This window comes from Nicotiana tabacum, chromosome 5, assembly GCF_000715075.1.
Source record: "Nicotiana tabacum cultivar K326 chromosome 5, ASM71507v2, whole genome shotgun sequence".
In the NCBI taxonomy this organism is placed as follows: domain Eukaryota; kingdom Viridiplantae; phylum Streptophyta; class Magnoliopsida; order Solanales; family Solanaceae; genus Nicotiana; species Nicotiana tabacum.
In genome coordinates this window covers 109,094,409-109,166,497 of record NC_134084.1, presented here as the reverse complement: position 1 = coordinate 109,166,497, position 72,089 = coordinate 109,094,409, and the positions used below count along the sequence as shown (strand labels likewise).

Below are 72,089 nucleotides of genomic sequence, written 5' to 3'. Positions count from 1 at the left end.
ATATCTTTTTTCAAACTCTTCTCGGACAACCTCTTGTATGATGGCCATAACGTTTGTTGTAGATGTCCAAATGACTATTATAATATATTTTTAGAAACTAGATTCAAAGAGCTACAAGTTTCCTTTTGAATCATCTTAAAATTCATTGTAGATTGAGAGATATGAGCCTCCAAGGTAAGACCTGCGCAATAGAATTTCTTCTTCTTCGCGAACGCGAAGAAATAAATCCCAGAAGCCAAATCCTTCTTCGCGAACGCGAGAGGACGGCCGCGAACGCAAAGAACAAAATCCCAGAAGCCAAATATTTCTTCACAAACGCGAGAGGACCCTCGCAGACGCGAAGAACAATACCAGATACCAGCTTCAGCTATTGCAAAACAGCCCAAAATGATCCGAAACACTCCCGAGGCCCCCGAGACCTCAACCAAACATGAAAACCAATCCTAAAATATCATTCAAACTTGTTCCAATCTTCAGAACGCTCAAAACAATATCAAAACATAAATTTTACATCGGATTCAAGCCTAAGAAGTCCAAAAACTCTCAAATTACGCTTTCGATCAAAAAGTCTATCAAACCTCGTTCGAATGACCTGAAATTTTGCACACAAGTCACATTTAACACTACGAAGCTACTCCAACTTCCGGAATTTCATTCCATCCCTCGGATCAAAATCTCACTATCGAACCGAAAACTTCAAAAATTCAACTTTCGGCATTTCAAGCCTAAATTAGCTACGGACCTCCAAACCACAATCTGAACATGCTCCTAAACCCAAAATTATCCAACAGAGCTAACAGAACCATCAAACTTCCGTTCCGAGGCCGCCTTCATACTGTTCCGACTACGGTCAAATTTCGAGAACTTAAGCTGTCATTTAGGGACCAAGTGTCCCAAAACTCTCCGAAACTCCAAATAATTCCTCTCGGCAACTCGCAATAGCAGAAACAAACACGGGAATGCAGTTTATAGGGGATCGGGGTGTAAATTCTTAAAACAACAGGTCGTGTCATTACATTCTCCACCTCTTAAACAAACGTTTGTCCTCGAACGTACTAAGAATTATTCTGAGGTTGCCAAATTGATGATTTTACTTTTACACCTATACTCTCGGTTGATCTCACGTTACCGCATTCGGCATACACCCGACAACACCATCTTAGTTGAGATTGTTTCATTTATCCATATTTGTAAACTTTAAGAACAAATTTCTTACTCTCCAAACATTTTCAAAATGGTCCAAATTTTTCACATCAACACACGGTATTATTCTCATGTCAACACACAACAACTTTTAATAGCGAATACATTCTCCCCCACTTAGGGTTATTCGTCCTCAAATACACAACATAACTTATCTCTTTCTTCGCATATCTCAGTGTCTGAAATTTTTCTAACTCCCAAATTTTTCAGAAATTTCGGCACAGTTTCCCCTGTAATTGGGACTATCCACCTGTCAGAGTAACACCAAAATAACTCATAACAACACATCCACAGCTCAACAAAACACCACAATGTATATATTGAAAACACTAATCTCCGCATTACAAGTATTGCTTTATCATAATGACATCTGGACCTGAAACAGATCATATATATGCCCATAACCATGTCTCTGGTCTTAATCGTTGTTCATCATCGATTACAAAATCACCAATTAGCTTCATGTTAACAAATTCTTGTTTCAAGATTTCACTTTACTAACAACGTAGCATGAAGACCTCATAATTACTTATCCAATTTAACGATTCACAATTTAACGCCACCTCGGCACTCACCTTGTAGGATAAACTCAATAGTTGAAATACAAATTTGGCAAATTATGCCCAGAGATATTCATATGAGAATTTTCAAATAAGCCTCATAGGCATGACTCCCTATAAGTACTATAGTACAATTTTTTTTATTTCACAAAGGGAGAATTTAAACACATAACCTTTTCACCACAAGGACCTCATCCTTATATAACATCCACTGTAGCTTGTAGCCCGGTTTAAATATTTTACGTCATAAAAAAAATACGAGGATCTCGTCCTCAACTCCGTACCATAAGTAATACGCACATTGTGCCAACTGAAATTTTCCATTTTCTTTCTTTATTCTTCTAAATAGTTTCCATTAAACAAAATCACAACATATAAAGAACCCTCACACCTATAGGGAATAAAATTCGCAATTTAAATCAATTTTTTTTCCTAAAATCACATCAAAACCCACATCACAACTATTTTTAGTGACTAACACACAATGATAGACATAGCTATCTCCATATAATCTCCCAACAGGAGTATTCACATAAGTAAATTTAAGATTACGAAGCTCACTCATGAGTAGAGCATATTATGAGGTCTTGCCTCGATACTCATAACCGAATCAAGTTAAGGAAATTGTTCCCTTATGATAACTCGAGTTCGTACTTCCATCTAGTGTAGCGACCTCAGCTATACCATAACAAATATATCAATAGGTCGGGCCTCCACCTCTTAGGCACCATCTACCCGACTCCACCCCTAATTGGTAGTGCAAGTAGAGTAGTAACTGTAATGGAGTATGTGGCATGTGTGCTCTGATGGAACAGATTTCTCCCAAGTCTATGACAATTTCTCAGGATGTTCCTAGTATCACCATTTTTATAACAACGTATCCGTAGTTCGACTGCTCATACTGAGTCTGTACCGGATAACTTAAATAACCATTGCAGGAAATTCCGTGCCACCGGTACATTCAAATATGACTTCCCCACGCGAGTGTTGTGATTAACTTAAGCACTACGAGTATACTGAATATGTTTCCATGACCCCGCTAATACTGAAATGTAGAATTATTAAGGACACGGGAATATCTCAAGTCTCATCATCATCCCATTCAAATCTCAGCTCTTGATCATATACAAGTTTTGGAAAAACTTTCAATACCACATAAATACATCTCAGGCCAAAATTGGTATAACACATGACCCTGCAATTTGATTGTTGATAGTGGACTCCCCTTACTTGGCATGAAGCCATAGCTTACAACATCTGATAATCCACAATGTTAACCTTCACAACTCATATAAGTCAACCAGACGCTAGGGCCCATTGACCCATTCATGATTCACCGGGTGATCTCTCAATACTTCCGTATCTTCAATCTTGGCAACACGTGGTAACAATGATTGAATAATCCTTGCTTCCTTATAACCCCTTTGTGGTACCACTGACAGTTGGTGCATAGTTATTACTGAGTGCGCAATTTCATACACGAGTGGATGTAAAACTACATAAGTTATATGCTTCAAGTTGAATAATGTCGCACGATAAGGAATGGAAGAAGTGAGGTTATCCTACTAGTTCTGTAGCCTCTCGAAGATAAGTACAGACGTCTCTGTACCGATCCACAAGACTCTACCAAATTTGTCTGGAAATTGTGAGACCTATGTAACCTAGGGCTCTGATACCAACTTGTCACGACCCGTATTTCCCGCCCTCGAGAGTCGTGATGGCGCCTACTAGTAAAAGCTAGCCAAGCCAACCAACTGAACTATTTACCTTATTTTCATTTTTAATCCGATAACAGTTAAGAGCCAACAATTAGATAACAACAGAATTGAATAAGTGGAAGGCTGCATTGTAAAGTTTTAAATAATACTGCTAATACCAATCCATAACAAATCTATCCAAGACTGGTGTCACAACTTCACAGACTGTCTAGGAGTACTACAAATAAAGGTCTGAAGAAATAAATACAACACTATCACTGGAAAATACATGAAGGAAACAGGAATAGTAGATAGAAGGAGACACCAAGGGCTACGGACACCTGCAGGACTACCTCGGGTCGCCTGATGAACAAGAAACAACAAATCTCACTATGGTCCGAAGTCTACAGCACTGTGATCTATACAAAAGAGTACAGAGTGTAGTATCAGCACAACCAACCCCATGTGCTGGTAAGTGCCTAGCCTAACCTTGGCGAAGTAGTGACGAGGCTAGGACCAGACTACCAAATAAACCTGTGCAATATAGCGCACAAAAATAATAGGAAGCAGATAACAATGATGGCAACAATGATCATCTAGTGATATAAATAGCAGGCAACAAAAACACCATAAATATTGCTCAATGAATAATGTATACAAGTGCAATCAATTAATTAAGTCCTTCAACTATAAATATCTTTCGCCTATAAATCCTTCAAGCAATAATCTCTAAGATAATATGATTTTCAATAAATATATTTCGAATATATTTCCTTCAAATAAGTATCTTCCAAGTAAGCATCTTTCGAATATAACTCTTTCGAGTAAAGGTCACCTTGTGATGCCTCATTTCATAATCATAAATAATATAGGTCTCAGCCCACTTTCATATTTTAGGCACCTCGTACCCACATATTTCTGTCTCTTTTTGCACAATAATATCCTCATATTACTCAGTTCATCGGTTCCATAACCCAATACAATTAAGAATGCTCAAGGAGCCTCATTCACTTAACATAAAGTAGAGTACAGCTCCCAACCCAAATAGGAAATCAACAAGAAAAGATGAAGTTATTCTTAGAAATTATTTGATAAAGAAAATACCCTTTTCAATTAAAGTACAATATCGAATGAATTAATACCTTTAATACGAGAAATCAATAAATCAAAACATAGAAGAAATTCCTTTTTTAAGTAAAGTACAACCTCAAATGATTTAAGGAAAATTTAGTTGAGAAATCAATTGAGTTAAAAATGTAACAATTGTTGAAATTTGAAGTATTGAATATATATTAAATAATAGGGCGAGGTATTGTCAACACTATGAATTCTCACACAAAGGATCACAATCGTAAAGGAATCTAAACCATTAAAACACTTGAATTGATAACAACAATTACAACGGAGACAAAATAATCACGGAAGGAGTACAGCTCAACACAGAGATAACAACCGGGGATCTCCCAGGATACCGTCCTGTAGACCCCAAATATAAACATCCAGTGGATCTCCCGGGTGCAGTCCCGTAGTCCAACTCATAATGCGCGGGGATCTACCAGAGTCCCGATCCGTAGTCCCAAATGTAAATACCCAGTACTGGGGGAATCTATCGGGTGCATTCCCGTAGTTTCATATAACTGTGCAGGGGGATCTCCCGGGAATCTAACCCGTAGTCCCAAAGTAAACAAATAAGGGGGGGCTACCGGAATCCCACATACGTAGTCCAAAAATAAATACACAATGCAACCAACGGAATCAACAGTTACATCATAACAGAAGGATCGAACATCACCGCAATACATATAAAAGTTTGGCTTTAACTCTTCTTGAGAAAGAGAGTCTATGACCCCAAAATTGACCCAACAAGGAATTGGGATGGACTCATGAAAAATGATAGTTCCAATTAACGGGTTAAACCTTGAGAGAGTAATTACCCTACTTGGACCCTAGTTGCTTGGTCTAATTTGCCTACCCATTTGGTCTCGAGAGAGTCAATTGGGCAAAATCACTTTCTCTACCGATAGGTGTGAGAGTGAGTAAAATTGTACAACGGTTATAGCATAAGTCCCAATTATGTCAATCGAACCTTAGTAACATCTACCCGTCAATTAGCCACCTAGGTGGTGTCACGACCCTTGTGCCCTTCTTCCCATTAGATACAACTTAGCAATATTCTTGTAGCATAATTAGTGTTAATCAATAGTTTTATAAAAATAGTTATAATTAGAAAACCCAAAAATGTTTGAAGTGACATTAAGAGTACAAACACATCTCTAGGCTAGACAGATAATCCAACTCCACTACCAGCTCCTTGAGGAAATCTATCCCGACCCTCATATCTGGTGAAAGCTATTGCGACCCGCTCTTCCTACCTTAGTGTACTGTCGAGTTGGCAGCGATCAATTTTTGGCGTCGTTGCCAGGGAGCTTACGGTGTTGACTATCTATTTAGTTAGTTTTGTGTTTTGCTTCTCTTTCCTTTTTGTTTACTAATTCTGTTTGTGTCGATCAATCAGGTACAAATGGCTCTTAATGCAAATGACCCTCTCAGTAATATGATAGTGGGGGAGGAGGTAGAGAATCTAGATTAAGATGAGGTCTTACCTCAAGTTCCACAGAGAGGCCGAAATTCCAATATAAATGCAAATGAGAACAACAATATTCCAGACCCTCCTCCGCAACCGCCGAGAGTGGCTCCCAGAGTTTTACCAAATTAAGGATACGCCAGTGCTATTGTTCCTCCCCTAATCCGGGCGGAGAACTTTCAAATCACAAATGTTATGTTGACCTTGCTCGAGCAAAGAGGGTATTTCACGGGCGCCTTCGATTAAAATGCCTACAAGCACTTGAAGGGGTTCGTGGATACATGCTGGGGTAGCAAGCAGACAAACGTGTCCGAGGATGCGTTGAGATTGAGGCTTTTTCCCATTCTCTCTTCGAGGTAAAGCATTGGATTGGTTAGAAAGGCTCCCCAATCATTATATTACAACATGGGATGAATTGGCGGACAAATTTATTGCCAAGTTCTTTTCTCCAAGTCATATGACGGCTCTTCGGGATAAAATTCTAGCCTTCAAGCAAGAGCCAACGGAACTTTTGCACGAGATATGGGAAAGATATAGAACAATGGTGAAAGAGTGCCCTAATAACGACATGACTGAGGCTATGATTCAAAAAACTTTTTATCAGGGCATCAACACCATGAATCAATGCATTGTGAACCAATTGGCCGAAGGGAACTTTATGAAACTTTCTTACCAAGAGGCATGTGATGTACTTGATGAAATGGCCAACACCTCTTCGGCATGGCAAAGCCGAGCAAATGTGCCCCAAGGTGACCCCACGGTCATCCATTTGCACAAGGAATTGCACGATCATGGCCAAGCTATTGCCGAGCGTACAACAACTATGAATCAACTGGCGAAGGCGCATTTGCAACAAATCCAAAATCCGCCCCAAGTCAACGCAATAGAAGGTGTCACTATGCTTAAGAGAAGGCAAAGAGGATCTCAAGGGAATTGTGAACAATATGACAATGATTGTAGTAGGTTTTCAAATGAGTGTTATGATGACCAAAGTTAAGAGGTTCAATATACACAACTATCAAGGTAATAGAAGCAACTCTTCCAACCAACAATGGTGACCTCAAGGAAATTGGGGTAATCAACAACAAGGTGGAGGAAATTGGAATAACAACAACCAACAACAAGGTGGTGGCAATTGGAACAACAACAATCAAAACAATAATTGGGGTAATCAAGGTAGCAATCAAGGCAATTGGAACAGGAAAAACAATAATTGGAGAAACAACAACAATCAAGGAGGGTGGAACAATAGCGGGAACTAAGGCAACCGGGGGCAAGGCTTTCAAAGGCCCCAATTTATCAACAACCGAGCAAGCCACCCCCTTTCTCTTCTCAAGGTTCTAGATCTTCTGGAGGTGATATGGGAAGAATTGAAAGCATGTTTGAGAAAATGATGAAAAAGAACCAAGATTCCGATGCCCAATTGGCTTCTCATAATACATCTATCCGGAACTTGGAGGTGCAATTAGGCCAAATCTCTCAAGCGTTGAATACTTGTCCCAAAGGTGCTCTACCAAGTGATACGGTAGTGAACCCAAAGGGTGGGAATAATAATCATGTGATGGCGGTTACAACAAGAAGTGGGAGAGGCGGTGATGTGAATGCCTCAAAGCAAAAGCAAGTTATGGATGAAGATGTTGAGTTGCGGGATGATGATGTACCTTTGATTGTTGATGATGTGGTTAATCAAAATATGAACAATGATGTGCGGATTGATATTGATGATGAAACCGAGGTAGAGACTCAAGATGTTGTGAACCCGTCTAGGGAACATGTGATTGACATGCCCGAGCTGGTCGTACCAAAGGCCAAGGCACCTTTGCCTAGGCCACCTCCACCTTATCCTCAACGGTTAGCAAAGCAAAAGAGTGACAATCAATTCAAAAAGTTCATTGACATGATGAAGAGCCTCACAATCAATGTGCCTTTGGTGGAGGCACTTGATCAAATACCGAGGTATGCTAAGTTCATGAAAGATTTGGTAACAAAGAAGAGGTCGATGGAGTGTGAAACAATTAAAATAACTCATCATTGAGTGCCATAGTGCATTTAATGGCACCCAAGCTTGAGGAACCCGGAGCTTTTACTATCCCTTGTACTATCAGAAGTGCAGATTTTGCCAAGGCCCTTTTTGACTTGGGGGCTAGCATAAATTTGTTGTCGTACTCAATCTTCAAGACTTTGGGAATTGGACAACCTCTACCTAACTCAATGAGACTTCAAATGGCGGATCGATCGATGAAGCGACCTTTGGGCATAATTGATGATGTACTTGTCCGGGTGGATAAGTTTATATTGCCGGCCGACTTTGTCATATTGGATTGTGAGGTGGACTTTGAAGTGCCGATTATTCTTGGTAGACCTTTCCTAGCTATGGGGAAGTCATTGGTTGATGTTGAAGTGGGCGAGCTGACTTTCCGAGTGGGGGATGAGAAGGTGGTATTCTATGTTTGCAAATCAATGAGACAACCCAATAGCACGGAGGTGTGTTTATTTGTGGACATTGTCACAACTGTGATAGTGGATGACACAAGTTCCATGATCCATTTTGAAGATCCCCTTGAGGCCGTTCTTCTTAATATGGATGTCAATGATGATGCTAGTAGAGTGGAGTGCGTGAATGCATTACATGGTATGGGTTCATATTCATATGAGCCTAGGAAGCTATCTTTGGATCTTGAAAACCGCAAAACTCCACCAACAAAGCCATCGATTGAGGAGCCACCGGTGTTGTTGTTGAAGCCACTTCCTCCACACCTCAGGTATGAATTCTTGGGTTCAAATTCTACTTTACCTATTATTCTTTCTTCTTGCCTTACTAACATGCAGGTTGAGGCCATCTTAGCGGTTCTTCAAAATCGGAAAAAGGCAATCGGATGGACTCTAGCTGATATTCGGGGAATAAGCCCCGCATTTTGCATGCACAAAATCATCTTGGAGGAGGATGCAAAGCCTTCCTTGGAGCATCAAATAAGACTAAATGACGCGATGCAAGAGATGGTGAAGAAAGAGGTTATCAAGTGGCTAGATGCTGGGGTGGTTTATCCTATTTTTGACAGTTCGTGGACTTCTTCGGTGCAATGTGTGCTGAAGAAGGGTGGTATGACTGTGGTGACCAACGACAACAATGAGCTCATTCCTACTAGAACGGTCACCGGGTGGAGAGTTTGTATGGATTACCGAAAGCTGAACAAGGTGACTAGAAAAGATCATTTCCCATTGCCATTCCTTGACCAAATGCTTGATTGCCTTGCGGGCCGGGCTTTCTATTGCTTTCTGGATGGTTACTCGGGGTACAATCAAATTCTAATTTCCCCAGAGGACCAAGAAAAGACCACCTTTACATGTCCTTATGGCACATTCGCTTTCTCTAGAATGCCATTTGGATTGTGTAATGCTCCGGCGACCTTCCAACGTTGCATGATGGCTATTTTCACCAACATGGTGAAGGATATCTTGGGGTCTTCATGGATGACTTCAGCGTGGTTGGGGATTCTTTTGAGGAGTGCTTGGAAAACTTGGATAGAGTGTTGAGCCGATGTGAAGACACCAACCTTGTTCTCAATTGGGAAGAGTGCCATTTTATGGTAGAAGAAGGTATAGTGTTGGGTCACAAGATCTCGAAGCGAGGAATTGAAGTTGATAAGGCCAAGATTGAGGTTATTTCGAGGCTCCCTCCCCCTACTTCTGTCAAAGGGGTGAGGAGTTTGCTTGGGCACGCGGGTTTTTACAGGAGGTTCATAAAGGATTTTTCTAAAGTGGTATACCCTTTGTGCAAGTTGCTCGAGAATGATGTAAAGTTCTTGTTCGATGAGAGTTGTATGCAAGCATTCGAGCTACTCAAGCTCAAGTTGACTTCTACCCCCATCATCACCGTACAAAATTGGAGCTTACCTTTCGAGCTCATGTGTGATGCTAGTGACGTTGCGGTTGGGGCTGTTTTGGGCCAAAGAATCAACAAGATGTTTCATCCGATGTACTACGCAAGCAAGACCATGAATGAGGCTCAAAAAAACTATACAGTCACTGAGAAAGAATTATTGGCTATTGTGTTTGCTATGGAAAAGTTTCGACCTTACCTTATGGGGGCCAAAGTTATAGTGCACACTGATCATGCAGCCCTTAGGTATTTGATGACCAAGAAAGACTCCAAGGCAATATTGATGAGATGGGTGTTACTTCTTCAAGAGTTTGATCTAGAAATTATTGACCGGAAAGGTAGTGAGAATCAAGTGGTGGACCACTTGTCCCGTTTATAGGAGGAGGGGAGGCCTTGTGACGGCCTTGAGATCAATGATTCATTTCCCGACGAACAACTCCTTGCGGTGTCAATGAAGGATATGACATGGTTTGCCGATGTTGCCAATTACCTTGTGACCAGAATAATCCCGTGTGAGCTCTCTTCTAACCAAAGGAAGAAGCTCAAGCGGGATAGTTTGGATTTATATTGGGATGAGACATACTTGTTCAAGATTTGCACGGATGGTGTGATTCGTAGATGTGTCCTGGAGGAAGCACAATTGAGTATCCTAGAGGCTTGCCATTCTTCACCCTATGGTGGCCACAATGGTGGGGTGAGGACCGCCTCGAACGTTCTTACTTGTGGATTCTATCGGCCCACCTTGTTCAAAGACGCGGGAGATTTGGTGAAGAAATGTGATTAGTGCCAAAGAGCGTGTGGAATTTCAAAAAGGGATGAGATGCCTCAATACGATTCTTGAAGTGGATATCTTTGATGTTTGTAGCATCGATTTCATGGGTCCATTTGTTAGCTCTGGTGGGAATACTTACATTTTCGTGGCGGTTGATTATGTCTCAAAGTGGGTTGAAGCCGTGGCTTTGCCTAATAATGAAGCCCGGAGTGTTGTTGCATTTCTTAAAAAGAACATCTTCACAAGGTTTGGCACTCCTTGTGCTATAATTAGTGATGGGGGGTCTCACTTTTGCAACAAGGCTTTCGACATGTTTCTTTCTAAGTACAGTGTCAATCATAAGGTTTCGACCCCCTATCATCCTCAAGCTAGTGGCCAAGTAGAAGTCTCCAATAGAGAAATTAAGAGTATCTTGTCTAAAACTGTCAATGCTAATAGGACCGATTGGTCGAAAAAGTTGGATGACGCTCTTTGGGCTTATTGGAAGGCTTACAAAACTCCGATTGGTATGTCTCCGTATCGGTTAGTGTTTGGGAAAGCTTGCCATCTTCCGGTGGAATTAGAGCACAAGGCCATGTGGGCCTTGAGGAAGTTGAACTTAGAATGGGATATTGCAGCAAATCTTCGGGTTGAACAGCTTAATGAGCTCGATGAGTTTAGATTCCATGCCTACTCCAGCTCATCCTTGTATAAGGACAAAATGAAGTACCTTCACGACAAATATGCTCGGGGTAAGGAGTTCAAGCTTGGAGATATGGTTCTCTTTTCAATTCCCGGTTACGTCTATTTCCGGGTAAGCTCAAGTCAAAGTGGAGTAGGCCTTTTGAAGTTGTGTTCGCAACCCCTTTTGGTGCTCTTGATCTAAAGAACAAGAATGGTGAAGTATTCAGAGTCAATGGACATCGGGTCAAGCATTATCTTGGGAAATTTGATGATAGCCACGTGGTGGCACTTCTCCATCTAAAGTGATGTGCTGGTAACATGCGTCATGCCGCGACGTTAAATCAGGCGCTGCTTGGGAGGCAACCCATGTCTTTTTCTTTTTGTTATTTTCTGTGTTTTCTTGGTAGTGTAGGTTTGATTTTTGAGCTAACTGATAGTGAGATGTTGCAGGGATTAAGTTGATGCAGTGCAAAATAGTTTGAAAAAAGTTGAACAGTCTCTGAAGATAGCCAGTGCAGCCGCATTGCACTTTGTGCGGTCCGCACTGGTGATGGTCAAAAGTGGTGCTCTCTGAAGTTTGCCACCGCGGCCGCATTCCATTTAGTGCGGTCCGCGGTGGACCTCCGCGACCGCGGTCTGTTTTGTGCGAACCGCGGAGGTTGCCTACTCAAGCTTCATTTGAACAATCCCAGCGCGGTCCGCTGTCGGTTTTGTGTGGCCGCGCTGGTAGGTAAGGCTGGGTCCCATTGCTTTTCTATAAATAGATCCCACAGGTCACTATTTACCTTTTTCGAACTTTTAACACTCAGAGACATAAAAGTACTGTTCATAGCCTCTCTTGATCGTGATTCTTGCTTAAGATTGACTAATTAAATTCCATCTTCTCATCTGGTAATGTTTCACTCAGTCCTTGTGCATTTACTTGATAAATTTTGTTTTTATTTTATTACAATTAGCCTGTAACTTCTTTTTCGCCCTGTTTTCTGTATTTTTGTTAGCTTAGGTTAATTTAAGTATTAGTTCTGGGGTGCTTAATTTGCATAATGATTAGGTAATTTGAGTAGGGACAAAGTAGGTGAAAACTTGAACAAATTGCAAAAGTTGTAAACCCTAACTTAGTGCTTTTGCAATATACTCTCCGCGGACCGCGGTGCCCTGACGCGGTCCGCATTGCCATTTTGCGCGGACCGCGGTGCCCAAGTGACAGAAATTGAACCAATGCCCAGCGCGACCGCATTGCACTTTATGCGGTCCGCGCTGGCCCACCGCGACCGCGGTGCTTTTTTGTGCGGGCCGCGATGGTTGGATTCAGAGAGGTGGTGTTACAGACCTCACCTCAGTGCGGACTGCGGTTGCTTTTATGCGGTCCACGGTGCCCCAATGCGGCTGCACTACTTTTTGTACGGGCCGCGGTAGGGAGAATTAGAGATATGTTGTCCAGGGCCTTGTCCCAATGCGGACCGCGGTCGCCTTTGCGCGGTCCGCGGTGCCCCAAGTGCGGTCGTACTCCTGTTTGTGCGGGCCGCAGTGCCAAGTTCTGCAACTGTTTCTGCAACATTTAATCTGCTGTCAGCAATTCAATTTCAAGACTTGTTTCACTGCCTGTGCTGATACTAACCATGTTAGATGTGTATGCTTACAGATAATGGTCAAACAACGAGGTAAAGGTGCCAAACAACCCGGCCGAGGTAATTCCTCCCGAAGAGGGAAGCAACAGATGGTAAAACTCACTCCCCAGGCTAGACAAAACATAAATGACATGAGGAAAGCAATCAAAGCGGCTGATAGAGCCCTTGACAACTCAGGGAGTAAGTACGAGCCCTCCTGGTAGATCTCTTCAGATTCAGTCCCTCTATACATCCCATATCCGGAGAACGCCATACATAGAGACACTCCCCTATCTTCCCCCGATGCTCGAGCCTCAATCAACATTTCTTCTGGGTTGTCTGAGGGCTCAGCGGCAGGTAGTGGGTGTGAGCACGTGATTTTTGCTTCACGGAAAACTACTCCAAAAGAAATCAAAAAATTAAACAAATTTCATCTGTGTACAATTTTGAGAATTTGCGTGACATTTTGGTAATTATTTTTGTCCGTAAATGTTTACCTTTGATGAAATTAATTAAAAAATACAAAAAATACATGTTGCATGCACATCCAAGATTTAATTGTACGTCTTGGAATTAATTGAGTCATGTTTTATGGAAAAAGAAAGAAAATTACAAAATATGCAGTTTTGTTGCATTTTTGTCATTTGTGTGTGCCGCTGTGTAATTTTATTTTAATTAGCTAAATATTTAACCTTGTGTGATAATTGTTGTTAAAGTTTAATAGTGTTGTAGGATAATTTTGGTTTTACAAGTTATTTTTAGAATTTTATTAATTGTTAGTTAAAAATAGAAAAAGAAAAAGAATTCAAAATTGAAGAGAAACTCGGATTTTGGGCTCATGTTCAACCCAAGCAGATCAGGCCCAATCTATGGCTGACCCAGTCCACATCGACCCGGTCTTACAGACGGTGGAACGACGCCGTATTAGCATCCCCATTCTGAGCCATTGATTGATTCAAATGAACGGCCCAGATCAGGCCATTCACTTACCTAAACGACGCCGTAAAGGGCCATCTGATCTCAACCGTTAACCCAATCCCATCCAACGGCCTCAAGCCATCCCCATATGCCCGACCCATTTTACCCCGGACCAGCCCGACATCCTTTTAAGTGGAACGACACCGTTCCCTTTAAGTGAAGGGATCCTGGCCCTCGATTTCACCTGATCCAATGGCCAGGATCCATTTCCCCCCTCCGTATATAAGCCCCTCATCACACCCCACGCCCCTTATCCGAACACCCCCCCCCCTTTCCATCGTCTCTCTCAAGAGACTAACCTAACACCCCTTGCCAAACCTAGCCACCCCCATACACTCTCACCGTGAAGCCGGCGGCAATGATGCCGGTGACCACCAAAGTAACACCCCTGATGCACCCAACCACCCTGAACACGGATCTGCAAACTGTTGGGTTCGAATCATTCCCCATCGTCTCGAATCTTCATTTGAAGGTTCGAGCAAAACCCTGATCTACACCAACCCACCCCGGATTCATACCAGCCATTACCCTGCCCTCACTCGTGACCAAACCAAGCTTGGTTTGGTCCGAATCTATCCACAAATCCTCAAGCCCCAAATCGGATTGTTCGATCCCTAGAACACAAGAACTTTGGAATCCGGCCAGTTTAAATGGAGGGTTGGGGTCTAATAGACCTTAATCGAAGTGTTCTCGGTTGAGAACACTTCGATTAAAGTTCGTTCGACCTCAAATGATCGAGTCTGGTTCAAGCTTGGGTCGTTTGTTGTTGAGCTTCCAGAGTAAGTTCTCTTTTCCTTTTTTGTTCTTGTTTGAATGGTGTTTATGTTTGTTAGCATGTTTAGTTAGTTTGGATGATGTTTCTGATATTTTTCTTTCAATTTCCTCCATCTTCGTAAGACCTTTTTATTTGGTCAATTACTCTTCTGTTTATGGTTGAATACGTATGGTGATATACATATTTCAATTTGATTAATATCGTCGAATAGATAATTCATATAGATTCCCTGTGTCGTGCAAAGTTGTTGAAGGCAGTTGATGCCCTGTTCGTGTTGTTCATTTAATCGACTGATTGTTCTATGTTATGATTAATATAGTCGATTAGATAAATGTCGTCGATTAGTTTCATAGGACTGAATGTGCAAATATTCTGATTCGTATAGCTTCATATGATTGATCGAATCATTGTCGTTTAGCTGATTGTTTGACATTATCTGTGAATGGTTTGTAGCTGCAATATAATATCTAGAACTCAGTTTAGGGCAGCTTGAATTTGAACTTTCAGAAGTTCAAAATTTCCTGCTGTTGAAGTAGGGTAAAACAGTAATAACCAGGGGCTAACAGGGGTAGTTTGGGGGTATGAAAAGATCAGAAATTGTTAGTTTAAGTGGTATGACGGTAGGGTACTGAAATAGGATTAAACTAATACAATAGTGGGGAACAAAACTTGATAGCATGGGGGTAATTGAAGATTGTCAGCTGCCCATACCATTTGGGGCACAAAACACATGGTAATGGGAAATAAAGGGGTATGGGCAGAGTTGAGGGTTGGTGGGAACGAGGCAGCCTGGGGCCTACCTGTATTTTGCCTATAAATAGGCTCTTTTAGGGTAGAGAAAGGGGTTGGACATCAGAGGTTAAGAGGTTAGAAAATCAGAAATTAAGGCTGAACACTAAGATTTCAGAATTTGAAAAGCTTTCAGCTGCTGTTTTTCTGAACCTTCACAAGTCAGAAATAGGCTGAAAGTTGAGCTAATTTTCCAAAGCTAAAAGAGTAGCTTGAGAGATAAAAGAGGTCTTTTCTGTTGCACTATTGAACATCAGGACTGTAGCTGGTGCTGTTTATTGGGTCTTCTGGGTTTTTCTTTGTTCACTGATTCTGCTGGAGTTCTGTTTAGTACTTAAAAATTTGCACTGTTTATTGGTTATTGTTAGCACTGGTTGTTGTTGTTGGGTTTTCTGAAATTTCTGCTGGGCTTTCTCTTAAGTTGTTGCTGAGTTTTGGTCTGTTATTGGGCTGTCTCTATTGTTGTTACTGGTTTGGGGCTGTCGACTGCCTGTGTTGCTGTGTTGTTGCATACTGCTCTGCTGATCATTCCTCTTCTTCTTTTGCTTTCCTATACCAGGTACACAACGGATACATTGGTCAATGTAGGCTGAAATTTGAAGCATGAATACAAAGAGTTGAAGTTATTTTGAATTCATTTTAGAAATATACTGAACATTAGTTGTATGTATGATAATGTACTTTCTCTACTAGAACCATGAAATCAGCTGTGGTGTAACTGCACTTTTATACATATCATTTAGTTGGAAAACTCTATGTTTTTGCTTATAATAAAAAAGGATTAATGTTGCAGTAGCCATGTTCTGTTAAGTTCATCATTATTGTCAAGAAGCATGTTAGGTATCCAATAGTTACTTCCTTAAACAAATGGCAGTTTTTTTTTAGTTGGTAAAAATATGGTTTGATTAAGGTAAGTTGTACATTGCATGTTAGCCTTTCCCCTTATGAATGTTAAGCACATACCAAATAAGTTGAATAGGACCAATTGGAATAAGGGTGGCCCAGGCCGAGTATCGCGTTATGCACATTGGGCCTGGGCCCGTAATATCTAAATGACTGCCCATATACGCGCTCATGTTCGGATTTTGCAAATCATATTCGGAACTCGACTAATAACTAACTTGTAAGCATGTAAATAAAGTTGGACCGTTCTTCTTCTTTCATTATTAGAGACAAACTCAATAGAAAACATAGCCACTATAGGACGACCTTTTAAATAAAACGAGATGAGCCTCGCCAAATAAAAATGCAAGTTGCGGGGCCCTCAATAATTGGTCGTAATAAATACTTAGAATTTGGGATGGACTGTTTAGTAAATTTCACTGCCTTCATCCAAAGATAATAATGCGTTTGACTCTTTAGGCGCGATTTAATTAATCTTACCTTCTTAAACTCGGGTGCGCATTTCATGTGACCCAAATCCAAATCCTAAAACATTGAATAAAAATGTGTTCCGGATTGCGGATGCATTTCATGTGACGCAATCCAAAGACATGTTTTTTAAACGATGTTCACATTCTTTTAAAATATAATAATAAAAGCGGTAAAGAGTTAAAACTTGCACAAAAGTGCATAATTGTATAAAATCAGATAAACAAGCCGAATATGACAGTTGAGCGACCATGCTAGAACCACGGAACTCGGGAATGCCTAACACCTTCTCCCGGGTTAACAGAATTCCTTATCCGGATTTCTGGTTCGCGGACTGTAATACAGAGTCATTCTTTTCCTCGATTCGGGATTAAATTGGTGAGCGGATTAATTGGAAAAACTCCTACGCCCCTCGCGAGGGCGATAGAAAGAGGTGTGACAGTGGGGATGAAGACTCTACCTCTCCACAATGTCAATATCTGGAGAGGGTGCTAGAGGTGATGAGGGAGATGAGGAGTTACCAGGGGGTGGTGTGAGGTTGGGGGTGTTGACCAGACTAGAAATCCCGTTGTTTAGGAAGATAGATTCGTCAGCCAGGTGGCGTTCCACAAGTTTAGGGAATGGTGGTCGGCACGAAAGTTGATTCTCGAAGTTTCATTGACAAAGACCTTCTACCCCTACACCCCAATGTACATAGACAGTTTCGAGCTCGAGTGGGTTGGGAGTTCTTTAAAGATAATTGTGTGAAGGCGAATGAGCACATGGTCAAGGAGTTTTATAGCAATGTGGCCCATATCTTGAAGGGCACTAAGGTGACCAAAGTGCGAAACAAAAATGTGGTATTTACCGGGAAGGCAGTAAATGAATACCAGGGGTTCAATGATGAAGATGAGTCCCTTTACAATGAAAAGTTGGCAATGGGCGAGGAGGTTCATCCCGTGGTTAGCTTCATACCTGGCAATCCCGGGTACGGTTCCAGAGTGGTTGCAAGCAGGGGCCAAAATACTTCGGAGAACCTTTAACTTTGAGGCTAGAGGGTGGTGACTTTTGTGTGCGCTCACCTCGACCCCACTACCCATGATCAGACTATTCCACTAGCCCGGGCTGTTCTGGTTGCTTCTATTATGGCGAGATATCCTATCAACGTGGGCAATGTGATGTCCCGCGTCTTTTCTGCAGTGGAGGTTGAGCACGACTGAAATTACCCTTTTCCCAGCACCCTCACTATGTATTTCTGGGACCTGGAGGTGGAGAAGAGACCTTTTGACATCAAGGTCAAACTTATGGCTCCATTTTTATGGTACAGCTTGAAGGGGTCAGACAACCCCAAGGACAAAAATTACAAGTCACCTGCTTCTGCCCCAACCGAAAAGTTTGAAGAGCCGGTTGTGGTAGAGCCCTCCACTGAGCCTACCTCCACAGTTGCTGACATGCCTACCAGACCTTCCACTACTGTTGGTCCCTCTACTTCAGCTGGCCCGGGGATTCCATCTTCCCGGGCCCATCCTATCACCGCCCACCAGTTGATCCAGACACTTCATAGCTTGAACAACTGGATGGCGACTGTGTCATCCAAGTTGTCCACCTTGTCTTCTACTATTGCATCTCAGTCGGCACCACAGCCAGTGTAGGTGCCCCAGTCTATTGAGGATTCACTTAAGGAGATTCTTGCCAATCAACAAAAGATCATTGATTCTTAGGCTACCTTGGCTAAGGCAGTGGATTCTCATGGCAAGGCCCTAAAGGAGCTTTCCAGGGAGCACAAGAAGCTGCGCAAAACACGGGCTTCCAAGGAGTCTATGAAGGCGCTGAGGGAGGAAGTTGACAAACTGAAGGCAGACCAGTTGCCTTTAGACTTGCTATTCGAGGATCCAGCCCCAGCAACAGCGCCAGTAGTAGAGCCACAGCAAGAGTAGATACAACAGCTTCCAAAAAAGAAGAGGAAGCTCCCTAGTGCAGATGAGGCGATCATCCAGTTGGCGGACCCACCGGAGGCTTCCTCCAGTCAGCCACAGGATGTTCCTGATATTCAGCCCGTACAGGTCCAGGCCCCAGTCCCAGCAGCTGAGCAGCAGGAGATCGGGAACCAGTCTGAGGTTCCCGTATATACAGAGGACCCGGGAACCACTCATGTGCCCATGCATATAGACGAGGCTTAGGGAGCTCCTATATCCTTTCATCTTGATTTTTTGATGCTTATTTGTTAGTTGGCATTGGGGACAATGCCAGCTTTCATTTGTAGGGGTGCGCCCTACCTTTTATTCGGATGATTGTATATATTAATTGACTTAGTTTATGTTTCTATTGATTTTCTATTTGGTCTGTATATAACTTTACATTTAGTTACTTTTATCGCACTTTTTATCTTTTCTTTGGTCTGTATATAAAGTGACATTTTTGTATATATTCGTTCTCCGTTGTATATTCTAATCCCCTATTGTAAATATTTATTCTATTTTCTATTTTCGTACAAATTTTTCATTTTTAGCTTAGTAGATAGGCTCGCAGCCTTGTTGTTTCGTTTTTGGCACTTTCGATAAGCCCTTGGTTTTCTTAATGCCACGGTTCTTTCCAAGGGTGGAGTATTGTGCGAACCGGGTGGCTCTTCCCGATGATAGATGGCGTGACAACCTTCTTAAGGGTTTGAGTCCATTTTTGATTTTTCTTTTGTTTTTAGTAGTTTATAGTTAAGGGTACCTCAAGCAAAGCTTCACTTGGGCCTGACACATTTGCCCTTGATCCCATGGTCAAAGACAAGTGGTTGTGTTTAGGATGGTGAAAGTAGTGACCTTGAGAATCTTGTTTTGACCAAACAAACATCATGTGGTCTTTCGGGACTATTGTGTGCTTAATCGTGTCTAAGGTTGTTGTGGGCCCCCGACTTTATGTCTTTAGCAATCCTTGAGTGTGTATGGTGAGAAATCTAACTGTGAGTCCATGTCCCGAGCCAATGGTCTAGAACTTGCCCTGAATGTTGTTGAGGCAAACTTTTGAGTGAAAATTCGACTTGAGAAATAATTATAGGCTTTCCTTGATCCAAATAATAGTCTAACAATTCCATAGCCTACCAATGATATAATCCCTAGCTAACCCTTTTGAGCCTTAAACCTTTTTCTTTCAAGAACCAATGCTACAAGCCTATACCCGTTCTAAATTATACCCTCTCTTGGCACCCAAATCGTCCCTTGAGTAATGGTAAAAGTCTAAGTTTTAGGGGAGAGACGAGGAAGGAAACAAAGTGATAAAAGGTACAAAATCAAAAGGAAAGGAAGGCAATGAAAAAAAAAAGACAAAAAGAAAGCCCAATGTGCAAAGAATAAAACGGGATTCAAGTAAAACAAAAGTGAAAAAGGTGTGGAAAAAGTAAAAAAGGAGAAATGCTTTGAATTGCATAAGAAAGAGTGACAATGTATCTCTCTAACCCCTTGAAAAGAAGTGAAATACTCAAAGAGTCAAAGAGAATTGTGCCAAAATGAATCAAATGAAGTGCTTAAGGGAAGATGGAACCCATATAGACCAACAACTTTTCCTACCCTGAACCAAAAGCCTTCACATTGACTCCACAAAAGCCCTATATGATCTTGAGTTGGATGATGCTCGCATTAGTGGATACTTACATGAGGGTCAAGCATATGGTACTTAGAGCCGGACTTGTGACCTTTCCTTGAGAGAGACAAGTGAATTCCCATTAACCTTGGTTTGCGTGCTTATACTCTAAAAGGTGAGGGTTGCTTAGGGAGAGTTGAGGATATGTGAGTTTGGGTTCCACAACGACCAAAGTAATTGAGAGAGTTCTTTGATGTAATGAGTCAATTCTTGATGCTCTTGTGTCACACTTGATCCATAGTTTTTCAAAGTTTAAATTTTGTTAATGATCCATTCGTATTGAGGGCAATTGTTAGTCCCAATTGATGCTTGTTGAGGTTACTTTAGTACAGCTGGAATTACTTCGATTTTCCTTTAAGGGGTGGGTCTTATTTTATTTGCTTGAGGACAAGCAAAGGTTTAAGTTTGGGGGAGTTGATAAGTTAGGATTTTAACATATTTTATGCCCCTACTTGCCTATGCTTTGATCATATATTGTTACAAAATAGTCCTAAAAGGCTCACAAGTTGTGCTTGATTGCAGGTTTGATCGACGAAGTGACGAAACGTCAAGGATCGGCTCAAGAAGGAGTGAAACCTGCTCAAGTATCAAAGGCCAAGACATCTAAGAAAAAAATGGCCCAGTGCGGACCGCGCAAACAGGAGTGCGGCTGCACTAGGTGGTTCAGAGAGTTGGTAAACCAGACTAGAAGAAGTGCGGTCGCGGTACATATCTCGTGGTCCGCGGTAGAGGCTCCACGGCCGCACTACTCTTTTGTGCGGTCCGCGGTCATGAGAGTCAGAGAGATGAAAGTTTGCATAGCCAATGACATGCGGTCCGCGGTCATGATTGCGCGGACCGCGCCAGCTCCCTCTGCGGCCGCGGTCCATTCTACTCGGTCCGCAGAGTCCAAGTTCAGAGAAGCAGAAGTGAGCCCAATGCAGCCGCGGTCCATTTAATGCGGCCTGCACTGACCCCGCAGGGGTATTTTTGTCCAGTTTTTCCAACCTAGTATAAATAGAACATTTTACCATTTTTTAGGTAATCAGATATATCAGAGTTCAGCTGCGCTCGTGGGAACATCATTTGTAGCCATTTTGGCATCTTAGCTTCAAATTAACAATAGATTCTTTGTATTTACATTAGCATTTAATTAATATGCCTTGTTCTTCATCTATTTCTTTATTTTCTTCTTCAAGCATGAGTAGCAAAACCCATCAGCTAGAGCTGTGGCTCAACCCTAGTGTGGGTAATTGATGGGTGTTGCCATCTAATGTTAGATTGACTATGGGTGTTTGCTATTTGGATTGATTTTATATTTTAATCTAGAATTGGTGGTTGCAAATACTGACTCAAGCTTTGTGGGTTTAACTCTTCTTGAGAAAGAGAGTCTATGACCCCAAAATTGACCCAACAAGGAATTGGGATGGACTCATGAAAAATGATAGTCCCAATTAACGGGTTAAACCTCGAGAGAGTAATTACCCTACTTGAACCCTAGTTGCTTGTTCTAATTTACCTACTCATATGGTCTCGAGGGAGTCAATTGGGCAAAACTACTTTCTCTATCGAGAGGTGTGAGAGTGGGTAAAATTGTGCAACGGTTATAGCATAAGCCCTAATTATATCAATCGAACCTTAGTAACATCTACCCGTCAATTAGCCACCTAGGTGGTGTCACGACCCTAGTGCCCTTCTTCCCATTAGATACAACTTAACAATATTCTCGTAGCATAATTTAGTGTTAATCAATAGTTTTATAAAAAATAGTTATAATTCGAAAACCCAAAAATGTTTGAAGTGACATTAGGAGTACAAACACATCTCTAGGCTAGACAAACAATCCAACTCCACTACTACCTCCCTGAGGAAATCGATCCCAACCCTCATATCGGGTAAAAGCTATTGCGACCTGCTCTTCCTACCTTAGTGTAGCGTCGAGTTGGCAGTGATCAATAGCTTCTGCTCTCGCAAGGTCTGAAGCACCACTCTCAAATGTTGCTCGTGCTCACCCAGGCTACGTGACTATATCAAGATGTCGTCAATGAAGACGATGACAAAGGAATCAATATAAGGCATGAACACCCAGTTTATCAAGTCCATAAATGTTGTTGGGGCATTAGTCAAACCAAAGGACATCACCAGAAACTCATAATGGCCATATCTAGTCCGGAATATAGTCTTTGGAACATCTGAGTCCCGAATCTTCAACTGATGGTAACCCGACCTCAAGTCGATCTTAGAGAACACTCTAGCACCCTGTAACTGGTCAAACAAATCATCGATGTGAGGCAATGGATACTTTTTCTTGATGGTGATTTTGTTCAACTGGCGGTAATCAATGCACATCCGCATAGTCCCATCCTTCTTCTTCACAAATAATACTGGTGCACCCCAAGGTGATACACTAGGCCTAACAAACCCCTTCGCTAACAACTCCTCAAGCTGCTCCTTCAAATCCTTCAACTCTTTAGGAGCCATACGGTATGGTGGAATAGATATAGGCTGGGTACCTGGAGCCAAATCATTACAGAAATCAATATCACGATCCGGTGGCATGCCAAGAAGATTAGAAGGAAACACATCAGGAACTCTCGAAGCACCAGAACTGAATTGATCATCAGAGTCTCTGCGGTGGTATCCCGAACGTAAGCCAAATATGCCAAGCACCCCTTCTCGACCATTTGCCGAGCCTTCAGAAAAGAGATAACCTGATTAGATGTATCAACTATGGAACCCTTCCACTCCAACCTCGGTAACCCTGGCATCGCAAATGAAACAGTCTTGGCATGGCAATCTAAGACGGCGTGATATGGAGATAACCAATCCATGCCTAGGATGACCTCAAAGTCGATCATGTCAAGTAACAGAAGATCCGATCTAGTCTCAAAACCACATAATGTGACCATACAGGACCTGTAGATCTGATCTACAACCACAGAATCGCCCACAGGAGTAGACACATAAATAGGAGTGCCCAACGGCTCAGGGAAAATAACCAGAAAACAAGCAAACAGAGATAATACATATGAATAAGTAGACCCTGGATCAAATAATACCGAAGCATCTTTACTACCGATGGAAATAATACCTGTGATGACGGCATCTGAGGCCAATGCATCTGTTCTGGCTGGAAGGGCGTAGAATCTGGCTGGAGCGCCGACTGGCTGGAAGGGCGTAGAATCTGGCTGGAGCGCCGACTGGCTAGCCTCCACTTGACTGAGCAATAGCTGGCTGACCTCTCCCTACCTGGCCTCCACCTCTAGGACGATCCTTGCCAGTCTGCCCTCCACCTCTAGGTGGCGGGGCAGCCGATGCTAAAATCATAGGTTGCTGACCCTGCTGCATTATCTTGCTCCGAAGTCTGGTGCAGGTCCTTTTCATGTGACCCGGATCTCCACACTCGTAGCACACTCTCGATACCATAGCCTACTGCCCTAAAGTCTGAGCCTGCTAACCCGAATACCCACTAGAGGAACCCTGGATGGCTGGTGGGCGATATGAACTCTCTGGCATGACACTAAAGTGAGCACTGGAAGAATCCTAATGACCAGAATACCCGCCGAAGGAACCCTAAATAATTGGTGGGCGATATGAACTCTCCGGCATCGCACTGAAATAAGGTCTCTCTGGAGAACCTCAGGGAGGGGGGTAGTGGTGCTAAACATGGGGATTTGCTGGGCTGACCCCTCCCGAAGTGATCTCTACCCCTAACTGGGACGCCTCTGAACTCTCCCGAAAATCGGGCCCTCTTGTCTTGATGAATCTTCTCACTACCCCTCTGGCGATACCCCTCAATCATGCGAGCAATCTCTACCACTAGATGATACTCAGTACCCATCTCCACCTCTAGGGCCATGCTAGCTCGAATACCGGGGTGTAACCCCCCAACAAATCTCTGCACTCTCTCTGCATCTGTGGGAAGTATCATGAGTGCATGGTGAGACAACTCAGAAAACCTCGCCTCATAATTGGTCACAGACATCTGACCCTGCTCAAGATACTCAAACTGATACCACAGCTCTTCCCTCTCAGAGGGTAGGATATACCTATCCAAGAATAACCGTGTGAACTGACCCCAAGTAAGGGTAGGGGAACCTGCTGGCCTGCCAAGAACATAAGACTGCCATGATCTACGGGCCCTGCCCTCTAGCTGAAAAGTAGTGAAGTCAACCCCATGCGACTCCAATATCCTCATGTTGTGCAGTCTGTCCCTGCACTTATCTATAAAGTCCTGAGCATCCTCATGACGCTCACCCCTAAAGATAGGAGGGTGAATGCTGGTCCATCTGTCCAACAACTTTTGCGGGTCACCATCCGCAGCTGGTTTGGGCTGGGGCGCCACTGCAGCAATTGGCTGGGCCCCATCTGCGGGTAGTGCACCCGGAGTCTGATACACTGCAGCTGCGTGTCCAAGAGCCTAAGTAGTAGGGGTCTGTGCTCCCCCTCCTGCCTGTGATGTAGTTGGACCTGCTGGAAATAAACCAACCTGAGTCATAGAATCTATGAACCGCAGTATACGGCCCATGACCTCTTGGAATCCCGGTGTTGTCATAAAGTCCGTCGGGGTAGGCTCAGCTACGGGCACCTCGCCCTGCTCCTCGATGATAGGATCTCCCACGGGATCTGTTGGTGGTACTACTGGGATAACTCTGGGATGCCCTCATCCCCTACCTCGGGCCGATGCCCTCTCCCTCTCCTTTGCCTCGGCCTCTAGCAATAGGGGGAGCACCTCTGTCCGGGTTTAGAATATCAGTCGTGCATGTCCTCACTGTCTGTGAGAGAATAGAATAGGGAAAATTAGCATAACAACCACTGCACGATAGGAAATGAATAAAGAGTAATTTTTCCTAACACCCTATAGCCTCTCGAAGATAAATACAGACGTCTTCGTACCGATCCGCAAGACTCTATTAGGTTTGCCCATGACTTGTGAGACCTACGTGAACCTAGTGCTCTGACACCATGTTGTCACGACCCATATTCCATAATAGGTCATGATGGCGCCCAACACCGTTGTCAGGCAAGCCACGCGGAAGTATTAGTAAATTCTTATTTTACTTACCAAAAACAGTTACAACATTTCCCTTAATCTGCAATTAAAAGCTGGTGATAATATGAAATATTCATTAGTAATTATACAATCAAAAATAATAGTCTACTAATGTGTGTGCCAAAACCTGGTGTCACAAGCTGTGGGCAACTATTAGAATATACAAAAGAATCACACTATTCTACTGTCCGAAACAGAATAGACAGCAAAAATACATAAGAGAGACTCCTTCAGGCTGTTGAACGGCATGGGAAGGGGAGCATCTCACCGTAGAAGTCTCAAAATTCGCTCAGGTATGCGCACCAGACTAATAGCTAGAGACACCTGCCTCAGATCCTGTACAATTAAGTACAGAAGTATAGTATGAGTACATAAATAATATGTACCCAGTAAGTATCCCGTCTAATCTCGAAGAAGTAGAGACGAGAGGTCGACTTGATACTTACTAGGGTCAAATAATATGAGAAAGGAATTTATAATAAGCATGGATAGCACAATTAATTAACATTTTATGGCAAGGAAGAACAGTTCTTTCTCCAGATAATATCATGGGCATCCATTTACGTTTCAAGGCATATATGAAGTTCGGTCCACAGAAAATACTAAATAAAACATGTGCAAATAATACTGAGGGACGTATGGCCTGATCCAACATAAAAGTAAATCGTGCACTGCCGAGGGTAGAACGGCTCGAACCATAGATGCATCTATTACCCTTCTCACGAATCACACGTGCGACGCGATCAAATATAATAAACTCATCAACAAGAAGACAAGAATGTATACTTGAGGAGTAGTTATTCATAGGAATATTCAAATTCTCTTTTAAAAGACCAAGCAGATAAGGTTCCTCTTACTAGTCTCATTTACCTTAATCAACATAATTTATACGAATCTGAATTTATCTCATTTACCTTAATCAACATAATTTATACGAATCTGAATTTATCATCAAGTTACAAGAATATCACAAAGAGCATGTTTTTGGGTCCTAGACTACCCGGACTTAACATAATAGTAGCTACGCACGGACTTTCGTCACCTAGTGCGTACGTAGCCACCGCATATAATGGCAATTAATTCAATTATTACACCTATGGGGACAATTTCCTCTTACAAAGTTAGAAAGGAGACTCACCTCGCTCCAAAGTAGACTTCCAATACAAAAAACGAGCCTAAACCCTCAATTCAGAGCCGAGTGATCCAAAACTAGTTAAATTAGGTAGGAACTAGTCAATATAAGCTCACAAGATCGAATTCTAGCTATTTAAGCCATTTCCCAACCATTAATACAAGTTTCCTAAAATCCGACCCCGGGCCCACGTGCCCGAATTCCAAAATTTTCCGAAGAAAGTTGTTCTATATAACCTAAGGATCAGTAATATATGATTTATAATCCATTTCATAACCAATTTCGTGGTAAAATTTAAGTTTTATTAAAACCCTAGGTCTAGCTCTAATCCCTTGATTTCTCCAAATATTAGGTGTTAATCTACCCAAAACTCGAGTGCTAAACTTAGAATTAAGGGGGACGAACTTACCTTACGATGCTATGTGGAAATCGATTCTCAAGAGCTCCAAAATCTCTCAATGCCCAAGTGCCAAATGGTTAAAAATAGATGGAGCTCGACTTAAATGAAGCTCACTGCTTCAGCAGTTTCCGCATCTGCGATAGGTGACCACATCTGCGGAATTGGCTAAAAGGGCTGAGACCGCTTCTGCGGTCTTGAAGCCGCATCTGCGAAGCCGCTTCTGCGGTTTGGCTTGGCCAGCTCTGGGCCATATCTGCGAGGCTACGACCGCTTCTGTGGTCTCGCACCTGCGGTCGACCAACCGCAGGTACGGTTATGACAAAAGCAAATGCTTCAGCACTTCTCCAAATTCTCAACTTCACTCGAGCCTCGTCCGTTTGACGCTCAGGGCTCCCGGGCCCCGCCCGAACATACCGACTAGTCTAAAATCACGAGACAGACCTACTCGAACCTTCGGAACACCCAAAACAACGCTAAATCTAAGAGTCACCCCCTAAAACCAGATGAATCAAACTTATGAACTTCAAGTTCTTAATTTTCCTCTAACGAGCCGAAACGCCCTAAAACTGCTCGGATTGACACCAAATTTTGCGGGCAAGTCTTAAATGATATATCGGACTTGTACCAGACTCCAAAACCAACATACGAGCCCGATACCCATGGAATCAATCATTAATTAGTTTATTTAAATCTTTAAAACTTCAGATTAACAATTTCTGATAAAAATTCATTACTCGGGCTAGGGACCTCGGAATTCGATTACGGGCATACGCCCAGGTCCTATATTTTCCTACGGACCCTCAAGAACCGTCAAATCATGAATCCGAGTCCGTTTGCTCAAAATTTTGACCAAAGTCAAACTTAGCCTTTTAAGAAAATCCTAAGGAATCAAATGGGCATATTTCACTCCAAACTCTTCCAAATCCCGAACCCACCATCCCCGCAGGTCATAAATTAGTTAAATCAAGTGCGGGAAGTTTTATTTAAGGGAACGGGGTTCGAAAAGGCAAAACAACGAGTCGGGTCGTTACAAATATGTTGAGCTCAAATTGAAGAGGTGCAACTCTTCAGAAGGTTTGTTTACGTAAAACGGCCATAACGTAAATGACTATTTATGCAACAATAAATTGGGAATTCATAACACGGAGGAAACTTAATTTTTCGTTACAAAAACGGAAAACGGAAAACAAAAAACAAAAATCGGACACTTAACTTTCCGTTAGATTTATTAATTTCCCGTTTACAAAAAAACAGATATTTAATAATATTACGTTAATATTTACTATTAACAAATAAATTTGGTCCAAAAAATTAATCAATCAATCGATCATTTAACCAAATCCAAATCTAAATCTGAATCCGAAGTCGAGTCGAGCGAGCGACAACGATGACGGCGCGAGACTTGCCTTCTTCTTAACTCTTTAAGAGCTAGAAGAAGAGCAATTGTATATATACCCATCAAAAACCCTTTCCTCTTCCAATATGGGACAATGTCCCTTTGTCAAGGAGGGAAACTTAAAATTTTTATTTTCCCTCCATTTCTCATTCACCCTCTTTTAAGCTACATTAAGGATAAAAAACCCAACAGTATCTGTATCACATAAAAGAACCTCCTCAGTACTTAGAACTAACAATATCTCTAATGTGCTATACATTCTAGACTTTAGATACAACTTGCTCTCAGTGTCTCAACTCACCAAAGAACTTCAATGCATGGTTGCATTCTTCCCTGACTTCTGCATTTTTCAGGATCTTTATAGTAGTCAAGTGAAGGGAATTGGTAAGGAGGAGCATGGTTTGTACATACTTCAAGGAGGATCATCACAGTATTCTGCAACAACACCAGAAAATAAGTGTGCTCACACAACCCACTTACTTGATTCTAAAGTAGTATGGCATATGAGATTAGAATATGCTCCTATTGATGTAATAAGGAAGTTAGATGCTCTTAGTACCTTAAGAACAGGAACTCATCACTATCATGTATGCTCAGTTGCTTAACAATCTAGATTGTCTTTTCCTTTAAGTACATCAGTGTCTCAATCTGCATTTGACTTAGTTCATTGTTATATCTGGGGGCCATATAGAGTTCCCTCTCATAGTGGTAAGAGGTACTTTGTCACAGTAGTCGATGACTATACCAAATACACTTTTATTTTCTGCTCAACTTCATGTCAGAAGTTATAGTTGTACTAAGAGACTTTCTAACTCAAATAAAGAACATGTTTATAGATTCAATAAAAGTCTTAAGGACTGATAATGGTAGTGGGTTTTTCATTCATGAGTTTAAACAGTTGCTCTCCAGTCTTGGTATCTTTTATCAAAGTACATATGTCTACCCCCCTCAACAAAATGGAATTGTTGAGAGGAAGCACAGAACTATCTTAGACATGGTCAGATCTCTCATGTTTCAGGCTGTTGTTCCTCTAATGTTTTGGGGTGAATGTGTCACCACGACAGTCTACTTCATTAACAGGCTGCCCTCTAGAACACTTGGGTACAAATCACCATTTGAGTTGCTTTACTTACATTCTCCTTCACTGCAACACTTAAAGATCTTTGGTTGTCTATGTTATGCGGGATGTCCAAGAATTATTGACAAGTTTTCACCAAGAGCCATCCCTGGTGTCTTCCGATGCTATTCTTCATCTCAAAAGGGTTATGTTCTGCATGACTTGAACTCTAAGTCTCTATTTGTTAATAGAAATATTATTTTTCAGGAGGAAATCTTTCCTTTCAAGCATATGTTATCTCCTAGTAGCAGTATCTTTCATATACTGGATCTGCTCCGACCAATTAGTATAGATCCCAGATTATCTTCCACAGATTCTTCTCCTGGTGCTGATGTTCCTCCACATGAAACTGATATTACATCTGAGGGGGATCTTCCTCTTTCTCATGTTGCTGCTCCTCACCACACACCAGACTATTCTACAAGTCCTACAAATCCTGTTGGTGATCTCCCAGATAATGCAACACCTGTTGATACTCATGCTGAGGCTCACTTTGATACCACAAAAGCTATTGATGCTACAGAACCTATTGTAGTAGTTAACTCACCTGGTGTTGTACCTGATCAGGTTAGAAAATCCTACAGGCCCAGAAGCCTCCCTTATGAATGCAAGATTATGTGGTCCAGTCAAAAGCTACTAGGTGCTCTTATCCTATCTCAGTTTATGTGAGTTATTCTCACATTAATCCCTCATACAGTCAGGTCCTGTCAGCTTATTCAGCCTGTTATTAGCCTCAGTCATTCAGTGAGGCAGCTACTAATCGAACCTCAGTGAGTAGAAGCTATGAAGCTGGAGATTGCAGCCTTAGAGGAAAACAAAACCTGGAGCATAGTTGGTCTGCCCCCGGGAAATACACCAATAGGGTGCAGGTGGATCTTCAAAATCAAGTACAAGGCTTTAAGAGAGGTTGAAAGATACACGGCCAGACTTGTAGCCAAAGGCTACAGTCAAAAGGAAGCGCTAGACTACAGTAAAACCTTCTCCCCTATAGCCAAAATGGTGATAGTTAGGTCCATTGTAGCTCTTGCTACCTCCCAACACTGGATGATTTACCAAATAAATGTTCATAATTCATTCCTTAATGGTGAATTGGTTGAAGAGGTATACATGCATATTCCACTGGGGTTTTCTAGACAGGGGGGGACTAGGAAGGTCTGCAAACTCCACAAGTCCTTATATGGTCTTAAACAAACACTAAGGCAGTTGAATATGAAGTTAACAGAGGTATTGCTGCAGATGGGGCTTAAAAGAGTCACTATGATTATTCATTATTCATAGTGACACAGTTATCATCCTTGTGTATGTAGATGACCTGTTGATCACAGGGAATAATGATAAGCTACTTTGTGACACCAGAATAGAGTTGTAGAAGAAGTTCAATATGAAAGACTTAGAAGAGTTGAAATTCTTTCTGTGAATTGAATTTGCTAGATCAAAGAAAGGATCCTTATTTGTCAAAGAAAGTATGCACTGGAGTTGATATCTGAAGCAGGCTTGGGTGGAGCAAAGCCTTCTGGTACACCATTAGAGTTGAATAAAAAACTCACATCTACAAAGTATGAAAAATGTATTCTGAACTGCAAACAAGAAGGTGATTAGGAACTTAAGAATCCTAGTTGCTACTAGAGACTTGTGGGAAGATTGTTATATCTCACCATGGCAAGACCTGATATTGCCTTTGTAGTTCAGGTTTTAAATAAGTATATGCACTTTTCTAAGGTGTCATACATGAAAGTTGCTCTTATAGGAGTGAGATATATCAAAGAAGTACCAGGCTTGAGGTTACTTATGCCCGCAGAAAGTACAGACAAGCTGGCTGCCTACTATGATTCTGATTTGGGATCATGTATAAAGTCAAGGAGATCAGTTACTGGGTACTTGGTCAAATTTGAAAATGCACTGGTATTTTGGAAGTTAAAGAAACGAAAGACCGTGTCCAAAAGTTCAACTGAGGTTGAGTTCAGAAGTATGGCTTCATGTGCAGCAAAAGTCACTTGGATGGTAGGGTTGTTCAAGGAACTTGGAATTAGAATTCAACAATCTATAAGTCTGATATGTGATAGCAAGGCTGCTGTACAAATAGCTGCTAATCCTATCTTCCATGAAAGGACCAAATATATTGATATTGATTATTATTTTGTTAGGGAGAAAATATGTCAAGGACTGCTAAAGACAGAGTATGCATAGGAAATATCAGCTAGAAGATTTACTGACAAAGAACTTGGGGAAGTTTCAACATGATCATTTACTGAACAAGCTATGAGTGAAGAATGCATATCAACCATCAACTTGAGGGGGAATGTTGACTAAAGTTAAAGAACCAAGCTGATAAGTTAACTATAGTTAGAAATGTAACTGTAGGTTGTAGTTAGAAGTAAGTTAGTTAGCACAGTGTTAGAAGGTAGTTATACTGTAGCTTTATAAATACACAGTACACTCATGTACAGATATACAGTTGTATCATTTTCTTCTCAATAATAGATTCTGTTTTCTCTCATCCTCTAAGTGTTGCATTCTTTTGCATGTCATCTTCCTCGAGCTCAACCTTTCGATCCATGGCAGCTAACTTGGATCTGCCTCTTCTGAAGACTCTAAGGTTGTGGAGTCGCCTTCGACCACGACCAAACAGTGATATAGTTCGTTCCTTGTAGTGACGAGTCTAATAATTTTTGCAGTTCAATAGAATTTAGTATTTTAAGATCGAACTACATCAAAATCCACGCTTTCAGCTCGGAACATACAACCAAGAAAATATATGTTAATGTTGGGTTTTTAATAAGGTGTGAAGGGGAAAAAGCATCTTTCTGTTATATATAACGCTCACAGTTCTTCATATTGTTGCTTGACCATCGCAATATGTATATAGGTGTCTACGATTTGGGCCAAAATAGAATATCTTCAAACAAATTCCGGAATCATTCACCTTCTTCATCGACCTTGTCTAAGGCTATAAAGTCAATCCATAAATAATACTTATATCATTTAAAAGGAACAATATTACCAAAAAATATTTTTTTTGAAAATTTTGTTGGGGAGATTTGGGAGGGTGGGGGTGAAGATGGCATGTGGCCCACCCTACTCCCTTGTCCATTCATGTGATGTTAAACATTTTAAATAAATTACAAATAAGAACACGAACACACACAGAGATAGAGACACGCAACTCCGGGATAAAGAAATTGGCTAGTCCAGTTAAATGCTACTAAATGAAGTAGTAGTATAACTTCATGGTCAACAAAAGTAGCGTGGAGATTCAGCAACTAAATTGGAGTATTATTTACACCTTCGTCTTTTAGAGCCAAAAGCAAAAAAGAGAGAAAACCCAAAAAAAAAAAAAAAAAAAAAAAAAAGAGCGAGTAATATCCAATTCTCGTGGCCACTTCAAATCTTTGCTTAATCTTGACGAGCCACGTGTGAAGTGACTTCAAATTGGTGTCTTCCTTATTTCCGAGATGTGATTGGGTGCGCTCACGAACATGGATAAAAAGATTGCCAATCATTAATTTGTAGCAATTCTCAATATATTTGATAGGTTGATACAAATGTAAATTTGATTAATATATCATTAATTCTCGAGCTATTTGACATGCAACAATCCCCTTAACATGAAATTAGTTAACTCGTAATAAATTCTCAAATTATTTGATATAAATATACCAAAAGAATGTCTTAACAATCATAGAAGTGACATAACAAGTTCAAAACTAATTCTACAAAAAAGAAAATCTTGGTAAGTAAATCTCTATATCCTTTTAATTTTATTGAATATCCTTGAAAATATTTAAGTAAATATTTCTCATCTGTCAAAATGTAAAACTATTTTTTTAATTAAAAAAAGAGACATCAAACGGAATACTTGAAATATTGAAGTACTATTATATAGAACTCTTAGACGATCCAATTAAGAAATTAATACATTAATTATAATTGCTATATAGACCTTTAACCTTATCTTCTTTTTTTCTTTTTCTTTTTTCAAATTATTATTGCTATAGCCCTATCCATTTTCCCTCATTAAGTCCTTTTCACATTCAAATCTCAAATCACGAAACTTTTACAGTCTCTCTTTAAAATTAGAACTTCCCCACCACTACTTTCCAGATCTAAATCTCAAATCTCAAATCTCTTTCCTATCAAATCCAGAATCTTCTTCAATGGCGGTTCGAACTCTGTACGGATTGGTGTTCTTAACAGCGTCAAGCACTTGCTTCATCTTCCTCTACCTTCTTCTTCAACCTATCTTCTACTTCACCGCCTAACACGGCGGCGCCGCTACGAACCTGCCCGATTTGGACCGGTCGCAGATGAGTCGACGAACCGGAAACTTTTTTACCTCCATCGCCACCTTCTGCTTCCAAATCCTTACACCGCGGCAACACGCAATTCCGGCGGGTCGGTTCGTAGAGTAATACAAGTATGTTGAATGTACAGCGTTTATATTTGGAAAAAAACAGAGATATTTGCCTTTTATTGTAGATTTTTCTTTTTATTTTGATGGATCTGGATTTGATTTGTGTGATCTCGTTTGTGTAAGTTGACCTGCTTGAAAATAGCTTAGTTATGTTGCTTAATCATTGATTACCCTCTCGTCTCATAGCTTAAATTACAACTACACTTGTTAGCTAGACTTATTATTTTCCAATTTGAATTCAGAAAATTGGAATATCTTTGTACTAGCAACTGATACAAAACATTTTGATATGTTTGCAAGCTCTTGTCAAAAATATATTTCAATTTATTTATGTTTTTTTTTGGTTTGAATATGATTAATAAGATTGAGAATGAAACTGTATGTATTCTGATCTGAAATGGTAATAGAACTTTTGAACATTTCAGACTTTTTTCTGATGTAAAATTTTGGCCTGATATGTGTATAGTTTGGGTGAAAATGGAACTGGTGAACCTGATATTGGATCCATATCTGTGGTCATTCATAGAATCAATTCAAATTCAAGACATAAAAACGTCTATGATTATTTTTATCATATATTCCAATGTAAGTATATTTGTCTAATTTAGAACGATTTTATCGACCTTACATTTAGAGGCAACTTTTTTGATTCAAATTTTAATATTTTAACATTGAACCCATTACGTTTTTTAAATTATGCGTTCAGATATATTATTGTTACTTTTTAGTGATTTTTTTGTATGTTTCGCAAAAAAATACTGAGCTCAGATGAGTTCGATAGTGCAACGCTCCACTTATAAGTTATATCACAGTGGACCGCATAAGAAACATTAGGCAATGCCCCATTTTCTCTAACAACGCTGTTGTAAATATGTTTGCTTTTGTGTGTGTTGTATGACAATTTCAATGGGTTGAACTCCCACACAAACTTGTGCTAAATCGTTTAATCAGAACATAGACTGGTAGTTTATTACTCAATTCGTAGACTAAAATTTCAATGACATTTTTCAACCAATCAAACATGATCCTATCAAATTACCTTAGAAATCCAATTTGATTGGTTAATAAATCAAATGAGTCAATCAAATTGAGCAAAGGAGTGGAGGACCTTATTTACCGCACTACTAACTTTTCTTCAACTGTATATATAGGTTGTTTTCAAGAACAAAGAAATCAGGACATCTTTTCGATTTGAAGTGAGATTAAACGGCATCAATTTAAAGCGCTCTAGCAGGGAGAATAATAACAAACAACAATAAACCCAGTGTAGTTTCATAAATGTGGGTCTAGGAAGGGTAATTATATATACGTAGATCTTACCCTTACATTTAAGAAAGACAGAAAAACTATTTCCGATAGACCCTCTGTTTATGAAAGATAAAAGGAAGGGCCACTCTAGCAAGGGAGAATATATTAATAAAACTTTTTCCTCAAGATCAAACTTAAGCATTGTTGGAATCTATTTCTTTGAAGATCAAATATCACACGACAATTTGTGTCATCATCTATTGGATGATTATATTAGTTTAGCCCTCAAATCAAAGAAGACAGGAATAAGAGCTTCAAAATAAGTCTAAAGTGCTATCAAACTTTTCTTGATGTGATACTTTTGCCATTGAACGAAAAAGAAAGAGATAATTATATTATAATCACATTAAAGACAAGATCAATGGGTACTAGTTGTATTCTCACATTTATTAAGGAACTAATTGCCTACATATGTTTCGTAATTCCAATTATTTTCTTCACTCGAATTTTGTTGCGAGTATATAAACATGTAATTGTTGTTAAGTTAATTAGTGTGTTTAGTATGACGTAAGTTATCTTCCACGACACATGCTTTCGAATGTTTAATTGGTAAGTGAAATATATTAGAAATATAATAATATTTTTAGTAATCCGAGAGTGTTATAATGAATTTTTTTGAATATTAAGCCTAATGATAAACCATATGTATTCGTAGAAGCAAATAATATAAAAAGGCAAGATAGTTTGACGGAAACTGACTTCTACACATAATGGAAGAAATCAATTTTTTTCCATTTTGGTGATAACGAAACATAAACAAAATGACTTCTTAATTGATAGTCCTTGGCTTTTTCTCTTGCAATATTTTTTTATATTTTTCGTTGGAATAGTCTCTTACCCTGTCTTCTATGTAATAAAATTAGGAAAAATGGGAGTACTATTAGTAAAACTTGTACCGTGTTAATGATAGATCAAGTTACATTTCACTTTGACTCATAATTATAACAACACAACATAAAATGATAACTATAACAACAATAATAATAAACGCAAGAATGTAATAGAAAAAAATCTCCTTTGATCCCAAATCTTTATTCAGTCAATATGTTATGCAAATAAAAATGAAATTTAACAAAAAGCAGTATCATTTCTTTTTTGCAAATATAACTACAAAATCACCATGATCGATCATCAAGAATATAATAATTACTGTACAAAATTGAAAGGAGATAATAAATAAATATTACGTAGTTAATTATAACCTCTAAGGGTCTTATTAAGGAGGATACCTTTGTAAAGAGCTTGCCAATTCAAAGGCATGGATTCCAAGCTCTCATCATCAGATGATTCTCCATAATTAATCCTATGCTTCCTTGAAATATGACCATCTTTGTTTTCAGAGCCCAATTCCACAACTTTATTGGAGAAGATAACCTTCTTCTTTGCTTGACCTTTATCTGATCACACCAAGGTAAATATCACCAAATAAATGGTTAGTGCTATTATTCTTTCTACGTCGTGAATCCGTATTTAAATAGATTTTGTTTCGGCCTAGCAAACTTGGTGAACTTCCTGTCTTCCGCAGTTGGAGGTTCAAACATCATCAGTAATATAGCATTCCCTTTTCCTCCCCCTCCGCGATATTATATATATATATATATATATATATATATATATATATATATATATATATATATATATTTTAAAATATAGTAGTTTATGATTTATTTAATTTCCCCTTCTTTTAGGCAAGAAAGTAATTCGAGTTCATAACGAGATTTGAACATAAGAGTATAAGACCAAGTATGATCAAAACTATCAAAATCTTAGATAAGAGGTTTGAACCAGAAATCTTAGAATATGGACAAATAAAAATAAGAACAAAAAGATACCGTAAATCTTTGCATCATCTAAAAGTCAACTTCTTTGTACATAGCTAGATCTGCTATCTCATTTGGCAAAACTTCTTTTTGATAATTTACATTTCGTAAAATTGATCTAATTAAGGTAATAAGTAGAAAAATATTTAAGAATTGGATAGGGGCAAATACTTAGTGTAAGTAAGTTTGTTTTATATATAGGAGGAAGAAAGCTTTATAAAGAGGGATAATAAAGATTGTTATTTTGACAAATCCAAATGACAAGAATAATTTGTCGTTCATCTAATGGCTTAAACTAAAAATAGTCGGCGGATGTATAATATATGTGTAATTCATGTATCACATATGTATAACTGTGTATAATTTGTATAATCAATGTATACCTGCTAAAAAATTATATAGTGAATCTGACCGGCTATTTGTGTTAAAATCAACTTTCTCAAAATTTTCAAATCTAAATATCACAAGCTCCTAAATTTAGGGAGAGAGGTTAAAATACCTATTTCAAGTTCCTGCAGCTTGTTCATGAAATCAGAAAGAAGGTGTTTATGCACTCTCATTGCAAGAAGGATCACACTTCCTGAAACTGCAAAAACAGCCACAAATGCAGATCCCAAAGATTTCTCCATTGACCTTTTTTTTTCCTCTTTCAAATTATGGTTTTCTTTCTTCTTTTTTTTTGCTTATCGAATATTTTGGGGGCAAAAATCAAAGGAAACTTTCATGAAAAACTACAAATGCAAACATTTTCTTGAGTTGGAAAATGAGGATATAATGAGAGAAGTTCATGTAATTAGATGGAATAATGGAACAGTAAACTTGCATTTAAATGGAATGGATCTGTCAAATAGACAATGAATTGTCAACAAGTTTTTATTTTCATTTTCTGTCGAATGCCAATATCTGTGGCATTGACTATTCTCGTAACTCTCATCAAACAATATAGCAAGTCCTTTTATTTTATTTGGGATTCTGAATCTACTTTACCCCCTAAATGTTAGTTGTATCTTAGAAAAAAATGAGGGGCCGTATAAATCGTAAATTCACACCGTAAAATTATGAAAAATAAAGGGTTAGGTAAAAGTGGAAAATCAGAGAAAGAGAGAAAGGGAGTCAACTGTGTGGAGCTGCTGATATGTGCATTTGTTTGGTGTGGCGTATAATTATGGGATATATGGCACTTGTTTGGAGAACGGATCTCGTTATTTAATAACAAAAAATTCAAAATAATAATAATAATAAATTCACATTAGTACATTTAAGAAAAGAGATTTTTACCTATATATAATACATTAGAAATTTATTTACCCTCACTATTTAAGTTTTAATTTAAGTACAAGTTGATATACAATTCGCCAATTATATACAAACTAGTCTCTCTACACGTGCGTTGCATGTGAATTATATATATATATATATATATTTTTTAATTTTAAATAATAAATTTAAATATACCAAAAGCTAGCATTCTCATATAATGTTAAGATCCTTTATGAATAAATTAACGTCAAACAAATATACTCTTCGACGGACTCTAAATCTGTTCTTCTAGACATTTTGATATTTTTCATATCCTTCATCAATACTAATATCAATTGGCTTGGCATAATTATCTTCTCAAGGGTGATTTCTCTTTTCTGCGTTAGTTTAAGCCTCACTATTCATGTTTTAAAGTATATGTCATGCAAACAATTGCAATTTCATCATATACACCTATATGTAATGAGTCATCCTTTATCTACCTATTAAAAATTAGGTAATCAATTAAATGATTACATTAGGGGTATGGTTCAATATATTTTATTTTATGTACTATTTAAAAGTATCAATTTCTTTTTCTTCAATAAATGCTTAGAGCTTTATATCTTCCTCTAGTTACCATGGTCCTTTCTTCACATTAGTTTAACACGGTAAGGTAATTTCTTCTTTCATCCCATTTAACTAAATGAGACTTATTTAAAAAAATAAGACTAAAATTCAAGAGCTTTTAATGACCAGTATATATATCACAAATTTTAAATGTTCATATATTTTGTTGTCCAGCGTAATACATAAATTATTAATATGTTATGCTTCTCTCAAGAGACTTCAGATTTATGATAACATGTCATTAATTGGTAAATAATATTTATGTAAACTTTATTTTTTACATGATCTCAAGAATATTTTTAAATATTAATTTAAGCTTAATTTATATCTTTCAACCTTGAAATTAATCATCCATAATATTTTATGCGTGCTTACAAATTGCGTATTAATTAATCATTTTTATTTGGCAAAAGAAAAAAATGAAATTAATTTATAACCATATGTTTTTTCTAGTCATCACATGCCTGCAAATTAATATATTTTAAAATTATAACATAATAAATATCTGCCATAACACTTGTACAGAATAAATTTCATAAATAACGAATGGTACATATTAATATAAAAATAAGTTATAAGTTCAGCGAAAAACCTGTATTTATTTTCGTCAAACTACTCCAATCTCTCCGAACAACGGCAAGGAAGAACATCATTTGAGCCAGAAAAACCATGTCATTTGACACGTTTGAAGATATTCGCTTTGTCACATCATTCATATCTTCGTTCTGTCACTTCATTTAATAAATAGATGAATATATGTAATTTTGTAATGTTAATCTTTCAGATAACCACACTAGAGATGAGAGATACTGAGCGAGAAGATTAACTTGAAAAAAAAGTTGAAATGGTTTATTAACAAACAACGTTAAAATTAGAACGGGTACATTGCAAGAATTTATGAAACTGTATTGGTGGTACTCTTATTATCTTTTTATACTCCTGCCAGAAACTCAATTGGTGGTACTCCTATTACCTTTTTGTACTCCCACAATCCTATATAGAGAGAAATGTGAAGAATTTTTTGTAGGCCTTTAGATTCAAGTTCTAACTCTTGTGTTGTCTCTCTCTCCTCTTTTTGCACTTCTTTCTCGTTGTGAGAATTTGGTGGAAATCCAACATCATCACAGTCCCTGCTTCTTGATACACATATTAAAATAGAAGGTAATTGTTGAGTGCATTAATGAACCGTTGCCTTCTTTTGTTATAAGGCTTCATAATGGTTTGAAACATTGCCTTATATGGTAGGCGTTAGTTTCTTCCTTTTTTTTTTTAAATTTAGGATAATTAATTTTTTTAAAGGGTAAATAGGTAATTTAACTTTTAACATAAGGTCTTCCCACTTTTAATATAGTATAGATTAGTATTAATGAGTATCTCTTTATTTTAAGAATTGAATAGGGAATATCAGTTATATCCACATCCCTTTATACCTACTCCGTCTCTCTCTCTCCTTCTCTATTATTTCCCCAATTTTTCTTCCTTCCATGTTCTCTGCTTTTTATCCTTTTAGATTCTATAGAGTTTTAATGGAATTCATCAATGGATTTCAATCGTTTTACTATAGAGTTTTAACTTAGCAATTTTCTTTTATGTTGCACAATTGGTGTTCGAATTGAAATTGCCAGTCAATAAATTTTGAAGGTATTTAGCTCTCTACTATTGACAGTCATTAAAAAGATTTGGAACTTTGAATTCGAATTTTGTTTTTCAAAAAATATTATTTGATTGGAGTAGGTGTTGTTGCAAACAATTGAGAATATTATTTGAAGTTTATATCTTAATTTTGAGGGTGTTTGGTGAAGATTATACTTGATTTTGGCTGAATTCAAATTGAAACTCGAAGAAGAAGAATAAGAATACATGACATACAAAATTGTGTTAAAGTTGTATTATAGTTGTATGTAATTTGTATTTAAGTTTTATTCTGTTGTAGTTATATATTTTTTTCTATTTGAATGTTGTATGAAAGTTGAAAAATAGGATTTAGCTAAGTGCTACACTCATTTCACAAAGCTATCAAGAAGGCGTTAATGGTGGAAAAAGAGCTCAAGAATTATGGAGAGGATTTAGCTAAGTGCTATACTCATTTCATGGTCCAAGTCCAAGTCCAAGAGGAGGTAGATTGTGGTCCAAGCACCAGTCAAGGAGGGCCTAAATTAGCGCCTAAATCAACTCACAAAGGAGCCAACTTGGTGCCGAAGTCAGCTCAGGGAGGGGCGGCCAAAACATAGGAAAAGGAGTCAAGGTCCCTTATTTTGTTTCCTAGTTTGTTAGGACATATTTGATGTTTTCCTAGGTAGTTAAGGTTTTGTTTTTCTTTTCCTAAGATTATTGGAATTACTTTCCAAGATTGACTTGGTTTTTGTTTCCTAGAGTTTTACCTTTTCCTATGGTAGTTGGACTTGTTGTCCAAAGTAGTTTAGGACTTTATTTCCTTGTTTTTTTAAGTAGAATTTCGTGACCCATTCCCTATATAAAGGGGTATCTTCTTTGCTTTTATATTCAGACTATTATCAATAAAAATTGTGAGATTTTTCTTGCACTCTTGTGTGTGGCTACTCTTGAATTTATTCTTCAACCTTCAAAACTCAACTTAAGGTGGTAAGATTAAACTCTTTTGAAATCTTAGATCACTTCTAGGTATTCAAGAAAGGTGATAAGTTTAGGCTTATTGTTGTTCTTGTTATTCTAAAGGGTCGGGTTTCACAATCTATCTCTTGTTTTTAATTCTCTACCAAAGGCGATTAGTTCTTTGTTAGCTAATTGTTGTTGTTAGAATTCAATTTCAAGAATAGACTTCTTGAATTCAAGAAACCCTTTCTTGAATTCAATCTATCTTTAATTTTCCGTCCTTTTCATTTCATTATTTTCTTTTAGCTTCTGCATGTTTCTTGATTTTCTTTAGTAATTCTTGAATCCCCTATCGTGTTGTTATCAAATGGTATCAGAGCAACAAAAACCAGAACAAAAAAAATGAAAATCAACCCCATCCCCCCAATAAAAAAAGTGTTATTGCTCATTATTATTTTTAGAATTCAAGTATTATTTGGTTTCCAAGTCAAGAAAGGAAACATGAAGAGGTGATCCTTGTTCTTGAAGATTAAGGAAACATCTTTCCTTATTCTTGTGGGTTTTGGGTTTCCTAACATTCTTTCCTTTTTTTTTCTACTAACCAATTCCTATTCTTCCTAGGTTTGGTCATTCACTTTTCTTTCTTTTTCTAACTCCATATTCTTATCACTAAGGGTTGTGACTAGTAAGGTTTATTAATAAATTTAAAGATTAACGACCAAGAGTTGCATTGAGTGGAAAAAGGCAAGAGTGGTGAGAACATCAGAGGGAAAAGCCAAATTGAGAGATATATATTGCTTTGTTCAGGATGTCTCGTACATGTAGTGATGATGAACAAAAGCTTCTTCAAGAAGCCGAAATCAAAGGAAGGAATGATCTCACCTTGCGAGCTATGCACCAACAATTTGAAAGTTGCAATTCCAAGAGATGAGGTGATGTTTTAAACGTCAATACCACACAAGAGGGGAGTGATTTGTCTGGTACCCAATTTTCTTTTAACTGAACTATAGAAGAACCTGGTTCTTCTAGGTGTTCCAACTACTACTGTTTGCGGAATAATAAATAAAGAAAATAAAGAACACAAAAAAAAATTCGTGGAAAACACCTGGCTCAAAAGGTGAAAAAATTACGACCTACTACTCAGTAGGATTTACACAAACTTCCACTAAAATTACTGAGCCAAAACAGCATTTACAGAACTCTTTGTAAACCTAAGGATTAACTCTAATCCCATTGTGGCACACAGCTTCAACTATTGCGACAACTTCAAGTTAACTCTAACTTGAACACCCTAAATACCTAATACAATTACTTCTATGAAAGCTGGAAGGTACAATGTAAAATCACTTGCTACAATTGAACTAGAATAAAAGATAGACATATGGAACTGGTACTATCTCGTTCAAGTAGCTTCAAGATTGCACACTCAAATCACACATAAATTGCTTGCAAAATCACCTTGCTCTTTTGCTCTCAATTTAAGTTTAACTTCTGCTTATGTGAATTACCTGTAAAAGAGAACAACACTGACATTTAATAGGTTAGTAATCATAGATTGATTAGGATTCAAATGCTACTCTTCTATCGTAGAAGATTTCAAGGTGATCTAAAACTCTAACACTATCTTCTTCCTATATTGTGTTCTCTTCATGTAATGAGTCTTTCTCTCCATCCAATATGCAACCTTTTTGATCAGATCAGGAGATATTGCTTCTCCTTCACGTGCATCTCACATGCAAAGGTGATCATAATTGTGCTTCACAAGATGGACCTGGTCCATGTCTGAGTTCTTTTGTCAATCTTCAAAACTTCACCTATTCTTGGGCTAACAAATTCCCCCTTTTTGATGATGACAAACTCTGTGATTTTTACTTACTTGGATCCTGTAAGAACTCAGCTCAACCATCAATACAAAGTTTAGAAAATTCACTTATCATCAAGGACCAGGTTAATTAGGTTATAAATATCACTTATTCAGAATGTGTAAAGCACAATATCTCTTCCCCCTTTTGGCATCATCGAAAAGTTGCATACAAAGTGTGATTCCCAGATTTTAATAAGTAGTCATGGCCACTGGGGCAACTGCAAGTGCAATCATGGTTTAATCATCAGTAATCAATCAAACATATTTAAACTATCAAGGAAAGATTAACATTGAACAAGAGCAAAAACAGTAGATATCATTGATAGAGGATATGTTGCTACCACAATCCATAACCAGAGAGCAAAAAAAACATTTAAAACATGAGTAAAAAAAGATAGAATCCCTAATCCGGGTCACTGAAGGTACTGGATAGATTCAGGAGACAAAGGCTAGAATTCCTAAGGCTTGGAGGAGCTAGAGGGTTGGTTTTGGGCTTGGAGAAGATTCAGCATATTATGAAGAATTCCATCATTCTTCTCCTTTTCCTTGGTAAGCTCAGTTCTGAGAGCATCCCTCTCAGATTCCACCTCTGCCACATGAGCCTAGCTATCTCAACATCCTTGGCTTCACATTCCTGAACAAGAGCCTTGACTTTACTGTTTATAGGAGTCTTCTTGGATGAACCATGTTCATTTGGGATGGCACTGACTAAATAGTCACAAGCAATCAGAGTGTTAATGCCAAAGTGATCCTTGCTTGAGGCCATTTCCCATTTCTTCAGAGGCACATTGCACCTATCCAGAATCGTAGTCAGAATAAAGCCATGGGGGTAGCATGAAACTTGGAGCCATTGATGACCCTGTCCAGCAGCTTAATGATGAAGGCAGGCCAATTAATTTGCCTTCCACTTTCCAGACACTCCATAAGAACTAGGTCCATATAATTTGCAATATGCCTTCTCTCTTGTCTAGGCAATAAGCATTTGTTGACAAATTCAAACAAGACCTTATGTTGTGGCCTCATTTCACTTTTTTGAACAGCCCTAACCTCATTCACATCTTCAGCGTCACAGAACCTCCTGGTAATTTCAAGGGCAGTAGGAAGGGAGTCCAGACAAGGCCACCTTTGCCTTGTATAGGCATCAAACCCTTCAGAGGGTATATCAAGGATCTCTTCTAGTTTTTCTGCATCAAAGGACACTTGAACTCCTTTCACCAGGCTGCTAACCTTGCCATCCTTAACCTCTGCATTTGCCATAAACTCAATGATCTCATTCCTGGCTAGCCTACCATCCATCTGAGGACCATGTCCTTCCACCCCTGAGCAGCTAAGGCATCCACCAGTCTCATCATTCCTGGTTCCACCAGGTTTTTTAGCAATCTACCCTTCAAAATCTTTCTTTTGCCAAACATGGCAAGCTTGTCTTATTCACCATCAGACTCATCATCTTATTCTTCTTCTTCTTCTTCTTCTTCTTCTCTACTCCATTACTCATCTTCAGAAATTCTTGTTTACTTTTCACTGCAGACCTTGTCCTCTTGGCTAATAAAGGTTTAGCATCCTCAGACACAGAGGGAGACTTCTTGGAAGAAGTCTTGGGCTTTTTGGGCTTGGGGGTCTGAGCCTCCACTGTTTGAACTTCCTCCTAATGGACTTGTTCCATATCCTCAACCTCCACAGCCTCTGAGGACTCTGAAACCTTCCCTTTTTCCTTTAGCCATCCTTTTCTTCTTACTCTCAGCAAGAGCCTTTTAGAGATCACTCTCACTCTGCTTCACCCTACTTCTTGTAGCTCTTCCCTTTGGCAATGAAATTTCAGTAGTTGTTGGGGATAAATCCTTTCTTTTCTTGGAGGGTTTAGGAGCACTGGGGATTTTGGTGTGGGAGTTCTTCGTTTCTTTGGATCATAACTTGCCCCAACCTTTTTCAACAGGTCTGCTAGGGTCTCTTCAGTAGATGAACTAGGTTCATCTCCTTGTATACTTAGATTAACTAACCCTTCACCAGCCTCACCAGATCCACTTTACCCTGACTTCTTGCCACTCTCATCTACATTTTCTTGTTCAACCCCACAGATAGCTTGCACAGACAAATCAGCAGTGGGTGAATGATGAACCACTCTTTTCCCATTTTCCCTCTCTTCACCACATACACCCTCTCTCTCTTTTTCTTTTCCAGATTTGTTTTACCTCCACTCCTTCGTAACTCAGGTAATTCTACATCCCTGATATGCCCAACCAGAAGAAACCTAGTTTCTAGATTTTCAGTCAAAGAAGAACTTACCTTAGAAGGGGATTCTTGAGTCTTCTCAGAGTTAGAAGACCCAGGTCCTTCCCCCTCACTAGCGGATTTATATGACTCAGAATCAGAGTTGGAGTCAGAGTCTTGGACCTGGCTTGCCTTCAATTTCTCATTTAATTTCTTTGAGAGAGCCCCAGACGCTACTGTTTTTCGAGCAAGCATTTTCACCCTTCTCAACCTGGGTTTGGGAGATGTACTAGGTGGAGGAGGGGTAGATGAATTAGAGGGAGTGGGTGGTGGAGGAGTTACAGGATTGTCTTGTGGGTTTGTCATGATCGCTGGTTTCTTGGGAGAATTGGTGAGTTAGAGTTTTGGAGAAGAAAGCAAGTGGAAGTGAAGAAGGATTTTTGACGGTTTAGAACTATGGAGATGGAAGGAGGTAATGATGTGTATTTAAAAAGAAATACACATTTAATGTATAACGACAGCCTTAGTAGTAGCCAATTAGAGGTCTAATCAACCTAAAATTTCAGGTTTGAATGGACGGTTAGGCTTCCCTAGATTTTAGGCAATATTTGTGGTTTAGAGTTCTAAGGCTGACGGAACCGGTTCAAAGCTAATAGATAGAATTTTCTAAGGAGTTGAACAATTGTAGGACATCTTCTCATGATTTAAATATTTATATTTCTAATTGTGCAGAGTATAGAAAACATACCTTAGCTTTCAGATGAACCCATACTGATGAACCAGGTTCTTCATTTAGAATTCTCTTGACCATGCCTCAATTTACCATAATATAGAAAATTGTGTAAGAGATCAGTGAGTCATATTAACACATGTCACGAGAGTATACTAATTACAGCATGAAGCTGAGTAAAGATTAATCTAGATATTTACACGTTCAGATTTCTTAGCCAAAAAAATAATTTTTTTTTCATTCAATTTTTTTAGTTTTTTTTTCATTGTGCATTCTGAGCTGGTCCTATTAGGTGATCGTAATCATACCTAATTCCAACCTGTTCCTCCCAAAGTTTTCTCTACTTAGAGCTTTAGTGAAGATGTCAACGATTTGTTTATCAGTAGCACAGAATTCTATGGAGATCAATCCTTTCTCATAGTTATCTCTTAAGAAGTGGTGTCTAACATCTATGTGCTTAGTCCTCTTATGATGAATAGGGTTCTTTGTCATACTTATAGCACTAGTGTTATCACAGAAGATATGAATACAACCACCTTCAATGACAAAATCTATCAGTTGTTGTTTGATCCACATCAATTGAGCACAACAAGAGGCAGCAACAACATATTCAGCCTCAGTAGTGGATAAGGCCACTAAATTCTTCTTTTTAGTAGCCCATGATACAAGACATGAACCAAGAAAATGAGCCATACCTGAGGTGCTCTTTCTATCCACAAGGAAACCTGCATAGTCAGCATCAGTATACCCTACTAGATTGAAATTACTACCTTTAGGGTACCAAAGACCTTCTTGACAGCAGTCAAGTGAGATTCCTTTGGATTATCCTAAAAGCGAGCACAAAGCCCTACACTGAAAACTATGTCAGGTCTACTGACAGTAAGATACAAAAGTGAACCAATCATACTCCTATACAACTTCTGATCAACAGATGAACCAGGTTCATCTATGTCTAATTTAGTGGCAGTTGCAATTTGGGTGTCTATTTCCTTTAAATCATCCATTTTAAACCTTTTGATAAACTCTTTTGCATATTTTTGCTGATGGATCATGGTTCCATTTGGGTTTTGTTTGATCTGTAAGCCGAAGAAAAAGTTAAGCTCACCCATCATACTCATTTCAAACTCACTCCCCATTAATTTGGCAAAATCCTTACTTAGTTTGTCAGTGGTTGCCCTAAATATTATGTCATCAACGTATATTTGTAATACAAGAAGATCCTTACCTTTTTCCCTCAAGAATAGAGTACTGTCAATTTTACCTCTTTTGTAGCCATGTTCAAGGAAGAATTTGGACAATTGTTCATACCATGCTCTAGGAGCCTGCTTGAGTCCATATAGAGCCTTGTCTAATTTGTACACATGTTCAGGACATTCCCTGCTCTCAAACCCTGGAGGTTGTTTAACAAACACTTCTTTTTTTAGGTAGCCATTCAGGAAGGCACTTTTGACATCCATCTGATGAAGAGTGAATTCCATGTGTGCTGCAAAGGCTATGAGGAGTCTTATTTCCTCCAGTCTTGCAACTGGAGCAAAAGCCTCATCATAATCTATACCCTCCTCTTGGCTGTAACCTTGGACCACCAGTCTTGCCTTGTTTCTTGTAACTGCTCCATCTTCATCAAGCTTGTTTTTGAAGACCCATTTTGTGCCAATTACTGATCTGTCCTTGGGTCTTGGAACTAGATGCCAAACTTGACTTCTCTCGAACTGATTGAGTTCATCTTGCATTACATTTACCCAATCTGCATCCTGCAAAGCCTCAACAACATTTTTAGGTTCAATAAGAGATAGGAAATCATCAAAAGCACACAGATTCTTTAATTGTGATCTAGTTTTAACTCCAGAGGATGGATCAGTAATTATGTTCTCAATGGGATGAGAACTTTGATACTTGTGAGGTTTCACAACCAACTGATTTCTGCTTGATGTTTCTCCCATATTTTGTTGCTGAGGAACAGGGTCATGAACAAGTTCTTTTAGGGAATTGGCTTCAGTTCCTCTTTAATCAGTTCCCCCTGTCAAGTTGCCCTGGATGGAAGAATATGTTCCATCACATGTTCCTTCTTTTGGTGCCACTTTAGCTTGAGCTGAGACTTCACTCAGATCTTTTACTAGCCCAATAGCTTCATCTTCATGTTCCTGCCTCTTAGAAAGAATGTTAGTTTCATCAAACACTACATGTACACTTTCTTCTACACACAAAGTTCTTTTATTGAACACTTTATATGCTTTTCTATGTGAAGAATATCTCAAGAATGCCCCCTCATCACTTCTGGGATCAAACTTACCTAGGGAGTCCTTTCCATTATTGTGCACAAAGCACTTGAATCCAAATGCCCTAAGATGGGATATATTTGATTTTCTCCCTTTAAGTAACTCATAGGGAGTCTTCTTTACAAGTGATCTAGTCATGCATCTATTTATGATATAACATGCAGTGTTTACAGCCTCTGCCCAGAAGCTATGGGACAGTTTACTAGAAAGAAGCATAGTCCTACCCATATCTTCAAGAGTCCTATTCTTTCTTTCAACTACTCCATTTTGTTGATGAGTCCTAGGGCAGAGAAGCTATGATCTATACCATGCTCATCACAAATTCAGCAAACTTAGCATTTTCAAATTCAGTTCCATGATCAGCCCTAATGGATGCAAGTTGATTACCTAGTTGTTTCTGAGTTTTTCTAACAAAGGCAGCAAACATGTCAAATGCTTCATCCTTAGATGTTAAGAATAGTACCCAGGTAAACCTATAATAATCATCAACAAGTACCATCACATATTTCTTACCACCTCTGCTCAATGTTCTCATTGGACCACAGAGATCCATATGAACCAGTTCCAACGTCCTGGTTGTGCTTACCATTTTCTTGCTTTTAAAGGATGATCTTACATGCTTCCCCCTTGCATAGGCCTCACAAACTTTGTCTTCATTGCACTTGATGTTAGGTAACCCTATCACCAAATCCTTGGAGACTAATTTGTTGAGTTGATTCAGACTTGCATGACCAAGTCTTTTGTGCCACAGGAGGGGATCATTGTCCAACACACTTAAGCAAGTGAGTTCTTTTTTTGAAAGAGTGGAAAAATCTACAATGTAAATATTGTTAACTCTTTTTCCCTGCAAAACAATCTTGTCAGTGGTAAGGTTAATCACAAAGCATTTGGTAGAGGTAAATGCTACAAGGTTACCTCTGTCACACAATTGTGATACACTGATTAGGCTATATTTCAAGCCATCTATCAAGTAGACATTCTCAATGGAGTGTGAGTTTGTCTTACCTACCTTTCCAACCCCAATAATCTCACATTTCTTCCTATTTCCAAAGGAGACATTACCTCCTTTTAAGTCCTCAAGTGAAAGGAACTGGTTCTTGCTTCCAGTCATATATTTTGAGCAGCCACTATCCATGTACCATATTTGGCTACTTCCCTTCACTTGGGCCTGCAAAAAGAAATCAGGGGGTTAGTCTTAGGAACCCAAACTAGTTTGGGTCCCTTTCTATAGGCAAAAGGGTAAATCAAATTCCTTTTAGCCCACCTAGGCAACCTATTTTTCTCTTGAACAAAAGCTTTGTTCTTTTGACTGGCCTTTTCTTTTGCATTACATTCATTTTTGTAATGACTAGTCTTGCCACAGTGTGTGCAGATTTTATTTTTAGGAAGAGTGAGGTACTTGCTTTTGGGGTCCCACTTAGGTTCTTGTGCCCCATAGCCAAGTCCTCTCTTGTTGCTACTGTGATATTCTTGTAGCCAGGATAGTGCATCAGAAGCCTTATTTCGTTTGCAAGTTCTATCTAGTTCATGTTTTACCTTCCTTAGGTCTTCTTTTAAGACTCTTATCTGCTCATCTTTCCTGTACAACTCATCTTTTATTTTTTCTAGGTTTTCTTCTAAGGTGAGATGTGTATGATCAGCTTTCTTCTTACATGTTCCTAATTTTAGTTTTAAATTTTCAGACCTAAGTTCTAGGACACTGGTGTCAAGTTCAAGAACCTGGTTCTTCAACTCAGTATTTTTACTGTCACTCTCATTAGCCCGAGATTCTAGATTTTTGCACTTGGCTTTTAAGATCACACACTCCCTAGACAACTCTTCCTTCTTATTGTTAATTATCGCAGACTCATCGATGAAGTCCAGCAATAGTTTAGACAACCTTTCTTTAGACAGAAATTTAATCTTGTCTTTGAGATGAAGGACACTTACCTCTTGTTCATCATCTGATTCTCCGATGGCCATAAGTGCTTGTTCATCTCCAGCTTCATCTTCTGAATCCTCATCTAATGTTTCTCCCCAAGCAGCAACCATAGATTTAAGTTCACTTGTTAGTGTTGTGAACCTTGTGTACATCTCCTAGATAGTTTCTCCTTCTTTAATAGTGAAATTCTTATATTAAGAGTATAGCAGTGTTCCTCTTGATCTCTTTAATTAAGGAGTTCCTTCATGAGCCACTTGTAAAGTGTCCCATATCTCCTTAGCAGTGGTACAACTTTGTATCCTACTGTACTCGTCTGGACCCAGTCCACACACAAGCCATTTCTTGGCCTTGGCATTCTTCTCCTATTTCTTTTCTCCTATTTCTTCAAGTCTTCAGCAGTGCAGTCAGCTCTTATCTTTGGCACGTCTACTCCTTCAGCATTCTTCTTTGTAGTCGCCAGGGGACCATCAGTGACTATGCCCCAGAGTTCATAGTCTTCTCCTATGATATGATCTCTCATCCTGTTCTTCCACCAAGAATAGTACTGACCATTAAAGAGTGGAGGCCTAGCAGTGGATTGCCCTTCCTAGTTTCCAGGTGGTGCACTCATCTTGATCTTTTCCTAAGGTGTTAACCTCTTCAAGGATAACCCGCTCTGATACCAATTGATGTTTTAAACGTCAATACCACACAAGAGGGGGGTGATTTGTGTGGTACCCAATTTTTGTTTAACTGAACTATAGAAGAACCTGGTTCTTCTAGGTGTTCCAACTGCTACTGTTTGCGGAATAATAAATAAAGAAAATAAAGAACACAGAGATTTTTTCGTGAAAAACACTTGGCTCAAAAGGTGAAAAAACCATGAGCTACTACTCAGTAGGATTTTCCCAAACTTCCACTAAAATCACTGAGCCAAAACAGCATTTACAAAACTCTTTGAAAACCTAAGGATTAACTCTAATCTCGTTGTGGCACACAGCCTCAACTGTTGCGACAACTTCAAGTTAACTCTAACTTGAACACTCTAAATACCTTATACAATTGCTTCTATGAAAGCTGAAAGGTACAATGTAAAATCACCTACTACAATTGAACTAGAATAAAAGATAGACATATGGAACTGGTTCTTCTATCTCGTTCAAGAAGCTTTAGGATTGCACACTCAAATCACACATAAATTTCTTGCAAAATCGCCTTGCTCTTTTGCTCTCAATTTAAGTTTAACTTCTGCTTATGTGCATTACATGTAAAAGAGAACAACATTGATATTTAATAGGTTAGTAATCAGAGATTGACTAGGATTCAAATGCTACTCTTCTATCGTAGAAGATTTCAAGGTGATCTAAAACTCTAACACTATCTTCTTCCTATATTGTGTTCTCTTCATGTAAGGAGTTTTTCTCTCCTTATCCAATATGCAACCTTTTCGATCAAATCAGGAGATATTGCTTCTCCTTCACGTGCATCTCACATGCAAAGGTGATTATGACTGTGCTTCACAAGATGGACCTGGTCCATGATTGAGCTCTTTTGTCAATCTTTAAAACTTCACCTGTTCTTGGGCCAACATGAGGGACATCATTGTTGAGCAAAATATTACAATAGCTGAACTTAGGAGGGGAAATAATGCTAGACCCCAAGCTAGGAGAAATGTACCCGTTCCCATTGTAAATCAAGAAAACCCTATCGATGATTTTAATAATGGTATTGATTTTGATAGGGTAGGAAGAGAAAGGAGGGGACAAAGAGGAAGACTAGAAGATGATAATATAAGTAGTATAAAGATGAAGATGCCATCTTTCAAGGGAACAAGGGATCCAGACTTGTACCTTGATTGGGAGAGAAACGTGGAAGCCATCTTTGACTGCCACAACTATTCAGAGGGTAAAAAGGTTAAACTTGCTGCTGTTGAGTTTTTTGACTATGCAACAATCTGGTGGAAAATGCTTTCTAGGGTGTCACGGCCCTAAATCCGAACCCGTTCGTGATGGCGCCACTAATTCTAAAACGTAATAAATAATCCCAAAGTAAGCAGTTAATAGTACAGTTTGCGGAAAATAAATCCAACACAGCCTGACACCGGGGTGTCACTAGTCATGAGCATCTATCAATTCTAACACAAGTCTAAAAAGTATACAAAGCTATTACAAAGTCACTAATAAGGGAAAAGAAATGAGATAAGGGGGAGAAGCACAAGAGTGCGGACGCCAAGCAGCTACCTCGTGAACTCCGAAGTCAGCCGGGAGCTCTCAACTCTCGCTAGCAGGATCAGCAACGCCTGAATCTGCACAGGGGGTGCAGGGAGTAAAGTGAGTACTCCAACTCAATGAGTAATAATCATAAATAAAGACTGAGAATATGAAATCACGTAAGGCACATTGCAGGCTATAATGAAGTAGTCAAAACCAGTAAAAACAGTGAATCAGTGAAGATACATAAAATCACTTTAGTTCGGTTTAAACATCAAAAATGCCTTTTTAATAATTAAGCAAGTAAATGACAGGCAATTAGGAAAAATAAACACATAAAGAATCGCCCCTCGGGCAAAGTATCAACAAATTCGCCCATCGGGCAATATCTCAGGAACAATACCAGCCCCTTGGGCTATATCTCACATCACAATGGGGCGCTCACTAGGGGTGTGCAGACTCCTGGAGGGGCCCTTATGACCCAAGCACAATATCAAGCCATCTTGTGGCATCATCACTATGCTCTCAGCCTCATATCAACAGGCTACCTCGTGGCGTACAAATCTCAGGCTCTCAGCCTCATAACCATAATCAGGTGTTTCCTCACAACATAGGCCATCGGCCTTACTCAGTCAAAATCCTCATAAGCCACTCGGGCAATAGTAAACCATGATTCTCAGCCCAAAATATTATTTAAAAGATCATTTAAGTGTTAAAGCAGAGTAAACATGGCTAAGTTATGAAAAACAGTAGAATATGGCATGACTAAGTTCAAGTATAAAGTCAAAACAGTGAGGAATTATCAATAAAAATCCCCTAAGGGTTCAAATAGTTGGCACGAGTCCCAAATATGGCATTCCGCCCAAAACATGATGATAGCAAATAGATTTCAGTCAAATACGCGGTAAAATAGTCATTCGGGACGGACTAAGTCACAATCCCTAACAGTGCACGGCCCCACGCTCGTCATCAAGCATGTGTGTCACCTCAATATAGCACAACGATGTACAATCTGGGGTTTTATACCCTCAGGACATCATTTACAATCATTACTCACCTCAATCCGGTCCAAACTCTAGCCCGCGATGCCTTTGCCCCTCGAATCGGCCTCTACTTACGTCGAATCTTTCCAAAATCAGAACCACGACGTCAAAATATGCTAAGGGAACGAAGTCCAAGCGAAAATATTCAATTTACAACATAAATCTCGAAATTACCAAAACCTGACCCCTGGGCTCACGTCTCGGATTCTGGTAAAAATCACATCAATGGATTCCTTATCACTCCCCGAGTTCATTCATACCAAAAGCATCAAAATCCAACCACAGACAACCCCTCAAATCTCAATTTCTAGGTCTCCAATTTCAAGCCTTAGTTCTTTAATTTTAGGCTTAATTTCCATGATTAATTAGGTAGATTTCACATTAGAATCGAGTATTAAGTCCATGAATCTTACCTCCAAGTGTTTCCCCTTCAACCCCTCTTCAATCCTCTTTAAAAAGCTCCAAAATCTCTCAAAAATGGTGGAAATAAACCCCAAAATCGCGGACAAGACGACTATTTAAACATTCTGCCCAGGCCTCATTTCCTTCTTCGCGAACGCGGTCAATGCCTCGCGTTCGTGAAGCACAAATCGACTTTGACCAAAAATGTCCTCTTCGCGATCGCGACCTGCCCATCGCAAACGTGATAGTTCCTCAGACAACTCTTCGCGAACGCACTCCCTCTCTCGCGAACGCGATGAACAACTCGACCTCAAACCCAGTTAACCAATTTCCTCTACACGAACGCGGAGCCTCCCTCGTGAACGTGATGCACAATAATCCAACCCTTCACGAATACGGAGCCTTCCTCACGAACGCAAAGGCTAAAATCTCTTCCTCCTCAACTAACCCTTCGCGATCGTGGCTCCCCTCTCGCGAACGCGAAGGTCATTTGTCTGCAACACTGAGCAGCAAATTTATGCACTTTTCCAAAACATGAAATGGTCCGATTGACCACCCGAAACTCACCCAAGGCCCTCGGGACCTCAACCAAACATGCCAACATATCCCATAACCTCATTCAAACTTGTTCCAACCTTCGGAATGCTCAAAGCAACATCGAAACACCAAATTCGCATCGGATTCAAGCCTAAGAATTCCAAAATCTTCTAAATTACGCTTTTGATCAAAAACCCAACCAAACCACGTCCGAATGACCTAAATTTTTTCACACACATCCCAAATGACACAACATAACTACTTCAACTCTTGGAATTACATTCCGACCCCTATATCAAAATCTTACCTATCAACAAAAATCGCCAAAAATCCAATTTCGCCAATTCAAGCCTAAATCTACTCCGGACCTCCAAAACTTATTTCGATCACGCTCCTAAGTCCCAAATCACCTCTCGAAACTATCCGAACTCACATTCGAGTCCTCTAACACATAAGTCAACATCCAGTTCACTTTTCCAACGTAAGCTTCCTCAAAAGAGACTAAGTGTCTCAAACCTTACCAAATCATTTCCAAACCCGAGACGACCAGCCCGATCACATATACAACCGATAGACAAAGTAATAAGAAGTAGAAATGGGGAAAACTGAGCGGCAACTCATGAGACGACTGGTCGGGTCGTCACATAGGGACAGATTGCAAGAAGGACAAGCACTTGTTGCTACGTGGGCTGAGATAAAGAGGGTAATGAGGAAGAGATTTGTGCCATCACACTTTCAAAGAGATCTACAACAATGTCTTCAAATGTTGAGGCACGGGTCCTTGTCTGTAGATGAGTACTTTAAAGGTATGGATATGGCTATGATCCAAGATAATTATATGGAGGAAGAGAAGGCTACAACGGCTAGGTTTTTAAATGGTTTAAATAAGGAAATAGCTGATGTAGTCGAATTACAACAATATGTAACTTTAGATGAGTTAGTTGAATTAGTTGTAAAGGCAGAAAGACAAAACAAAAGGAGACATCAATCTAGCTCATGGAGAATTCGGCCAACTACTATTCCAAAAAGTAATGGACGAAATCCGAGGAGACACCTACTCTTAAATTACATGAAGACAAGGGAAGGAGCAAATTGGAATCCAAGGATGGGGGTAAGACTTTTATGCCTAAAACTTTAAGTTGTACTTCTTTTATTCAATGTCTCAAGTGTCGAGGGAGAGGGCATAAGGTTTATGAATGCCCAAGTAGAAGAAACATTCTAATCAAAGAGGATGGGGGATATGAGAGTGAAAAAAGTGAACCAAGTAAAGAACAAGAATAAAACTTTATAGAGAATGAAGAAGGAGAAGAGATGGAGTACATTGATAGTGGGTATTTTGTGGTTAGGAGGCTTATGCATATTAATTTGGGTCACTCTAACGAAGAACAAAGGGAAAACATATTCCATACCCGGTGTGGGATTAAAGATAAAATTTGTTCTATGATAATTGATAATGGGAGTTGTGCTAATGTTGTGAGTGCATATTTGGTGGAAAGGTTATGGTTGGAATGGACGAAGTACCCTAGACCTTATAGGTTGCAATGGTTCAATGATAGTGGAAAGGTCAAGGTGAATAAACAATTCATGGTCTCCTTTAAGATTAGAAGGTACGTTGACGAAGTTCTATGTGATATAGTACTCATGCAAGCTTGTCACATCTTGTTGGGGCGCCCGTGGCAGTATGATAGGGGTGCTTTTCATGATGGGAGGAAAAATAGATACTCTCTTGAGCATAATGGCAAGAAGTACATTATTGCGCCTTTAACTCCTTCCCAAGTGTATGGAGATCAAAAAAAGATTAAAGAATCAATGGGGAAACATGGGGAGGGATCAAAACGAGAGACTAAAGGGAAAGAAAAAGAGGGAAAATATGAAGTGTGGTGTGAGGAGAGAGAGGGCAGCAATGAGAGAAAGGAAAAGGTGGGGAAGAGTGAAAAAAAAGAAAGCATTGATGAGAGGAAAGAGGCTAAAAAAAGTGAGCCTTGCAAAAGCCAAAGAGTGTTTAATTGCAAAAAAAAGAGGGGCTGCCTATTATCTTGCTCACTTATAAGGAAGTTCTGCTTAATAATGATTTACTAACATCCTCTTTGCCTAGTGTTATTTCTAAACTTTTGCAGGATTTTGAAGATGTTTTTCCTGGGGATCTTCCTAAAGGTTTACCACCTTTAGGAGGAATAGAGCATCAAATTGATTTTGTTCTAGGATCACAAATTCCTAATAGGCCTGCTTATAGGAGCAATCCCGAAGAAACAAAAGAATTGCAAGGACAAATAGAGGAGCTGCTTAATAAGGGATTTGTAAGAGAAAGCATGAATCCCTGTTCTGTGCCCGTGCTTTTGGTGCCAAAGAAGGATGACACTTGGAGGATGTGCGTGGACTGCCATGCCATCAATAAAATAACGGTAAAGTATCGTCATCCTATTCCTCGTTTAGATGATATGCTTGACCAATTGCATGGGTCTCAAATATTCTCTGATATTGATTTGAAGAGTGGATATCACCAAATTAGAATGAATCCTGGAGATGAGTGGAAAACTGCCTTTAAAACTAAATATGGATTAGTTAGTGATGACGTTCGGGTTAACTAATGCACCTAGTACATTGATGAGGTTAATGAACCATATCTTTAAGGATTTTCATGAAATATTTGTAGTCGTTTATTTTGATGATATTTTGGTCTTTTCTAAATCTTTAGAAGAGCATGTCGAACATTTGAAACAAGTTTGTAATGTGCTTAGGGAGCAACAATTGTATGCAAATCTATCCAAGTGTACTTTTTGTGTAGATAAGGTAGTTTTTTTGGGTTTTGTTGTGAGTTCTAGAGGTGTTGAAGTAGATGAAGATAAAATCAAAGCGATTAAAGATTGGCCTACACCTAATAGCATTACTGAAGTTAGAAGTTTTCATAGACTTGCTAGCTTTTATAGGAGATTTATTAGAGATTTTAGTTCAATTGCTGCACCTTTAACTGAAGTCATTAAGAAGGATAAGGTCTTTAATTGGGGAAAAGAACAAGAGCATACGTAATATTTTGAAGGATAAATTGTGTTCTGCTCCTTTGTTATAATCACCTGATTTTAATAAGTCTTTTGAAATTGAATGTGATGCATCTGGTAGAGGTATTGGGGCTGTTTTAATGCAAGATTATAAACCAATAGCTTATTTTAGTGAGAAGTTGAATGGGGATACATTGAATTATTCTGCTTATGATAAAGAATTGTATGCAAGGTAAAGGCTCTTGCTATATGACAGCATTATTTGTGGCCAAAAGAATTTGTGATAAAAATTGACCATTAGTTTTTAAGATACTTTAAAAAGCCAAGGTAAATTGAGTAGAAGACATGCCAAATGAATTGAATTCATTGAGACATTTCCTTATGTGATTAGATACAAGTAAGGTAAAGACAATATAGTTGTTGATGCGCTTGCAAGAAGGTATGCTCTTGTTTCTACTCTTACTTCTAAATTGATGGGATTTGATCATATTAAGGATTTATATGTTGATGATTTTGATTTTGATGTAGCATTTTCGGCATGTTTAAATGGGTCTTTTGAGAAGTATAATATAAAAGATGAGTTTCTTTTTAAAGAGAATAAGCTTTGTGTCCCTAATTGTTCTTTGCGAGAAGTTTTTGTGAGGGAAGCACATTGTGGGGGGCTTATGGGATACTTTGGTGTACCTAAAACACTTGACATCCTTGCTAAAAATTTCTTTTAGCCTAATATGAGAAAAAATGTAGAAAGATTTTGTGCTTAATGCCTTCAATGCAAACAAGCTAAATCTAAAGTATTGCCACATGGTTTATACACACCATTACCTGTGCCTATTTCACCTTGGATTGATATTTCTATGGACTTTGTGTTAGGACTGCCTAGAACAAGGTATGGTAAGGATAGCATCTTTGTTGTGGTAGATAGGTTCTAAAAAATAGCTCGTTTTATTCCTTGTTTAAAGACTAATGATGCTTCTCATGTTGCTGATTTATTTGCTAGAGAAGTTGTTAAATTGCATGGTATACCTCGAACTATTGTTAGCGATAGGGATGCTAAGTTTCTCAGCCACTTTTGGCATGTGCTTTGTGGAAAATTGGGAACAAGATTGGTTTTTTCTACTTCATGTTATCCACAAACTGATGAACAAACTGAGGTAGTAAATAGAACCTTAGAAAATATATTAAGGGCTATTCTAAAAGGAAAATTAACTTCTTGGAAGGATCACTTGCCTATGGTAGAATTTGCTTACAATCGAACTATTCATTCATCTACTGGTTATTCTCCTTTTGAAGTTTTATGGCTTTAACCCCCTTACACCCCTTGACTTATTGCCTTTGCCTACTAAAGAGATGGTTAGTCTTGATGGGAAAAAAGAAAGCTAATTTGATGAAGACTATTCATGAGCATACGAGACTTGCAATTGAAAGAAGGAATGAGCAAATAGCTTTACGAAGAAATAAAGGTCGAAAACCAGTTATCTTCGAGCTGGGTGATTTGGTTTGGGTTCATATGAGAAAGGAGAGATTTCCTTAAAAAAGGAAGACAAAATTAAACCCTAGAGGAGATGGGCCATTTAAAGTATTTGAAAGGATTGGAGATAATGCTTACAAATTGGACCTTCCAGGTAAGTTTCAAGTAAGTGCTACTTTCAATATTGCGGACTTATCCTTGTTTGATGTAGGTTCAAATTCGAGGACGAATTCTTTTCAAGAGGAGGGGAATGATATGTCATGACCCAGATTTCCCACCCTGGGAGTTGTGATGGCACCTACTCGTGGAAGATAGGCAAGCCGAGTGTTATAAATTCATTACCCATTTTATTAAGCCTTTTTCAACAGTTAAACACAATAGATGATCAAATATCGGAATAAATTAAATAACTAGAAATGCGAAAGACGAACTTAATAGTTTAACCAAACATTGCTACATGAATCCGATATACAACACTACCCAGAATGTCACAAGTCACGGACTATCTACGAATACTACAAACAGAGGTCTAAAAGATAAATACAAGCTTTTTCAGAAATACATAGAAGAAACAGTATAGAAATATAAAAGAAGACGCCAAGGCATGCGGACGCCTGCAGGACTACTTTGGGTTGCCTGAATAGACTAAAGACAACACCCTTACTGCGGTCCAAAAGCTACGGCTCCGGGATCTGCACACAGTGCAGAGTTTAGTATCAGCACAACCGACCATATATGCTGGTAAGTGCCTAGCCTAACCTCGGCAAAGTAGTGATGAGGCTAGGACCAGACTACCAAATAAACCTGTGTAGTTAAATCATATACAACGGAAAAATAAAAGCAGATATTTACAGTTAAAGATGGGAGGGGAAAAGTATGCTGCGGGGAGTATCAGATAACAACAGAATACCGAAAGAGGAATGTAAAGAATCCAAAATTCAATTGCCAACAAGAATAAGAGGAACAAACAAGTATTCATTTCATTTATTTCTTGTTGCAGGCATGCAACCCGATCCCATTTCATATATCTTGTTGCAGGCGTGCAACCCGATCCCATTTCAAATATCATCATGGCGGCGTGCCACCCGCTCCCATTTCATATACCTTATTGCAGGCTTGCAACCCAATCCCATTTCATATATCTTGTTGCAGGCGTGCAACCCGATCCCATTTCAAATATCACCATGGCGGTGTGCCACCAGCTCCCATTTCATATATCTTGTTGCAGACGTGCAACCCGATCCCATTTACAAATCAACATCAATCATAAAAGAATCTCGGCAAGGGAAAAAGAGTATAACAACAACATACCGGTAAGGGAGACAATATCGTAAACAATAACATCCCGGCAAGGGAGACAATATCATAACAATAACATCCCGGCAAGGGAGACAATATCATAAACAATAACATCCTGGAAAGGGAACCAACAATGATAATCAACATATTAAGCATGAACAAATCACAACGGAGTCACAACAATTACAATATAAGACTCACGAGCATGCTTGACACCGACGTATAGATACTTATCACCATGCCTATATGTCGTACTCCACAATTAACACATAGCAAATAAGGCACAACTCCTAATCCCTCAAGCTAAGGTTAGACCAAACACTTATCTCGATGCCACGAACAAAATTCAAGCCTCAACTACCGCTTTACCTCTTGTTTCCACTACCAATTCGCTTGTATCTAGCCACAAATTACTTAACTATATCAATAAATGCTAAATGAATCAATTCTAATACATGAAAATAAGTTTTCCAATGATTTCCCCAAAAAGTCAAAAAATTGACCCCCGGCCCACATGGCCAAAACCCGAGGTTCGAACCAAAACCCGATTACCCATTCACCCACAAACCCAAATATATAATTTGTTTTGAAATCGGACCTCAAATCGAGGTCCAAATCCCCAAATTTTGAAAAACCTAAGTTCTATCCAAAACACCCAATTTTCCCCATGAAAACCCATGATTTTGAGTTGAAATCATGTGAAAAGATGTTAAAGATTAATGAAAACGAGTTAGAAATGACTTACAACCGATTTGGAAGAGTAGTTGTCTTTGAAAAATTGCCCAAAGGTGTTTAGGTCTTGAAAAGGTTTGAAAAATGCAGAAAAATGCGTCTAAGTTATGATTTAGCAGGTTGTAGATATCGCAATTGCGAACCCTAAAGGAACCTGCTATCTTCGCATTTGCGATCCGATGTTCGCAATTGCGAACTCGCATTTGCGAAAGGGATGTTGCATTTGCGACAACTGGGGATATCTGGGTTATTCGCATTTGCGAAGAATTGCTCGCAATTGCGAGAAGGCTGACTAGGGCATACTTCACAATTGCGAAGTGTCCCTCGCAATTCCCAATCCTGATAGGCTCGCAATTGCGACACCTGGACCCGCAATTGCGAGATCAGGGCCTGCAACACATACCAGCTGAAAACCTGCAACTTCCTAAGTTCTATTCCACTCTGTGGCCTATCCAAAACTCACCCGAGCCCCGGGGCTCCAAACCAAACATGCACACCAAAATAAAAACATCATGCAGACTTGCTCGTACAATGAAATCATCAAAATAACATCAACAACTATGAATTAAACCCCAAATTCATGAAATCATTCAAGAACACCAAAATTTCCAATTTCTCAACTATAAGTCCGTTTTATACCAAACCAATTCCGATCTTTACCAAATTTTACAGATTCAACCTAATTATTATTTCAAACTTGTACCATGCTCCGGAACTAAAATACATGCCCAATACCATCAATTTCAAACATCTTTCATTTCCAAAAACTCTTATATATTCCAGAAAATAATTTTCTTTAAAAATTCATTTCTCGGGCTTGGGATCTCGAAATTCAATTTCGGGCATACGCTCAAGTCCCATATTTTGCTACGGACCCTCCGGGACCGTCGAATCACGGGTCCGGGTCCGTTTACCCAAAATGTTGACCAAAGTCAACTTAAATTTATTTTAAAAGCAAAATTTATCATTATCACAGATTTTCACATAATGGCTTTCCGGATGCACGCCTAGACTGCGCACGCAAATTGAGGTAAGACAAAAAAGAGGTTTTAAGGCCTCGGGACACAGAATTTACTTGTAAAACAAGTGATGACCCAAGGTCATCACATTCTCCACCTCTAAAACAACCGTTCGTCCTCGAACAGACATAAGAAGGAATGTGTCGGAGAAAAGATGGGGATATCGGCTCCGCATATCGGACTCGGACTCCCAGGTTGCTGCCTCAACAGGCTGACCTCTCCACTGAACACGAACAGAAGGGTAACTCTTCGATCTCAACTAACGAACCTACCGGTCTTGAATAGCTATCGGCTCCTCCTCATAGGACAAGTCCTTGTCCAACTGGACAGTGCTGAAGTCTAACACGTGGGATGGATCGCCGTGATAATTCCGAAGCATGGACACATGAAGCACTAGATGCACGGCTGATAAGCTCGGCGGCAACGCAAGTTTGTAAGCCACTTCTCCCACTCGATCAAGAATCTGAAAAGGACCAATGAACCTAGGGCTAAGCTTGCCCCTCTTCCCAAATCTCATCACGCCCTTCATAGGCGACACCCAAAGCAATACCCGCTCGCCGACCATGAATGCCACATCACGAACCTTACGGTCGGCATAACTCTTTGGCCTGGACTAAGCTGTACGAAGCCTATCTTGAATAATCCTTACCTTGTACAAGGCATCCTATACTAGATCCGTACCCAACAACCGAGCCTCTCCCGGCTCAAACCATCCAACTGGCGACCGACACTGCCTACCATATAAAGCTTCATAAGGAGCCATCTGGATGCTCGACTGGTAACTGTTGTTGTAGGCAAACTCCGTTAAAGGCAAGAACTAATCCCACGAGCCTCCAAAGTCAATGACACAAGCTCGGAGCATATCCTCCAAAATATGAATAGTACGCTCGGACTGCCCTTCCATTTGAGGATGAAATGATGTGCTCAACTCAACCCATGTGCCCAACTCATGCTGGACTACTCTCCAGAAATGTGAGGTAAACTACGTACCTCGGTCCGAAATGATAGACACGGGCACACCATGAAGACGAACAATCTCCCAGATATAGATCTCAACTAACCTCTCGGAAGAGTAGGAGACTGCCACAGGAATAAAATGTGCTGACTTGCTCATCCTATAAACAATAACCCACACTGCATCGAAATTCCTCTGAGTCTATGGGAGTCCAACAACGAAGTCAATAGTGATACGCTCCTACTTCCACTCAGGAATATCGATCTTCTGGAACAAACCACCAGGTCTCTGATGCTCGTACTTTAAATGCTGACAATTCAAACACCTTGCCACATATGCAACAATATCCTTCTTCATCCTCCTTCACCAATAATGTTGCCGCAAATCCTAATACATCTTAGCGGCCTAGATGAACAGAGTACCAGGAACTATAGGCCTCCTCTAAAATCAACTCTTGGAGTCCATCCACATTAGGCACACAAACTCGACTCTGCAGCCTCAAAACTCCATGATCTCCTAATGTAACCTACTTGGCACCACCGTGTTGCACCGTGTCCCTAAGGATACACAAATGAGGATCATCATACTTTCGATCTCGGATATGCTCTAATAAAGAAGATTGAGTGATTGTGCAAGCTAATATACGGCTGGGCTCAGAAACATCCAACCTCACGAACTGATTGGCCAAAGCCTGAAGCAAGCGGTCTCTTACCGATCGGAATATATGCAAGACTACCCATACTGGATGACTTTCTACTCAAAGCATCAACCACTACATTGGCCTTTCCTGGGTTGTATAAGATGGTGATATCATAGTCTTTCAATAGCTCCAACCACCTTCTCTGCCTCAAATTTAGCTCTTTCAACTTGAACAAGTATTGCAAACTCTTGTGATCCGTGAACACCTCACATGACACGCCATACAGATAATGCCTCCAAATTTTCAATGTGTGAACAATGGCTGCTAACTCCAAATCATGAAGTGGATAATTCTTATCATGAATCTTCAACTACCGTGAAGCATAAGCAATGACCTTGCCATCCTACATCAACACCGCACCAAGTCCAATACGAGATGCATCACAATAAACTGTATATGGCCCTGAACCTGTGGGCAAAACCAACACTGGAACCATAGTCAAAGTTGTCTTAAGCTTCTGAAAGCTCACCTCACACTCGTCCGACCACCTGAACTGGGCACCCTTCTGGGTCAACCTGGTCATCGGGGCTGCAATAGATGAAAACCCCTCCACAAGCCGACGGTAATAGCCTGCCAAACCCAAGAAACTCTGGATCTATATAGCTGATGCAAGTCTAGGACAGTTCTTGACTGCCTTTATCTTATTCAGATCTACCTGAATACCCTCTGCTGATACAACATGACCCAAGAATGCAACCAAACTCAACCAGAACTCACACTTCGAAAACTTAGCATACAACTGACTATCTCTCAAAGTTTGAAAAACCACCCTCAGATGCTGCTCATGCTCCTCCCGGCTGCGGGAATAGATCAAAATATCATCAATTAAGACTATCACGAACAAATCCAAGTAAGGCTTGAACACTCAGTTCATCAAATCCATAAAAGCTGCTGGGGCATTTGTCAACCCAAATAACATCACCAAGAACTCATAACGCCCTTATCGAGTGCGGAAGCTGTCTTAGGGACATCAGATGCCCGAATCCTCAACTGATGGTAGCTAGATCTCAAGTCAATCTTCAAAATACCTTGGCACCCTGAAGCTGATCAAACAAATCATCAATCCTCGGCAATGGATACTTATTCTTGATTGTAACCTTGTTCAACTGCTAGTAATCTATACACATCCTCATCGATCCATCCTTCTTCTTAACAAACAACACTAGCGCACCCCAAGGAAAGACACTAGGTCTAATAAAGCCTTTATCAAGCAAGTCTTGCAACTGCTCCTTCAATTCTTTCAACTTAGGCGGGGCCATACGATACGACGGAATAGAAATGGGATGAGTGCCCGGAGCCAAATCAATGCATAAGTCAATATCCTTATCGGGTGGCATACCCGGTAGGTCTGAAGGAAATACCTCAGGAAATTCACGAACTACAGGCACAGAATCAATAGAAGGAACCTCAGCACTACAATCACGAACATATGCCAAATAAGCCAAACACCCCTTCTCGGCCATACGCCGAGCCTTCATATATGAGATAACCCTACGAGTAGAATGACCAGGAGTCCATCTCCACTCTAAACGAGGCAACCTTGGCAAGGCTAAGGTCACAGTCTTGGCATGACAGTCCAAGATAGCGTGGTAAGGTGATAACCAGTTCATCCCCAATATGACATCAAAATCAACTATGTCCAAAAGTAACAAATCTACTCGAGTCTCAAGACCCCTAATCACAACTATACATGAATGATGGACACGATCTACCACAATAGAATCACCCACGATGTAGACACATATACAGGAGCACTCAAAGAATCACTAGGCATGACCAGATACGATGCAAAATAAGATGACACATAGAAGTATATAGACCCTAGATCAAATAGAACTGAAGCATCTCTACTACAAACCAGAACAGTACCTGTGATAACTGCATCGGAAGCCTCAGCCTCAGGACTAGCTGGAAGAGCATAACATCGGGGCTAGGCCCCACCACTATGAACTACATCTCTGAAACAACCTCCTGCTAGCTAGCCTCCACCTCTAATACCTCTATCTACACCTCTAGTACCCCTACCTCCACCTATAGCTGGCTGAGCGGGTGGTGGAACACTCGGTGCCTGAACCATGGCACGGGAACCCTGGTGCTAAGAACTACTTGGTGCTCGAGGGCAAAATCTAGCGATATGCCTCGTGTCACCACAAGTAAAACAAGCCCTCAGCTGATGGGGCTAACGACCCTGAAAACTTTGAAGCGGAGGTGCACTGATAGGAGCTGGTGATGCACTATAGGACTGCTGATCAGAATATTGCATGTGAGAACCACGACTACCTAGGGCACCGTGAAAAGCCTGAAGTGCTGAATGAAATGGCCTGGGATGATGGCCCCTACCAAAATAATACCTTCCTCCAAACGAGGCACCACTGAACCTACCAGAATGACGAGGTCTCTTGTCTGGCCCCTGACCACCCCCCCCCCCCCCCCATGATAGAACCATCTCAACTCTCCTAGCTGTATCCTGAAATGAAATCTCACTCCCCGTCTCCTTAGCCATCTGCAATCGAATAGGCTAAATGAGTCCCACAATGAACCCCATCACTATCTATCTCTCTCAGTAGGAAGTATAAAAAGAGCATGACGGGCCAAGTCAATAAATTTGGTCTCGTACTGAGTAACAGCCATAGAACCCTGCTAGAGAAAACTGATCCCAAGTCAAAGCTGGTGACCCAACTGGTCTAGCCAAACAATAATCTCTCCATCAAGTCTTGCCGGATCCAGATAAGTGAAAAGCAGCAAAGTTGACTCCATTGGTCTCCACTATCCCTATGTTCCTGAGAACCTCATGACAACTGTCCAAATAATCGTGGGGATCCTCAGAAGATGCACCGCTGAAAGTGGTAGTGAAGAGCTTGGTAAACATATTCAATCTCCACAAGGCATCAGTAGACATAGCTGCTCCATCACCGAATTGAGCTACCACACCCGGCTAAACTGCTCTAACTGGTTGAGCTGCTGGAGTCTGAAACTGGGGAACAATCTACTCCGGAGTGCGGGTAGCAGGAGTCTTGGCTTCTCCTCCAGCCTGAGAGACGGCTGGTGCTACAGGAAGCAAGCCTGCCCAGGTGACACTTTCCATAAGCCCCACTAGACGGACTAGAGCATCCTGGAGTACTGGGGTAGCAATGAACCCCTATGGGACCTGAGCTGGACCCACCAGAACTGCCTGGGCCGGAACCTCATCATCAAACTCAACCTGAGGCTCCGCCGTTGGTGCTGCTGCTCTGGGTTGAGCTCTGCCCCTACCTCAGCCTCGGCCTCGCCCTCTGCCCCTCGTGGGAGCTACTGTTGGGGGTTCGGGCTGCTGATCAGTGGATGGGGAAGCGCGTGTTCTCTCCATCTGCGAAAGTACAGAGTAGAAATCAATTAGCATTGAGAAACTAAACCGCATGACAGGAAAGAATAGATGTGAAGTTTTTTCCTAACTCTGTAGCCTCTGGGGATAAATACATATGTCTTCGTACTGATCCCTTAGACTCTACTAAGCTTGTCTGTGAATTGTGAGACCTAAGTAACCTAGAGCTCAAATACCAACTTGTCACGACCCAGATTTCCCACCCTCAGGAGTCGTGATGGCGCCTACTCGTGGAAGCTAGGCAAGCCGAGTGTTTTAAATTCATTACCCTTTTTATTAAGCCTTTTTCAAAAGCTCAACATAATAGATGATCAAACAGCGGAATAAATTAAATAACTATAAATGCGGGAGAAGAACTTAATAGTTTAACCAAACATTGCTACATGAATCCGATATACAACACTACCCAGAATTTGGTGTCACAAAGCCACGAACTATCTACGAATACTACAAACAGAGGTCTGAAAGATAAATACAAGCTATTTAAAAAATACATAGAAGAAACAGTATAGAAAGATAAAAGGAGACTCCAGGGCCTACGGATGCCTACAGGACTACCTCGGGTCGCCTGAATGGACTGAAGACAGCACCCTTACTGCGGTCCAAAAGCTACAACTCCGGGATCTGCACACAGTTCAGAGTGTAGTATCAGCACAACCGACCCCATGTGCCGGTAAGTGCCTAGCCTAACCTCGGCGAAGTAGTGACGAGGCTAGGACCAGACTACCAAATAAACATGTATAATTAAATCATATACAGTGGAAAAATAAAAGCAGATATTTACAGTTAAAGATGGGAGGGGGAAAGTATGTTGCCGGGAGTATTAGATAACAACAGAATAACAAAAAATGAATGTAAAGAATCCAAAATTCAATTGCCAACAAGAATAAGAGAAACAAACACAGTATTCACTTTCATTTCTTTCTTGTTGTAGGCGTGCAACCCGATTCCATTTTATACATCTTGTTGCAGGCATGCAACCCGATCCCATTTCAAATATCATAGTGGCGGTGTGCCACCCGCTCCCATTTTATACACCTTGTTGCAGGCATGCAACCCGATCCCATTTCATATATCTTGTTGCAGGCGTGCAACCCGATCCCATTTCAAATATCACCGTGGTGGCGTGCCACCCGCTCCCATTTCATATATCTTGTTGCAGGTGTGTAATCCGATCCCATTTACAAATCAACATCAATCATAAAAGAATCCCGGTAAGGGAACAGGAGTATAACAACAACATCCCAGCAAGGGAGACAATATCGTAAACAATAACATCCCGGCAAATGAGACAATGTCATAACAATAACATCCCGACAAGGGAGACAATATCATAAACAATAACACCCCGTCAAGGGAACCAACAATGATAATCAACATATTAAGCATGAACAAATCAACACGGAGTCACAACAATTACAATACGAGACTCATGTGCATGCTTGACACCGACGTATAGATACTCGTCACCAAGTATATACTTTGTACTCCACAATTAACACATAGCAAATAAGACACAACTCCTAATCCCTCAAGCTAAGGTTAGACCAAACACTTACCTCGATGCCACGAACACAATTCAAGCCTCAACTACCGCTTTACCTCTTGTTTCCACCACCAATTCGCTTGTATATAGCCACAAGTTACTTAACTATATCAATAAATGCTAAATGAATCAATTCTAATGCATGAAAATAAGTTTTCCAATGATTTTCCCAAAAAGTCAAAAAATCGACCCCGGGCCCACATGGTCAAAACCTGAGGTTCGAACCAAAACCTGATTATCCATTCATCTACGAACCCAAATATATAATTTGTTTTGAAATCGGACCTCAAATTGAGGTCCAAATCTCCAAAATTTTAAAAAACCTAAGTTCTACCCAAAACACCCAATTTCCCCCATGAAAACGAGTATTGAAGTGACTTACAATCGATTTGGAAGAGTAGTTGTCTTTGAAAAATCGCCCAAAGGTGTTTAGGTCTTGAAAAGGTTTGAAAAATGCAGAAAAATGTGTCTAAGTTGTGATTTAGTAGGTTGCAGATATCGCAATTGCGACCAGGGTTTGCAATTGCGAACCCTTAAGGAACCTGCTATCTTTGCATTTGCGATCCGATGTTCGTAATTGCGAACTCGCATTTGCGAAGGGGATGTCACATTTGCAACAGCTGGGGATATCTGGGTTATTCACATTTGCGAAGAATTGCTCGCAATTGCGAGAAAGGGTGGCCAGGGCATACTTTGCAATTGCGAAGTGACCCTCGCAATTCCCAAGCGGCTCGAAATTGCGACACCTGACCTCGTAATTGCGAGTTCAGGGCTTGCAACACATACCAGCTGAAAACCTGCAACCTCCTAAGTTCAATTCCACTCCGTGGCCTATCCAAAACTCAACCGAGCCCTCGGGGCACCAACCCAAACATGCACACCAACCCAAAAACATCATACGAACTTGCTCGTACAATCAAATCATCAAAATAACATCAACAACTATGAATTAAACCCCAAATTCATGAAATCATTCAAGAATACCAAAATTTCCAATTTCTCAACTTTAAGTCCGTTTTATACCAAACCAATTTCGATCTTTACCAAATTTTACAGATTCAACCTAATTATTATTTCAAAGTTGTACCGGGCTCCGGAACCAAATTACGGGCCCGATACCATCAACTTCAAACATCTTTCATTTCCAAAAACTCTTATATATTCTAGAAAATAATTTTCTTTAAAAATTCATTTCTCGGGCTTGGGACCTCGAAATTCAATTCCGGTCATACGCCTAAATCCCGTATTTTCCTACGGACCCTCTAGGACCGTCGAATCACGGGTCCAGGTTCGTTTACCCAAAATGTTGACCAAAGTCAACTTAAATTCATTTTAAAAGCAAAATTTATCATTTTCACATATTTTCACATAACGTCTTTCCGGATGCACACCCGGACTGTGCACGCAAATCGAGGTGAGATAAAAAGGAGGTGTTATGGCCTCGGGACACAGAATTTACTTGTAAAATAAGTGATGATCTTTTGAGTCATCACAGCTCCACGGACAAGGATAAAGCCTTAGAAGCACCAAGAAAGCCATTCACAAGGTCTCAAGCTAAGGAGAAGCAAGACAAGGTTGTTGGGCTTTAATGGGAGATCAAGAAGACGCTAATGGTGGAAGAAGAGCTCAAGAATTATGGAGAGGATTTAGCTAAGTGCTACACTCATTTCATGGTCCATGTCCAAGTCCAAGAGTAGGTGCCTAAATAAACTCACAAAGGAGCCAACTTGGTGCCCAAGTCAGCTTAGGGAGGGGCGGCCAAAACATAGGAGAAGGAGTCAAAGTCCCTTATTTTGTTTCCTAGTTTGTTAGGACATATTTGATGCTTTCCTAGGTAGTTAAGGTTTTGTTTTTCTTTTCCTAAGATTATTGGAATTACTTTCCTAGGGACTTGTTTCCAAAATATAGCTTCCGTACGTTTCTTGATTTTCTTATTTTTCTTTAGTAATTCTTGAATCCTCTATCGTGTTGTTATCAGTTGTATAATGTATGAATCATTGTATGAAATTTGTTTTTAAGTTATTAATACTATCTATATTTTTTTTGGCGCTAAAAAAATAGATAAAGTTATAAATACTATTTTTAAGTTATAGTATGTATGAATCATTGTATAAAATTTGTTTTTAAGTTATAAATACTATCTATTTACATAAAGTTGTTGATATGTATCAAAATTATATTAACAGAGGAAGTTTTGATTGAAATTTCAAAGAGGAAGAAGAGCACACCACATACGAAATATATATAAATCATAGACAAAATACATACAAAAAGACATATTGTATAAAATTTGTATGAAAATTTTTATGATGTTGTAGTTGTATTTAACTGGTTAAAAATGATGTATGAAAGTTGTAGATAAGTTATAAATAAGTTGTATACTATAAAATAAGTTGTATAAAATTTATTTTTAATTAATATATTATTATAGATGTATCAAATTTGTATCAAATATTTTAGGAACCTCTTTCTCTCCAATTTTTAAAAGTTAAAAAAACATCGTCTTTAGTTGAATATTTCTTTCCTCGATGTTCTTGCCTTTCGAGTAAAACCTTGGTTCCAAGCAGGTTGAGAAGCAGTTTGGTCGATGAATTTGATGTCAGTTGATTTATTAGAAGATGTTTCAAGACAAACTCTTTCATGGCGACTCGCCATTTGTTTAGCCGAATGGACTACAACATCACAGGATCCTACAATATTTCAAAAGGGTGTAACCAACTCTCATAATTTAAGACACTAATAATAGATTGTTCATGGAAAGAATGGAAAGAGGAAAAAGGAAAGGAGAGAAAAAAAGAAAAGAGTATAATTGAATCCCCTAATTTAAGGCACTAATAAATATTGTATATAAAGTGTAATCAAACCTTATTTAGGGCGGGTAATATATAAAAGGAATTTTTACATTTCTATACATTATATGAAACTATATTACCATCCCGACTCAAGTTTTACTATAATTACATTTTATATATCCAATTACCATTTATGTACATTTTAAGGAAAGTAATAATAATAATTAGTGCCCTAAAATCACTCTAATGTATCTTCCACTCCCCCCATGTTTCTCTCGCCACATCCCACCCCACTCCTCCACGTATCTTTGCACAAGAGAGCAACAATTCCACCATTGATAACCATTAAAAAGCTTTGAAGTTTTGAATCAATTTAAACAAAACTGATGGTTCATTAACTGATGGTTCGAAGATCAGTCAACAAAAATATTTATTAGTTGTTCAACGTTTTGTAAGTTCACTGCAATATTTTGCACAATCTAGCTAGTCACCTACACATTCGAAGTCAGA

The 72,089-nt window shown here is 39.6% G+C and overlaps 2 protein-coding genes across 2 annotated transcripts; one reads left to right on the top strand and one right to left on the bottom strand.

Moving 5' to 3' along the window:
- Positions 1–36,279: 36,279 nt before the first annotated feature.
- On the bottom strand, positions 36,280–37,999 carry LOC142181209 (uncharacterized). The gene is made up of 2 exons (XM_075253937.1): positions 37,601–37,999; positions 36,280–36,678 (listed from the first exon to the last, which is right to left on the bottom strand). The coding sequence occupies exons 1-2, from the start codon at positions 37,728–37,730 to the stop codon at positions 36,473–36,475; spliced, it is 336 nt and encodes a 111-aa protein (XP_075110038.1). The 5' UTR covers positions 37,731–37,999; the 3' UTR covers positions 36,280–36,472.
- An 18,023-nt stretch (positions 38,000–56,022) lies between these two features.
- On the top strand, positions 56,023–57,299 carry LOC142180905 (uncharacterized). Its single transcript, XM_075253008.1, has 2 exons — positions 56,023–56,709; positions 56,829–57,299. The coding sequence occupies exons 1-2, from the start codon at positions 56,023–56,025 to the stop codon at positions 57,297–57,299; spliced, it is 1,158 nt and encodes a 385-aa protein (XP_075109109.1).
- The last annotated feature ends 14,790 nt before the right edge of the window (positions 57,300–72,089 follow it).

Excerpts from the sequence above, each read along its gene's own strand:
- LOC142181209 (XM_075253937.1), bottom strand. The coding sequence starts at position 37,730 with ATGGAGAAATCTTTGGGATCTGCATTTGTGGCTGTTTTTGCAGTTTCA. Across the intron at positions 36,679-37,600 it reads GCTGCAGGAACTTGAAATAG|ATAAAGGTCAAGCAAAGAAG; the intron begins GTATTTTAACCT and ends TGGTGTGATCAG.
- LOC142180905 (XM_075253008.1), top strand. The coding sequence starts at position 56,023 with ATGGAGTACATTGATAGTGGGTATTTTGTGGTTAGGAGGCTTATGCAT. Across the intron at positions 56,710-56,828 it reads AGCCTTGCAAAAGCCAAAGA|GATTTTGAAGATGTTTTTCC; the intron begins GTGTTTAATTGC and ends AAACTTTTGCAG.